Source organism: Nothobranchius furzeri, chromosome 3, assembly GCF_043380555.1.
Source record: "Nothobranchius furzeri strain GRZ-AD chromosome 3, NfurGRZ-RIMD1, whole genome shotgun sequence".
NCBI lineage: Eukaryota > Metazoa > Chordata > Actinopteri > Cyprinodontiformes > Nothobranchiidae > Nothobranchius > Nothobranchius furzeri.
The window spans coordinates 64199060-64269975 of record NC_091743.1 but is presented as its reverse complement, the minus strand read 5'-3'; the positions used below and the strand labels follow the sequence as shown (position 1 = coordinate 64269975).

The 70916-nt window shown below is 41.4% G+C and overlaps 5 protein-coding genes and 1 long non-coding RNA gene across 8 annotated transcripts in view; 1 reads left to right on the top strand and 5 right to left on the bottom strand.

The window, feature by feature from the left end:
• foxj3 (forkhead box J3) overlaps nt 1–22558 on the bottom strand; it is a 95586-nt gene extending 73028 nt beyond the window's left edge. Inside the window, exon 1 of the mRNA XM_015959013.3 lies at nt 22352–22558. The gene's annotated coding sequence lies outside the window, so the exon portion shown is untranslated. The remainder of the gene's footprint in view (nt 1–22351) is intronic.
• Nucleotides 22559–24871: 2313 nt separating this feature from the next.
• On the top strand, nt 24872–32925 carry ppcs (phosphopantothenoylcysteine synthetase). 2 transcript variants are annotated; one of them, XM_015959015.3, is made up of 4 exons: nt 24872–24971; nt 26902–27439; nt 27521–27624; nt 32302–32925. In XM_015959015.3, the coding sequence occupies exons 2-4, from the start codon at nt 26905–26907 to the stop codon at nt 32641–32643; spliced, it is 981 nt and encodes a 326-aa protein (XP_015814501.3). In that variant the 5' UTR covers nt 24872–24971; nt 26902–26904; the 3' UTR covers nt 32644–32925. The 2 variants fall into 2 exon arrangements, with proteins under 2 accessions (XP_015814501.3, XP_054586081.2); XM_054730106.2 differs by lacking the exon at nt 24872–24971 and adding an exon at nt 25143–25224.
• utp3 (UTP3 small subunit processome component) lies at nt 32798–37695 on the bottom strand. Its single transcript, XM_015959014.3, has 16 exons — nt 37535–37695; nt 37154–37241; nt 36460–36516; nt 36326–36382; nt 36142–36247; nt 36003–36071; nt 35789–35910; nt 35547–35702; nt 35393–35464; nt 34185–34225; nt 34019–34115; nt 33796–33933; nt 33563–33696; nt 33434–33491; nt 33110–33217; nt 32798–33032 (listed from the first exon to the last, which is right to left on the bottom strand). The coding sequence occupies exons 1-16, from the start codon at nt 37549–37551 to the stop codon at nt 32943–32945; spliced, it is 1410 nt and encodes a 469-aa protein (XP_015814500.3). The 5' UTR covers nt 37552–37695; the 3' UTR covers nt 32798–32942.
• A 5237-nt stretch (nt 37696–42932) lies between these two features.
• fam83e (family with sequence similarity 83 member E) lies at nt 42933–62508 on the bottom strand. The gene is made up of 9 exons (XM_015959016.3): nt 61545–62508; nt 49596–49742; nt 46346–46470; nt 45862–46257; nt 45408–45467; nt 45263–45310; nt 44996–45179; nt 44693–44908; nt 42933–44158 (listed from the first exon to the last, which is right to left on the bottom strand). Exons 1-9 carry the CDS (start codon nt 62004–62006, stop codon nt 43985–43987), a joined length of 1812 nt encoding a protein of 603 aa, XP_015814502.1. The 5' UTR covers nt 62007–62508; the 3' UTR covers nt 42933–43984.
• On the bottom strand, nt 57954–59806 carry LOC107385255 (uncharacterized). Its single transcript, XR_001572952.3, has 3 exons — nt 59555–59806; nt 58742–58846; nt 57954–57980 (listed from the first exon to the last, which is right to left on the bottom strand). It is a non-coding gene; the product is annotated as an uncharacterized lncRNA (long non-coding RNA).
• Nucleotides 62509–63370: 862 nt separating the features above from the next.
• On the bottom strand, nt 63371–67483 carry emp3a (epithelial membrane protein 3a (MAM blood group)). Of its 2 annotated transcripts, none has more exons than XM_070549922.1 (5): nt 67188–67483; nt 65842–65962; nt 65653–65755; nt 65416–65556; nt 63371–64771 (listed from the first exon to the last, which is right to left on the bottom strand). In XM_070549922.1, exons 2-5 carry the CDS (start codon nt 65917–65919, stop codon nt 64596–64598), a joined length of 498 nt encoding a protein of 165 aa, XP_070406023.1. In that variant the 5' UTR covers nt 65920–65962; nt 67188–67483; the 3' UTR covers nt 63371–64595. The 2 variants fall into 2 exon arrangements, with proteins under 2 accessions (XP_070406023.1, XP_015814505.1); XM_015959019.3 differs by having other exon boundaries at nt 65842–65921.
• Nucleotides 67484–70916: the final 3433 nt, after the last annotated feature.

Sequence of the window (70916 nt, the reverse complement as noted above, 5' to 3'; positions counted from 1 at the left end):
AGCTGAAGACTTTGTGGTCGATTGTGATGCTTCACCATACAGAAAAGGAATTTTATGGAGCAAAACTTTCAGCAGAATCAACACAAGTCAAATTACAATCCCCCAACAGTGACGATGATTTTATTGTGGTGTTTCCACCGTATCTCAGTGGTGTTAAAAATAAGGCTAATTAATGTGGCGCCATTTGCATCCTTGCCTCTGAATTTCAACAGTGAGGGGAAGAAAGCTACCACAGCAGGCTACAAATGTTTCATTCGGGTAGGAAGACTTTCTGTCACTTCCAACGCTCGTGACATAACTCTCTCCTAAACCTCTTAAATTCTTGTGCTTTTTCAATCGAGCAAGCATGCCTGCCTTTCCCCCTTTTCCTTCCACCTTTCCTTCTCTTGAGTTTAAATTTGTAAGTTCACCCCCCTTTCCTCGCTCCCCAACGCCACCACCACACAGGCTGCGCTCATTACAGCGGATTTGCATGTCTGCTTCAGAGCCGTATGAGAGGAGATGAAACAGAACTCCCAGTGGCTGCCTCTGCAGAGCTTCGCTCATCTGACAGAAAGAGCAACACTTTGGGCCGCAGACACAGTCTGCAAACAAATGCAGGCATCTTAAACGGGCCATAAACACGCAAATATAGAGTAACAAACACGGCGATGCTTCCCGGGAAGAATTTACACCTCACAGAATTCATTTTAAATATATCTACGAGCAGGTAATAAGCTGAGAAATGGAAGTCTACCTTCCAGCATACAGCTCCTATACTCCACGTTACCAATCAAGGCTGCTCGGCTGAGACGGATGAGGCCGTGAGTCCTATACAGTGCCTTCAGTCATTATTCCTGTTTACTAATCACACACATTTGACTGATGGGCATCTTTCTTATGCAAGTTTATGAGTCTCCAAGTCTGCCGAGAGTAAAACAGCATGGATTTATTCAGACTGTATCCCAACCTTCCTCCTGAATTGAATCACAACCTTACTCAAATGCTGCTTTTCCAATTAAAAATTAATGGGAAAAGTATATCGTTTTAAAGATTGCCTGTCACGAGACAATATGAGCAAGATAGTTTAGTTTGCACAAAATTGGTTTTGATGTGTAATTTATTTACACTTAGAATTTAAACCACTTTTGAAATATTTTGATTCATAGGTGATTTATAAATAAACTGAATTCTATTCAATTTATCTCAAATTTTAAAGATTTGATTAGTTTCTCTATTCATTTTAACCTTAGCATCTGTACATTGCATTAGTTGATTAACCAGGAAAAATAAGCCAATAAAAATAAGCCAATAAAAATACTTCTAAAAACCATCTGCAGCATTATTTTTATAATTTTTAACAGATAAAGAACAGAATTGTTTCTAAATTAAATGATCAAACATGCAAAGTGGGTTTTCTATTAGCAGAAAATATTACAAAAAATGTTTAACACTTTATTTCAGAGCTCTCAATTGGCTAAAAAGTTATTTGAGTAACAGAGCTCAGTATGTGCAGTTGGGCTATCACAAGTCTAGCTGTCTCGAAGTTCACTGTGGAGTTCCGCAAGGGTCGGTACTTGGCCCAAAGTTATTTCTGTTATATATAAATGATATTTACACAACTTCAAAATTATTTAAATTTATTATGTTTGCTGATGATACAAATATTTTGTGTTCAGCAGAAGATATACAGCAACTTATACTAAAGGTCCAGAATGAATTGAGTGAGCTTAAGAATTGGTTTGATAAAAACAAACTGTCGTTAAATGTCAGCAAAACAAAGTTTATGTTATTTGGAAATAAAAGAAGTAGTAAAGAAATCAATTTGACTGTTAATGAAATAGCCATTGAAAGAGTGTATGAAATTAAGTTTTTGGGGATATTGATTGATCATAAGCTCTGTTGGAAGCCATACATACAATATGTGTGTTCTAAATTAGCCAGAAGCATTGGAATAATAAATAAAACAAGATATTCTCTACCACAGAAAGCACTACACACACTTTATTGTACTATGATTCTACCATACTTATCATATTGTGTCGAAGTATGGGGCAATACTTATAAATCTAATTTATTAAAGATTTGTGTTCTCCAAAAAAGAGTGGTAAGGATAATTATAAATTCTGGATATAGAGATCATACAACTCCATTATTCTACAATTTAAGATTACTCAAATTTTTTGACTTAATTCAATTTAAAACTGTCCTTGTACCGTATAGGGCCATGATGGGTGTACTGCCGTGTAATTTGCAAAGGTTGTTTAAAACTCATGAAGAGGGTTATGAATTGAGAGGCGTTAAAAACTTCATTTTTCCATTATACCGAACAGCTATGAAAAGTATGTGTGTATCTGTATGTGGTATCAAACTGTGGAACAAACTTGATGTGACTTTAAAATTATGTAAAAACATTAGATCATTTAAAATGTTGTATAAACAACTTATAATTGACTCATACATAAATAGCAAGTGATAAAAATGGTAATTGGCTTCAAATGGAATATTTTGTTTTTGTTGTTTATTGGTTTTGTTTTCTTTTTCTGTAGATTCATGTGAACAATTGTTTTGTAACTGTCTTTTTATGTAGCAACTAGCAAGGTGAAGATAGAACGACCTGCATAAAGAAAATTTTTTTCTTTCAAATTTGTTAATGTGAGCAAATGTGATTTATTAACTGAATTGGGGCTGGACTAGATAAGCTTTTGCTTCTTCCAGTTCCCTCTCAAATGGTTTTATGTTATTGTATGTTTTGTATTGTTTCATTCAACAGCATATGTTTATCGTATTCCTCATTTAAAAAAAAAAAATGTTTTTGTATGCACCAGGAATATGGGGGAGTGCATATGCAATTTCATGTTTTCGATGGTTTGAGATAAATAAATAAATAAATAAATAAAATAAAATAAAAGCTGCACTATAGCAGAAGAATATACAATATTATTCTTGATTATTATGATGACAAGAGTTTTAGCCTCAATCATCTAAACCAGGTGTGGGAATCAAGGTTAGTGGAGGTTCATCAGACTGGGTAGAAAATGCACTCAGATATTTTACGATCACAACATGCCCTATAGGTTGTAAATTGTAAGTCGCTTTGGATGAATCCCCATCTGATATTTATAGTAAAGAATATTTTTTAATTTTTGACCTACATTTCAGTAACATTTTAGGTTTGTATTAATAACACTCAACTTCGTCAAAATAACACATAAATATATCCAGTAAAATATAATGCATTTCATTAACATGCATTTGTATTGGAAATGGTAATAACATTTAATTTCTGCTGCTAACAATGTAATGGTGGCTTGCCTATTATGTACGGGTTGGCAATAATCCAGTTCAAGTTATGTTCAAAGATAGAAGAGTTTGTGAATTATATACTACATTGGCTTGTCATATATCCTGCACCAGCAGTAATGTGACTCGTATCTGCAGCGGTTCTGATCCATAGCGCTGCAGGATGCAGAATAAACAGGATGGTGGGGACGTTTCATCCGCTTGTAGAGTTTAGTCTTTCTTAGTTTTATGATCATCATATATTTTTCTGTGCGCCATTTGATCGTGAGACTGCTACCCGTTAGCTTTAGCATTAGCCAACCTGTGTGTAGCTGCACTTTTGATCCCAAACTTTGGACCGGTTCTGCCTTTGTGCCTTTGCTGGTTCCTTTATTTCCCTCCACTGCATCCAGATGACCACACTGTGTGCCAGTAAAAAGCATTTTCTTACACGTAACTTACTTTTGTTCTATAAAGTTCTGGGCAAAATAGTAATTCAAAGATGTTGCACCAGTGCTACGTTTAAAAATGGACAGACACGCACAGTTTTTTACATCGCACTGTACAGCCCTGCTCTGATATGGAATAGCCTGGGGGAAAATCAGTACGTCAATAGCACCAACCATAGATCTGTACCAACTAGCAAGAAAAGCAGTTTTTGATCTTTTTCTGCAGCGGTTTTAGTGCTGATACAGCGCCCGTGTAGTGGCGCAACGCTGCAACTGCAGTTAAAATAACATCCATATAGCTGGAGGGAGAGTGAAATCAGGCTGGGGCGGCAAAAAGTTGGCTGGAGGCGGCCGCCACGCTAATTTGAATGCAGGAAAAACCCTGACAATGACTTTGCAACATGACTGAATACGTTGTGTTAACCAATCAGAAGCTAGGTGTGTGCATAACATTTATAATAATGTGTGCTGTTTTCAGCCCACCTCTGCATCAGCAAACTTCTGCACCTCAGAACAGGAACATTATAGCTTTTTAAATGACTCTTAAGGCATTGATTTATGCCTATGTTTGTTTAGGTTTATTCGCTTAGCAGATGCTTTTATCCAAAGCGACTTACAATTTATAACCTATAGGGCATGTTGTGAACTGTGGGGGAAACCGGAGTACCCGGAGGAAACCCACGCATGCATGGGGAGATCACGCAACTCCACGCAGAAAGGCCACAGCAGAGTTTCGAACCTGCAACCTTCGTGCTGCGAGGCAACAGTGCTAACCACTGCGCCACCATGCAGCCCAAATAGTTTATATACTAGAGGACACTGCAAATGTATATAATAATTGAGTAAACTACACCTTTAAAAGAGCTGTTAAATATTTCTGTAGTACGTTTTGCCATTTTGCATGAAATGCTCTTCACATTAACCTATTGCTCTGATAACTAGTTAATGCTCCTTCCTCACCATGTCAACTTTAGCTGGTGAAGAGCTAGCATGTATCATTATCAACCCAATGTAGAAGCTTGGTAACTTACTTTTTTAGTTATTAATGTAGGTTGTTGGCATTTTAGATTTGGCCTGGATATCCTGTGTATATTGTTGACCGTTATTCTCAACTGGCCTTGCAGCGATCATGTAAAATAAATAAATTAAACTGCATGTTAAAATTACTGTAATTTGGAGATAATTTACAGGCCTAAAAATTCAGGGAAGCGTAAAATCGTGGGTTCTTAGCATAAACCTTTGCACAGCTTTGGTGCCATTGAAGCTCAAGTTTGGTTCTTTTGTTCAGGATGACACACTTGGTGAAAGTGGTGCACCATGCAACATGAGTCACTGTGGAAGAGAAGGGCAGAGAGTTTTATACAAACAAGTCTCTCTCTCTCTCTCTCTCAACAATGAGTGCTGATAGAGAAGGAGGTCATATAGAGGAAAATAAGAGTATCGAAGCTTAACTTATTGACAACGCTTTGTGGGTTTTAGGAACTCCGAGGCAACAGAACTAACCGTACATGAACCAGTTCTGCAATTTGAAACACTTAAGAGTATCAGAGGAGAAGAAAACCCTTTCCATTTATACGTACATGAGTCACAGCCGGTTGACTCATAAGTAAATGATTTATTACTAAGGAGATAAATGAAATAAGCTGAAATAATAAACGAGAAGTTGGAAAATGTTTTGCCCTTTTTTTGTAAAGACGACTTTCAGATCCATATTCTTTTTCAGACCTCAGAGTGAACACACACGTGGTAGAACTCAACTACCGGTGCGTTACATAAACAAGTAACAGCAAAAAAGTCATTCATTTAAAAATAAATTAAAAAAAATAAAATAAAGAGTAAAAATGTCAACAAATCTGACTTGATTTGACAACATTAATATTTTAGTGGTATTAAAATGCATAACTTGAACTGTTCAATCTATTATGAGGCCTAAATAAGGATGAAGAAGTTGATGTGCAATGAAGCTCAGATTTAAAGCTTTTGTTTTGACAATTTCAAAGTCATGTTACTAATAGATGAACAGAAAAGTAAGCAACACAACTGATCATAATTTAAAACATCTACATTAAATGGTGATCAAAGTAAACGGACACTGAGTTCATTTGAAATAAACCCATTTTAAATGATGTTGCCAGTGTGCTCATAAAACAAACTGTGCCATCCCACAGAAATAAGGAGAAAGAAAATAGAAAAAGAAACCACACTGGCTTTCTCTTTGCATTATTTGAAATGTGAAAATATGCCATTTTTGTTGTTCTTATGAGCCGCAGAGGGAAAATTACATTCCTATTCCTGTTTACATTTCAGAGGCTAATCAATGATGATCGTAACAGCATCCCCACCCAACCTTCCTAAAGTAACACTGAAACCATTCAAAGCCTTTATAATATTTCTGAAAACCAAGACCATTATTTAAGTTTCTCTCTTAGCCCAAAAGCATGTTTTCTTTTTACCCACAGTCATCCGGTTTCTGCACAGACCCTGCTGGAGGCACGCACAGTAAAGCTGAAGCGATAAATGACACCATTAAAGCTGCAGCAGGACATTATAGTCTGATTAGGAATTCAAAGGTTTACATAAAATAACTCTAGAAAGCTTAATCTGATTGTTCCTTAATCTATTAGACTTTATTTAGGTTAAACTAATGTAAAAATATGTATTTATGGCAGTGACTGGTTCAAGATCTTAATAGTGGTTTCTTTAAAAACAGCATCTCAATTAATATCTGATCCCGTATGCTGTCTTTCAGTTGCATGTTCCTTTTGTTCTCAATGCATGGCTGCAGGTAAAAGCCACTTTATTTAATAATACAGTTACACTGTAAGGGTACTGTTTCTACTTATATCTCAGATGAGAAATTATATTCTGTTACAAAAGAGGAAGAGATCAGATTTTTAATGTTCCATTTACCTACTTTTCTTCATCGAATTAAACAAATAATCAACCAATTAATTAGCTTTTAACTGCCAAATCATTCTAATCAAGAGGTGGCTATAAAAACAATTGCGTTAAATTTATGAGCTCATTGTGACTAAATTAGATTTGTTTCTGAAATACAGTGTGAACTTGTTTTCATTGTGTGTGCCTAAATTCATTACAGAAGCTAAATTCCTCACTAAAAACATGGTTTCTCAAAAAATGTGTGGCACTTGGATACTAACAACTACCAACACTAAAGTTCAACCAATACCAGCATCACTAGTAACAACTACCCACTTTGCCCTGCCACTCAGTGCGTTTACAAGTGCATCTAAGTCGATCTAGGTCAATCTACGATAATAAACTGAAAGCCTTTATCTTAGTTTACTTGTACGTCAGAAAACCAAACTCTCAAATAAAGTTTTTTTCCATTTTGGCACAGTCAGTAGCAGCATGCACCACTTTGTGTCAGCATTCTTCCAATTAGCTTATAGCAAATAGTAAACAGACACTCGTAAAAGTGAAGCAGACTGTTAAGTGGTACGGTCCATCGTGGTGAAGAGAGAGCTGAGCTGGAGGGCAAAGCTTTCGATTTACCAGTCAATCTATGTTTAAACCCCCACCTACTGTATGGTCACGAGCTTTGGGTAGTGACCGAAAGAGAGAGATTGCAGATACAAACAGCCAAAATGAGTTTTCTTCGCAGGGTGGCTGGACTTTTCCTTAGGGATAGGGTGAGAAGTTAGGTCATTCGGCAGGGGCTCCGATTATATCTGCTGCTCCTACACATTGAAAGGAGCCAGTTGAGGTGGCATCTAATTAGGAAATCTTCTGAATGCCTCCCTGGTGAGGTTTTCCGGGCTTGTCCAAATGGGAGGAGACCCAAAGGAAGACCCAGGACACACTGGAGGGACTATGTCTTTCGGCTGGCCTGGGAACGCCTTGGGATTCCCCCAGAGGAGTTGGGCCTCCCTGCTTAGGCTGCTGCCCCTGCGACCCAACCCCATGATAAGCAGCCAAAAATGGCCGGATGGATGTAAGTTTTGGACAAGTACATAACCAGGTTACATGGGGCATAAGACAAAAGTGCAAACAAACTGACTACGTGCACATTTTCTTGTCAAAAAGTATCTCAAGTATGTCTCAATTTATTCTGTGATTTTATTGACAGTATGATTATTAGGATCTACCAAAGTCCTCACATTTCCAACGGTTGAGTAGGGTTTAGGATGGGTTGCAACCACTGTTATTCAACTGTTTGGGGAGAAATTTTTATATTTGTTTATATGTTCAAAATTCCAGTTACATAAAAGTGTGGCCCTGCAACTCATGCGAGGACACTGAATTTTCACAAATGTTCAGAGACCTTTTGGAAAGTCCCATGCAAATGATGCTTACCATTTGTCACAAACAGCCTAGTGAACATGGACTTAAGAGCTGCACTAGTGAATTAAGTTCAATATGTTTATCTCTCAAAAGCTTTTATTATTCCGAAAACTTTTAAGATGAACATTTGATGTTCGGTTTTTCTGTCAGCCTTTGTTAATGAGAACCAAATAATATCAACTAGGTTTTGTAAGGCAAACAGATAGTAGAAACAGGCTACTGTGGTGTGCTGTCAGACCGAGAGATTTTTTGCATTGGACTTTATAAAAAGGAACCAGGAGGTCACTATTGAAAACAATAACGTTGATGAAATCTAAATCCCTGGGTAACTGGCATAAAGGTTCACCACTGGTACATTACAAAAGAAAATCATGGAAAAAATTATTGGTGAGCAGACAAGATTAAAAAAAAGTCTCAAAAAGGCTGTCATTTTGGCTTACTTAATGGGGATTATCAGACATAAACTCAAGCTGCAATCAGCATTAACCAAAGACTTCATAATTTATTCGTCTCCAATTATTGTCACTTTTGTCAGGGCATCATTTTGACTTTCTATGGGAAAATTCTCACTAATGAGCAGAAACATGAGTAAAATGAGCCGCCAGCAAAATGTAGCCAAAGTGTGGCAGGGTATATAGTGCACATTAAGTCATTAAAGTCCCCATGCCTTCCTAACCCCCCACCGAACCTGCCAGCAACTCCCTTTTAGACTCTACTCTGCCTTCTGCATCTTAATAAGAGGAGGGAAACTAGAAGGGAAGTCGAGGCATGGCAGTCTTTTAAAGGAAGCAGTATAAATGACTGTACACACACCCCAGGGCAGGCATGCCGGGGGGTTTCCAGAGGGTTGGTGTGAACGGGGCCAATTGTGTCAAGATGAAGAAGGCAGACTTAAACAAAACTGACTAATCAAAGTAGGCGAGCCTTGTACAAAAGGGAAACGTGCAGCCATGACAGCACATTTAGCTGCGCAGCTTGTTTCTGCATCGATGAGACAACACAACCCAAAAAATAAAAACAGCTATTAGAATTAAAATGGAAATTCCTTCAGCTGCAAAGAAGAAGAAAATATCATTTCTATAGCGCCTCTCAAGATAAAAATCACGAGGCGCTTCACAAAAACAAAAAATGTAAAAATATAAAAAAGCCTTTAGAAAATGTTTTAAAATATATTTAAAATGATCAAAAAGACACAATTGTGATAAAAAAAAATGCATCTCCTGCCAATCAGAAACTAGCTGAAACCATATCCACTATGGCATAGCCTTTGATCAGATCCTTGTTCTCTTTGGAAAGCAGACAAGTGCTAACCAGGCATTTGTGAAAATGCTTTTCCACAGAAATGTTATCACCTGTCCTAATCCATATAATAAACAAAGGCAACTGTTCAAACTTTATCATTACAGCACAGCCAACACTAAATTCTTACTAAAATAAACTGACTAGGCCTTTAGGCTACTTGTACTGGATGCAAATGTTTTGTCTACATGTGGAAACCGTAATCTCTGTCAACCTCAATAAACCAGGAATGAGCAAATACGAAATACAACAGATAGAGCTGGATTATGACGGCGTCTAAATGAGGTTTCCTTTCTAGTTTTAATTGGCTTGACTAAAACCACTGTGGCTTTAAACTCAGTTTGCTTCTAATGAAATATCAAAGCTAAACTGTTTACTGTGAGTCTTCTTTGTGATAATAAAGGGAGTCCTCCGAGGTGGCTGCCATGCTGACACAGCTTTTAGGTGCTTGAATCCAAAAACGGGTGTATTAAGTGCATTTTAATTGACTTATATTTACTCTACATACTGTCTTGCAAATGAAAAAAGATCTGCTGTGCTCGTAGAAGATATAAAAAGTAGGTCATTCAGTCTCCAGTGAGTCATAAGTTTTGGCAAGAGACCAAGGCAAGCAGGTATAGAAAAGACAGAACTAGAGCCGAGAGCAGCCTAGAGGTTTACTGGTATCATTTTTTAAGTGTGGAAAAGATTTACACAATCACTTTTAAACCGGGCATCTTTGTAGTGGGACATGAGTGGAAATAAATGTGAAAACTTGGGAAACAAAAAAAAAGAAAACTTGAGTTTTGAACATTGAACATGCTTCAGATTTTGCATGCACAAAGCAAATAAAACTTATCTTAGACTGAAGTAGGGCCTTCAGTGGAATATTTACAACTAGAAACTAAACAAATATGTTGTTTGTTTCATTACATTTTCCCAGTAAGTCGGATTTCTCAAATTCCAGGTCTACATTGTCTTCCTCCGAAGCAGAGGCCCCGATCTTTCCACCCAAGGCCACAGCTCCTTGTCTGAATGGCTGATTTGTGGAGTCAAACCATGCCATGAGATTTCCAAACACTCTGTGAAGGTAGTGACTCAGCCTGATTAAAGCCATCAGTCAAAGGGCCACCTAGGGACAGCCATTCCCCAAGGCAGCTCTGATGCATACGACTGAGGCCCTATGACCAACACTGTGATACTTTCTTAATTGGATTAAGCAACTGGCACAAACCATGTCGCCTTTGCCAGTGAGCCCCTCCTCCTGCTAACCTCTCTGCCCTCGCATTCATCCACCCTGAAGGAGAGGCATGCAGGCCAGAGGAAATATGACTCATCTGAGTAACAAGATGCATTCTTCTGAATTCTCTACCGAAATGCTGCTTGCTAAGTGGAGTGTGTGGTGTGAACGGGGAAGGAAGAGGAGAAGTAGAAGCCAAATTAAATAAACCAAGAAACAGACCAAATGGGTGTGAGGAAAACAAGGGCGAGTTAAAAACAAGTGATCACATGAGAGGGATTCCTGGTCTTCGTAGATCAACATTTCCTCTAGATTCACAGAGGGGAATCCTTGGCATCTGTTAGGGGTTTTCTGAATCACACAAGAAATCTACATGTAACCCATCCGAGGTTAATCCGAAAACAAACAAATGACAACAATAAAGAGTAGGGATGAGTGAGTACACCACTATCTGTATCTGTATCAGTTCAACCAACTAAATTATCTGTATCTGTACTCGGAATGGGCGTGGCATAACCCGGAAGTGGGCTTGGTTTAACCGGAAGTGGGTGTGGTTTACATCAATATATTATTTTAAGTCTGAAATTGATATGGATCAATCAGAAGTTGCTATGTGTATTGTTTATTTGAAAACTATTTACAGAGCAGCCTCAGAATTGAGATTAAATAGTTTTGATCACAATAGTAAAGGAAATATTACAGAACAAATTTTTCAATAAAATCAGAACATTAATATTTAAGTGCATGGATTAATGCATCTGAACTCATGCAGTAGGAACTAGGAAATATGAAATACTAGAACCAGATACAACTTTATGTAAATATTTTTATTTTTATTTGATTAAACTGATTTTTTTCTTAACGTTCTTGGCATTTTGCCCCACACAAAGTTAAACAAAACAATGTTGATTAAGGTGTGTGTGTGTGTGTGTGTGTGTGTGTGTGTGTGTGTGTGTGTGTGTGTGTGTGTGTGTGTGTGTGTGTGTGTGTGTGTGTGTGTGTGTGTGTGTGTGTGTGTGTGTGTGTGTGTGTGTGTTTTCACTCTCACATACATTCACACACAAGTTTCCAAAGTTTCCTTACATTTGAATGCATAAGGACAATAAAAGAACTGTGATTCACAAGTGCAAACAAAACATCAGTTACTTTGACTTCTATGGAAAGGTATTTCTAGAAGAGCCACATTGGTATCGGATATCACAAAACAATAAAAGTTTCAAGAGTGAAGAAACTCTACAGATTGATGAAGATGAATCAAATGTAACTGTTGAAATTATGGCATCTTGTGACCGTTTAGTAAATGTGTGGCAGCAGACAAAAGTTTTCAAGAATCCACTTAAGTACCTAACGTGGCCTGTGGGAGAACACCAGAATACCTGGGAAAAACCTCTTATGCCTGGAACTTTTGAAAAGTCAAGTGGTCACACAGGACGTGCTTCTGAGCGCTTCTTGGAAAGTTGCACGATAGTCACGACATCACACGGGACTTGAGAACAGGAAGCGGAAAGTGACTTTTGTTTTTACGTGATCAGACTTGCAGTCGTGTTTTGAGACACTCTAATTCATTAAAAATTGATATGTATTGTATTTATTAGAATGTTTTAAGATCAATAGTACTTTAAAGTTATCAAAACTGTAGCTGGGTTTGTGCCATAAAGCCGTTCTGCGTCGTAATGTCTGTTATTAAGTACTCCACGATGTTGTAAACAGCCGTGGCGCGCCTGTCTCTGGTGTGCCCTAGGCTTTACATGCATTACAGATGTGAATCTTAGAACAAATCATGATTTTAATTAGATTCCGATTCACAAAAAAAAATTAGTCATAGTGTCAACTAGTGTACACTAGAATATGTGTGTGTGTGTGTGTGTGTGTGTGTGTGTGTGTGTGTGTGTGTGTGTGTGTGTGTGTGTGTTACGGTTTACTGTTCTGCAATTGGTTGCACGTGTGCAAATAGGAGGCGGGACTTCTTACCTACCAACCAATAGCTGAAGGATTTGACTCGGCAGAAGAGGTGACCCTTCACCTTTAGATCAGGTAAGATTTCAATCAAAAGTTTAAAGCAAATATAGGGATGCTAATGGAAGTTACAAAGAAACATTTTTTTTAAGTAAAGCAAAAAATATAAAAATTTCAAAGGTTCATGGGTATACAGTTTTAGATTGTGGGTGTAATATTTGTAGTAGAATAACTATTTTACTGGAGTACATTAGTTTGACCCTTACGGGTGTAAAAAGACCATTTTGTTAGTGACTGTTCTGTCAGTGATGAGGCGTGGAATGGTGAGTTGGTCATTATTTAGCATTTTTGTGTGGTGTGACAAAAGTGTTCACTGTGTCTGCAGTTATGACCTAGCCTGGCAAGCCAGACTAAATAATACATTTATTTAGTCTGGCTTGCCACGCTCCATTGACGGCTCTCGGTTGTGGGGCGGGTTCTACCGTTGTCTTTCAAATGATCTCCGCATTCCACTGGACAATGAATGTGACATACTCTTGTTTCACTCTGTTGCATCATCCCACCCACCAGGCACATAGGGTGCCCTGATTGGCCCACAAAGCGGATTAAGCTCTGTGATTTGTTCACTAAGCAGATAGAGCACTATTTATTTACAATCACAGCTCTTTATGTGTTTGAAACCCCCTCTAGAGCTGTGATTGGCTAGCCAGAGTCCTGGTAGGAGCTGCTGAGGTTCCAATGGAGCATGCCTAGACCATTCTTTGCAAAGCAAGAATTTGGTCTAGTTCACTAGGCTAGTTATGACCATCATACTGCAAAAACACGCCGATTTGACCCAGAAGAATGTGATTTACCCTGCGTGATATGTAAAACCAATGAGTTATCAACAAGAAAACAGAAGTATAGCATAACTTAAAGTGCTATTCAAGCTATCTGGTGAAAACACCAGTATTTTTAATTATTGCAATGTAAATGTTTCCAATATTGTGAAGCCTTAGGCTAGATTTTGTTTGGTAGAAAATGCTTAGCAGTACATTTGATTTGTTTTCCATTTTGGAAATTCAAGAAATCATATAACAATTCTTTTCTGACATTTTTGTTGATAGAAATCAAGACCAAGTGATGTTTACTCACTTGAATCACCAACAATCTTCCAGCAAACACATTTGGTCAACACCTTCTCACTAAACTCATCAACATTTTTTGAGGTCCTTAAAAACGCTATACATACATGTACAGCTTCCTATTTATCTGCCAGCAACTGAATTATCGTGCGTATTACCCTCCAGTGTTTCTCTGTTGCACTAATCAATGATCCGTATAGTTTTAAACAGAGAATAATGGGGAACTTTTTCAGTCACATTCTGAGACACAAAAATTGCCTCTTGGTTGATGACATATGATCAGCTGTTTAGAGCAATCTGCTCTATTAAAAACACCTTTCAAAGCCTTGTTCTCCATGGTTTCACCTACAAAAAAAGAGCTGCAGCAACTAGCTATTTTTCTCTAGTGCCTGAAAAAAGCGATTGAAATAAAAAAACTGATTTAGAGAAAAAAAATAAGTGTTTGAGCTGAAAATGAAGATCTTTCCGACTATGTACCAACATTTTTTACTTGTGAGAAACATGTTTATAAGGCTGAGTTTTTATAGTTTCAAACTTTTTATAAAACAGGGATGTAATGGTATAAGAAAACTAACAGCAGAGTTCTGTGTGATGGGTAGCTTCTCCTAGAAACTACAAAAATATTGTGACAAATCTGTGACCATCTTTCACTAACATATATTCTCACCCTATCTCTGAGAGCCCAACCACCCTGTGGAGAAAACTCATTTCGGCCACTAGTATCAGTGATCTTGGTCTTTCGGTCACTACCCGAAGCTTGTGACCATAGGTGACGGTTGGAATGTAAATCGACTGGTAAATCAAGAGCTTCGTCTTTCGGCTCAGCTCTCTCTTCATCACGACAGATTGGTACGACGCCTGCAACACTGCTGACGCAACACCAATTTCTCTGTCGATCTCGTGCTCCATCTTTCCCTCACTCGTGAACAAGACCCCGAGGTACTTGGGGCAGGACCTTTTTTATTTTTTTCGGCTCTCGGAGGGTGCAGATGCTTTTTTCCTCCTCTCTTCCAAGCTGCCCTCCAGGTGGAGGGTAACTCTGAAGTGCCTTTTTTTCCCTCCACCTGAACCAATCCTCGTGTAACCCTCTGATCTCTATTAAGGTAGCGCGACTCAGGGTTGTGAATGACCACAGTCACCAATTCTTGTCATGTGTCTTGCCCATGTATATCTGATCTCTGAATTGTGTGTACAGAAACTCTAATTTCCCTCTGGGATTAATAAAGTATCTTTGAATTGAACTGAACTGAATCCCTGACCAGGAGAAGGCATTCTACACTTTTCTGACTCAAGAGTGTGGACTCAGCTCCTTCAGACTCAACTGCAAACCACTCTAATGAGAGCTGGAGATGACGTTCTGCAGAAGCCAACAGGTCCACATCATCTGCAAAAAGCAGAGATTCAGTCTGTACGCCACCAAAAAGGATCCCCTCAGCATCTTGGCTCTGCCTAGGAATCCTGTCCATAAAAGTTATGCACAGAATCGGTGAGAAAGGGCAGCCTTAGTGGAAGGCCTCCCGGGGAACGCGGACAAACACCTTCTCCAAATCCACAAAACACATGTAGATTGGTAGGACGAAATCACACGCACCCTCCAGGAACCCCCCCCCCCCCCTCCCCCCCCCCACCCTGGTCTGTTAACCCAGTGGAACTGCCCCTGATGTCCACGCAATATTGCAGAGCCACGTCAGCCAACACAGCCCTATAACATCCAGAACCTTAAGGAACTCTTGAGTGGATCTCATCCACCTCCGGAGCTTTGCCACCAAGAAGCTTTTTGATCACCTCAGTGACCTCAGCACCAGAGATTAGAGAGCCCAACCCAACATGTGAGTAGACTACTGATGTCCTTTCAGACATTAGGAAAGGGAATGGTGCGCGCCTGATTACGTTACATCAACCAACCAATTAGGGGTGGGTAATATAAACGATATAAGGTAGAAACGATATAAAATTGGGTAATGATAAGAGTTTTTGGCTATATCGCAATACTGCGATATCACGATAACACATGGCGTCACTAAGATGTGAACCCTGCTGACATTGGGACAACAGAATGGCAGTGACTGCAAGCATGGAGTGGGTGGAGGAGGAGGCCTATATGCCTCAGGTGGGATATACTTGCCACAGGAGGATATTTAAAAGCATGTCATTTTGACATATATAAAAAAAGGAAAACATACATCACAATATATATCGTTACCGCACATGCTTCAGATTATATCGCAATGTAGATTTGAGGCCATATCGCCCAGCCCTACGACCAATCATAAACCTTTCTTGGTGGACCTTACTTGCTCATAAAACCTGTTGTTATTTACATGCAAAATAAAATCTGAAGTGGATGGTTTTAACAGGGCTGCAAAGTCTCATGCAGTAAGCGTGAGACAAGCATTTGACAATCGATATGAGCTCTTACATCACATCTCATAATCTCCAGCTGAGGAATAAAAATAGTTAATTTAACAGAATGACTCATTGCATCGCACTACACTAGGGGGTGTCATAAACCACTTCTACATCTGGGTACATCTGCGGCCGGTCTGACCTGAAGTCAGAAGATATTTACCCCATTGCCTCCATTTTAATACCAATTACGCATATGGAAAGCCGCGGCTCGCCGATTATACCAACCAATAGAGGCTCCCACTAGTAGGTAGATGTGAACTTCAGTCGGCCAGTCAGTTCAAAGTGGATGTGTTGGATCGGCTCAGCAACAAGCTGACTGCGGAAGAGACAGTTTGGAAAAAAGAAAAAAGAAAGGGATGGCTGAGCACAGAAAACACACAATTAGCCAGATGTGAACACTTTTAAACTACCAGTGCTAGACCGGGCCGACCCAGATGTGAATATGCCAATAGAGCCATTGGGGTATTGCAGCCTATCAGCATGCAGCACAATTAATGTTCGTATCCTGGCCAAGTGGGTGAGGCAAACAAGTCAAGGTCTTTATGGGCTTGTGTTTGGCCATGCATCATGGCTCCTGGGCTATTTTGAGCCCCAACAAAGTTCCATATGCTATATAGAGGCAAAAAAAATAAATAAAAAACTGTTCCAACAGTGAAAAAACCTTGATAGTAGGGATGTGAATCTTAGAGCAACTCACGATTTGACGATTTGATTCGATTCCGATTCTTGGGGTGCCAATTCGATTCAATTTAAATCGATTCACAATCAGTATTAACAAAGAGTGTCAGCTCCAGGATTAACTACTTTGTTGTACAAGTTAGTTGAAGCTATGGGACATTTTTATTTGACTTTTAACTGGTCATGCTCCAAAAATGCAAATTTACAAGGTTAAATAAAGTGATTCTAAAACTGTAAACAGAAGCAATCTTTTGACCAAAAGACAACATTTATTTTTGCTTACCTTGTAAAATATAACAAATCTGTAGTTACCTAACAGTAGCTTTGAATGTAATACGGTCAAATACTTTAAGTATGTGTAGAAACAAGTTACATGAGTAATCCTGAGTACTCATTTATCAACTTAGAAAATAAATATGAGAATTTCTCAAATTTCTGAGCATGGAAAAAATTACAATCAAGTGTCCTCTTATCAGCAGATTCAAACATAAATCATCTCAATTTATGGGACCACAAAAGTAAACGGAGTACTGACTCTCCTAACAAAGGTCAAAAAAAAGCATCTCAAACCTGTAACATGCCAAATATTTGAGTTCTTGGAATCGATTCTGAACCTTTGTGAATTGCTTCTGACTCTTTATAAATAAGAATCCCGATTCAGACTTGAATCGATTTTTTTCAGCACCTCTTCTTGATAGGACACCTTTATTAAATTATTTGTGGTTTGGTCAGACTCATCACAGAGAAGTCCTAACACAGTAAAAGCCCTTTTGCTAGTATATGTAGGTAAGCATCTTCCTTCCCAAATTAACATTTTCTACATAACTTTTCTATAATTGTGTTTTTTAACCACAAGGAATCTTACAGATGCCAGAGAAGCCACTGTGAGAAAGAAAACTAGTAGGAAAGCTCCATATTTATTACCTAAACCCTTTCAGCTTAGAAAACTCGCCTTCCTGCTCACAGATCAAAGGTCTCCTAAGAGAGGAAAATCATAAGCATATAAGTTTGACCAATTCTGCAAGTTTATCAAAACTCAAGAACAAAGTGCAAAAATTTATTGTTAAAGACTTTATTTAAGTATTTGGAAGCAACTTAAAGGATTTGGCTATTCTTTAGGATTCGTGTAAAAGCTTGAAGACCACAGAGACTACCGAGAGTAAAATATTCTTCTGAAACATGTTTGACATGGGGTTATGCTTCATGCTGACTTTGCTAAAAAAGTAACTCGTCTGTACACAGTTTTGTTCTCGCATGATCGCATCAAGTGCAATTTTAATAAATAAAATTCAATACAAAGTAAAAATGTCATTGCAGTAATTACATTTAAACAGCCGCAAAATTCATCAATCCTTCTGCTCCCACTCGTCTAAAATGAGTCATGGGGCCACATGTTATGATGAAGAACCTGCCAACCCCCTCCTCATCTTTTTCTCCTAAACTTACTGAACGTACCCAGCAAGCTGCAGTGTGGGTTGTTACAGTAGCTCTCCTGCACAAAGCACGGACCCAGATTAGTCAAACCGGGGAAATAAACAGATACGCTTTTCAGATAAATCACAAATCTGTGCAAAGTGTTCCAATAATGTTAGGCAACGAGCCAGTTGAATTAAATATCCCGAGTTTATCTTATTCATGTCTACATCACACTCCGAGCAAAGAGGCACGAATTGAAGCGTATCGGACTAGTTCGCTGACGAATCCATCTCAAAAGACAGAGAGGAGGTCAGACGAGGAGAACTAGACGGCGTACTGCCGGATGAATAAAAAACAAATGAAAGCAGGAGCTTCATGAAATTCGCTCTCTCCATCCTGTGAGGAGGGTGGGCGGTGAAGGGGTGGGGATAACGATGGAGTAGAGGCTCGTTTGAAAACTCAACCAGTGCTGCATTCCCACATCCAGCCGTATCCAGCGAGGGGCTCTTTAAAAATTCATTAATTTACAGCAAAAATAGATTAAAGCACCCAGCTGAGCAAAACTCAAAATTTGGCTCCTGAATAACATTAATGATAAAACATCCCCCTCAAGCCCAGGGGGGGTTTGCCTGAAGAAACATTTCTGGCTTTTTCCACCTTACAGCACCTTGAGAGTAATTTATTTTCAATCATCACTAAAATTATGCATTTCTAATTGTCATTTTTAATTACACTTTCCTTCAGATGGAAAAAGGAGCCGAGCAAAAACCTGCAAAAAAACTAATTAAAATCCATCCAAGGATATGCCATTCCCATGATGCATGCCAATGCCATTCTATTCAACATTTGATTCTGCAGCTACAGAAACTCAATGACAGCTGCTCCAGGCCCTCGTGGAGGAATAGGAAGAAAAAAAGCCTAAAACTGCAGTTACAGTAATTGCTCTGGCCAGCACTAAATGAGGTTCACTTAAGTGCAATTATCCCCCTCTGATCTCTCAGATAAAGAGACTTCTTTAACATGGAGAAGTGGGTTCACACAATGTGACTGCAAACAAGATTCAAATTGGAATCAGGGAGGCATTTCCAGCAGATGAATTGGCTTCATAGCTCATCTGCATTCTAGTGATACGGAGTGTTGCTAATAAAGACTGCACCGCTCCCATCTCACCGAGCCATGAGAGCCAAACCTCATCCTGGATATGAGCAGAGAGCAAAGACAACGTTCTGATAAAACCATCCGGTTATTTAGTCTGAAATGTATCGTATAACGCGCTGATTAAATAATAATAAACCACTGAATAAGATCCTGTTTTATGGTCATCAAACGACATAAAAAATGATAAAAGTTAAAAGGGAAAGTCCAGCTATGAGAACGTTATTTCGGGGACTCAACTCAAACGGTGAGTCTTTGAGCAGAAGCCTCGGACCAACAGCATCAGAAATCCTTATGAATAAATTGCCATCTGCCAATTGCACAGCACAATAGGTTTCCTGCCTCGGGGGTAAAGATGTGAGAGTCTAATAGAGGTTGCAACAAAGGTTGCCAGTTGGGTGCCGTCCAACTACACAGCGTGGAGATGAGGGGGCTTTGATGGCCGTTTTTTGTTGCCACAGGCTGAAGGACCACCAGGAGTCTGATAACTACACCTTGCGGATGGACATTTGAATAATCACTCCAACAAGGGGAGAAATTAAAAACCCTCTCTGTGAGACCGGCTATGCACAGGGCCACGTACAGAACTCCTAATGAGGTGTCTGTGATAAAACTGGAGAAAAAGATTATTCTAAGTTTGTTTTATTATGCTTGCTTCCTGACCCTTGACACAAATTCAAATTAGTAATATATTATTCCCCCCCCAAAAGCCAAATATAATCTGGGACACAATGGTGACAAGCCAATATTTTTACTGGTTTTATAGACATTGTCTGGAAAGATAATAAAAAGATAATTTCATCTCCATTTACTGGGCATCACATGGTCCAGACCATGACATCAATCACCACCAGTGTAGGCCTGAGCCCAATCTGTTTGTTAAATGTAGCCATAAGCCGAACCAGAACCCAAATTCTTGGTCCCTATTATGGTCATACAGGTCCGAATAACATCACAGAATTTTACTAAAGTAGGCCTAAACAAATCCTAGCATGTGGGTGCGCACGCACGCACGCACGCACACACACACACACACACACACACACACACACACACACCAATTGCAGCGCTTTATTGGTAAGATGGGCCAATCATAGTGCTCTTTTGGTTTGGTGGGTGGGCTGTTACTGCATCTGAGCAAAAAAAAAAAACTAACATGGCGGTGGCTTGCTTGAAACTGGCATCATCTTTGGACTATTTAGATTTGGGCTTTGCTTCGAGTCGAGAGCAGATAGAGATACTAAAGTCCTTTATTTTTAAAAGAGGATGTATTATCTTGTATTTTAACTTCGACGGTGTACGGTGGACTGCCCCGTTGACTGACATCCGTAGCGGTGAGTGCAATGCAGTTTGAAAGATAGCCGTAGCTCCCGCCCCATGACCGAGCTCTGTCTATGGGTCGTGCAAATGTGCTTCAGTCACATGTTCCTGTATGCATTATTAAGACATTCTTTACATTTGGTTTAATCTTTATTTTTGCACTGTGCTTATTACTCAAGAACCGTTTGTTTTTAAACATTCTTTTTCAATTGACATGAGATTTTGGTTGTGCAACACCCTTCATAAGTACCTAAATGTTACAAATCATCAATGACTGAAGCAGACTGCTAAAGTCGATGCATGTACCGGTTTCACAATCAGTTCATTTGCTGCAACAAAAGGCAAAACATGGAAACTTTCAGTGGAGCAGACTTCTTCAGACTTAAGTTAACAAAGTATTTTAGCAGCATGGTTGATGAGCAGCAATGCTCCAGCTTTCAGAAGAAATGTTAAATGTGGCTACTTTGACTGTCCTTACCTGGATGGGGAGGACCATCCTAACTAAACACCATGTGTCCTCTACAGTTGCATGCACAAATAGCCTCGATCCAGACAGCTCTGCGGGCCTGCTATTTAAAGGACGGGTGATTAAGAAGCAAACCAGGTCTGACCTTTGATTGTGGGTGCTGACTAACGCTATGGGCATTTTGTTAGCTGGAGCATAAGGTCTAGAAGGGCTGTGATGATGTTGAGGGGGGAGCTGCAAGTGTTTGATTTTAGTCATAAATTAAAGCTTAACAAGATGGGCTGGGGATCTCCTTATTGCTAATCAAAACGTAAAGTGATGCTGAAATCATTAATTTAAAACCAGCACAAGGTGACAGCAGGGAAAATTGGGAGTGCAGTCATCCATCTTCTAATAAAGGCCGCTGAAGCAAACCAAGGACACCGTTTTGTGAGCAGCAAAAACACCCACCAAAGAGGCAACACGAACAAAGCAGTAGCTGCCCTGGTCAACTACAAAAATCCAACTATCTTGCACTTACGACTAAACCTTTAATGCAACACTGCCTGAGCTTCTCGATCAGGACTATCTGTGGTGGACACGGTGTGTGGATCAGTAGCATGAAATTCATCTGAAACACGTTGCACTTGTTGATCGTCCAGCCACACCGCAGACGCAGACCGGTTTATCAGAGGAGCCTCGGTGTTTTCTGCAAGAATTTCACTAGCCGCCTGTAAAACGGGCGAGTGACAGACCAGAAAACACACTGCAACAGCTGTGGAGCAAAGCATGCAGGAAAAGCCAGATGACGCTGGGCTCGCACTCATGCTAGACACAAACGTCTCACATACCAAATTGCTAGCTAACGGTAGCTGCTGGAGGTTCGGGGGTAGGTCACGAAACCGTTGTTAATGTTAGGAAAACACAAGCACGTCTATTAACGGGAACAAGCCCCGACCAAGCAGAGCACGAGTTAGCCGCCTACCGTGGCTGGCTAGCTGGCTGTCAAAGTTGTCCTGTCAGTTGTCACCGGTTGCATGGCGCTGCTAGCAGGCTAACCCCAGAGCTGTCAACTCTGGAGAGTTACAGCACCACGTCCGGAGTGTACAAACACTGGCCACGGCCGAACACCGACTTTAAAGAAAAAAAGGATACGTTGTATCACGGCACGCTGCGCCACGGCGAACGAAAAGCGGAGTGTTAGGGCCTGTTCATCGGGCTCAATCCCCAGAACTTCACTGCAGCTCACTTCCCCGTCAAAATCGACCATTGCACGGGCCTTAGTTCAACTTCCATTCCCATGTAGCTCACTTACTCTGGATGAAAGCAGTTGAGACAGTCGCTCCCTGTAATCCTCACGGTAGTTTCAGAGTGACCGTGTCCCGCTCCTTCCACCTTCTATCTTCTCCAGACAGCGTGTCCTCCCTCCAGGAGTGTCCCGGGCTCTTGACGTTGTTGTCCTGTACAGAGACCTTCGCCGGTGTGCCTGCGGTGCCGTGGCGTCCCTCCTCGATTTCTCCGCCTTCTCCAGTTCGAGCCAACATCCGGGACTCTCCCCCCATTTAGGTTAAGTGCCCGGAACTACTTTCACATATGACGACGCACATGAAGATTCCCCCTCTCCCACCACGCCTGCCGCCACAGAAACTAGCGCGGTTGAATGCTCACACCCGCAATGGAAACAGCGCCCATAAAAGGCTGCGCCTCAATCAATGAACGGGTCGATAGAACTGGTGTATTTAGAGATAACTGTGAGCAAATGTAATTTTAAATGGCCGATGAGGTAGTTTAACAAATAAGGAACTACGCATCATAGTAGGTCATAATAGACTATTTAAAAAGTCAAAATAATGACTAATAACTTTATAAACCTTTATTAAAGAATAATAAATCATTTTCTTATGTTTTGTACATTAATAAACCACATTATAAAACCTAGTAGACTTCTAACTCCAAAATGCATGCAATGTCATTTTATGATATTTAAAAAAAAGCATTTGTCAACATTAATTTTATTATATCATGATCAAAATGTTATGTGATCATCAGAATTTGTGTGGTTGAATTATAATTGTTTAATATCTAGATTTACAGTTAATGTCATAAAATAAGTTAAAAAGAATCATCAAGGCCATCACTTAAGTGTCTAAAGTACCATAATATCTTGAAGCCAATTGCCCTCAGACATAGTGAATTCCTTGTAACCTATTCCATTCTGTTTCTCTTGTAAAAGAAGTTATAAAGTGGTTTATACACACATTTTTCCTTTCCCCCATCACAATAGTATGTTTAGTTTTGTCACCAGTGTTAGTTAATAAAAAAGGTTTAGATCCAGTTGTCAGGAAACATTATTTATGATTTTTGAGGCCATGAAATTTGTATATAATTTAAAAATCTACATATTTGTGTTTGTACATTTAACAGTGAAGGTCAACATTCTATCATAATGTCATAAAGTGTTCTGAAATAAGACAAATGCAACACCTAAAGTTGGACCTCACATTTCATGATACTTATTTCAGCTCCTAGTTTCTTTGTGTTGCTTTCCTAATAGATGCAGAATTTAATATAACCGATGAGAAGATCTGCAGGTAAATAATAATAATAATAATAATAATAATAATAATAATAATAATAGTAATAATGTTTCTAAACCTTTCTTCTTCAAGGACAGGTCGTCAAGTGGTAAGTTTGTCAGCATAATGCTTGCATGCCTGTGCCTGTGCGTGTGTGTGTGTGCTTACGTTTATTTTGCATCTTTCTCAACACATGCATACACCCACTAATGTGCTCATGTACATTCACATCTATATGAATGTTTTCTAAACTAAGTGGATTAGCAACACCTATGGTTATGTTCTTAATCACAAAGCACATCATTTCATGTAACTGGAACAACTTGTTTTTTACAAATGAAAAAAGTATCCAAATAAATCAAATTTGTATTTGAATATGTTTAATATTTTGTTAGTTACTTATAGCCTTTTATTTGAGCCCCGTATGATGACTGAGTAAATTAGTTTGCTTCCTTAAGTGGGTTTTAATTGGGTAAATAAAGGTTGAATAAATACTAAAATTAAAACATCACATACTGTAACATTAAAACTATTGTCTCTCCACATATTATCATCTATAAATGTTAATTTAGGCCATACAATAGAAATAAACTAACAAAATGCCACAAAACCAGTAAGTGATTAAAATAATTAAAAGTAAAATAATAAATAAATAAATAAATATAGCAGCCACTTAGACCTTTGGTTTCCTCATTGTACCGATTATATTGTGCAATAACACCTCCCCTGGGTTGTTTGTGAAACTACACGTACATAAATCAAATTTACAGCTCAGCAAACAAAAATCGTTATATTTGAAAAGATTTTCTAGTCATAATTTAAAAACTGTTTAAAATAAAGTACTGTCAGTTCAGTTTCGAAGACATTAAGCTCTGGATTTTAAAACCATATCATGTCTAGCCAATGATTAATAAAGACAACAACTACATGTACTTCAAACTATTTACAAAAGTCTCACAAAGCACACAAGCAAACAAACAAAAAGTTTCTAAACATTTTCTGTAGGTTATCTTTAGAAATACACCTTTTTTGGGGTGAATCAACAATATTATTAGTGTTTCTTTATTTCTGTGTCCTTCATTTGCTTTCAGATAACTCACATTTAAATCGAGTTTGGATTCGCTGTTTTATTCTTTTCATTTTAATCTGAATTTTACTGAATTAGTTGACCACAAAGGAACCAGGGTTGCCGCTCTAGTAAACAAGTGAATCATCTGTCAGTACCGTTCTCTGTCGCTAGAGGCGATGGCGATGTGTGTGTGTTCACTGAAACCATAGAGGTAGTCAGGAAGTGGACAAGTTGTTGTGGAAGACTGTCAACAACCCTTAAACCAGGAAAGGATATTTTACCTTTTTATTGTGAGTACATTCTTGTATTTTGTGTGTGTTTTTTACTCTGCGTTTTGCAACTATCGCGTATGTTGTTTTAAAAAAGGTAAAAAGTGTTTGAGAAATCGTTTGTTCTGCAGCTGAAGGAGGAGTTCATTTGTTAATCTTACCTCCCAAGTGCGTCAGTCATGTGTTGAAGAGATTTTTCATGTCATTTTGAAGTCGTGTGTGTTCGTTTAGAACCCAGCTGCACGGCTCGGCCATGCACAATTAAAGCCTGGAGGTAAACTCTTATTTTGTGAAGATTCGTGAGAGGAAACTTTATTAGGGTCCAAGTTTTGGATCAGACAGCTTCAGTTATTTGTGATTTATTGTTAAGTTGTGTTGCATTGGATTTTACTGTGTATGATAAAGTTTTAGGAGGCTTTAAATCTGTCAGTGTGTCAAACCTCCCATTAAAAAGGTTTCAATAGTAAATGAACGTCATCAACATTAATAAAAAGTTTGTTGTATTTGTTTCATTAGTTTTAGTTAGTCAGTATTTTGCTTTGATGTTCTTCTAGATTTTCTACACACATTATTTTAGCCGTTTATTTTAAGCCATTACAAATGCATAGATAATGTTTCTACTTGAATAAAAAAAATACTTGTAATAGTCAAAGTCTTAGCTAAATTCTGGAAGTTGAAATGCACCGATTCTGGTTTTGAGGGTCTGTTCTGGTTTCAGATCTATTCCAAATCTCTAACCTCCAAAATCTGATTTTGGCCTATTCTAATAAATCTCAAATAACTACACTTAGCCCAGTGAGAGTCTAATAGCATACAATTACCAAATTATTCTGGTCAACTAGACTAGTGTAGCCAAAGGTGTTCCTCAAGGATCGTTCCTAGTGCCACTGCTGTTTAATTTATTAACAATCTTGTTTGTCTAGGATCAAATTCACATTTTCACTTTTACTCTGATACTGTGATATACCTCTACCTCTACATATTTTTATGTACTTTACTAGCTACAATAAATATTTTAATGTTGCGTAGCACACCCAATGTCTGTTGTTTGGATGTGATCCCTATAGTAATTTCAGTAGCATAAAGGAGTTATAACTGTTGCTTTTATGGGCTGTGGTGTGTTTTGGAAGGGACACTTTTATCAAAGTGATTTCAAAATCTCAAAATCTTATTTCAAAGTTAAAGTTCAGAATTACAATTTTTTTTATCTCATTTTCTCCAAGAGAAATTAGTTCATTATCCCAGTTAGGAATTAAAAGCAGGAGCTCATTTTTGCTGATTGGGTAAAACTTATCAAATCATTTTTGAATTATACAAAGGTTTTATCTGTTAAAGCTACAATGACAAATCTGTGACACAAGCTAGCTCAAATCTTTTTTTTTCATCCCTCTTAACATTCTAACAAAGTAAAATCTAACATAGATAAAAACAAAGTTTAAAGTAGTTTTCTCACATTTGTTTAAAAACCTCTGCCAATGGCACGGCTTGGTCCAAAATCAACCATTGGACTATCAGGTTGTCCGTCTCAGCAGAACACTGCACTTTCACATTTACCTGGGTCCTCCATTAATTATGTGTTCACACATTTCACAATAGAACACCAATGGTGTGGGAGGTTCTCCGCTCAATAATATCAAAGAAGGAGAAACAGCCGGCTGCTACCACTTCAACTTTAGGACAAACTACCAGAGTCTCAAAAAGAAAATCATAATTTGAAAAGATGTTTTGACATAGAAAATGGTTACTGTTATATAATGCTCTCTCGTTTGTTGTGGCAATTCGTGTTCCCATATCAGGCCTAGGGATAATAGCCAATGTGATGGGTGGAGTTCTGTGGCTTTGCATTTAAAAACTAGCTTGTTTTTCAGATTTACCATTGCAGTTATAATCTGTTGTTGTAAATCTGGTACTCCTATCAAATTGTCTTTCTATATTCTCCCTCTTTCATCAGGCCATGGCTGAGCGCAGAATATCCTCCATCGATGGAAAGCTAGCTGAAGAATTTGCCATTCCTTCTCATGTTGAGGATGTCAAAGAAAAGATGGCGGATTTTGCCATGCGTCACACAGAAGCAGGTCGCAGGGTGGTCCTCATCACATCTGGAGGCACCAAAGTTCCCCTCGAGTCCCGCACAGTTCGCTTCCTTGACAACTTCAGCAGCGGCAGACGAGGAGCCGCCTCAGCAGAGTACTTCATAGAGTCTGGCTATGCTGTCATTTTCCTCCACAGGCATCGCTCTCTCTACCCATACACACGGATGTTCTTAACCATTAACATGCTGGATGCCCTGCAGTTCAAGGTCACGGACGGAACAGCTGGTAACCCCAGTGACGTGGTGGTAGACCAGCAGATGCTTCCAAACATTGTCAAAGTTCTGAAGCAGTACCAAGAGGTGAAAGAAGGAGGACTTCTTCTGCCCATCGAGTTCAACACTTTGTCAGAGTACCTTCATCTACTCAAAGCGGCGGCGCAGGCGCTCCACCCAATAGGTACACATTCAGGGTCATTAACAGGTTGAAGCTGTGGGTGAGTCGAGTTTGAGGCTGTTTTAAATGTTTGTTTACCACTAGGATCAAAGGCCATGTTTTACTTGGCTGCAGCTGTGTCAGATTTCTACATACCAGCGTCTGAGATGCCTGAACACAAGATCCAATCATCCAACGGGCCTCTGCAAGTGAGTAAAGAACCAGAAATACCAGGAACAGTGGTTTACATCATAAGAAAACACAAGAATGTCTACTACTTTGTCTCAGGCGGACACGTCTTTTACAGATTAAAGTAGGAAACCTTTGTTCAGATATACAGCAGCTAATTATTACATTTAGTTAAAACATTTAATTACATTTAATTAAACCATCACTAGTTCCCGAGCGCGGCCGTATCTGCAGCTCATTTTCCTATTAATTTAATCACACATTCCCATCACTGATAAACACATACCTCTGTTTGTTTGGCCTGCTGCATTAAAATACAGAAATATGAGACATGTAGAAATGTATTCATTAGTTATACTTGGATATGTTGTTGGAATGACTCAAAGTGAACAAGTTATCTGGAGCTCACTTAAAGGCACACTTGGCAGTTTTGTCTTCCTTTTAGCACCCCCTAGTGTCTGTTTAGTAGAACCAAAGGTGAAACTTAACTCCTTGCTGTGCGTTTGTCTTTTTAACACCTTTATCTAACAGCTGAAACGTCTCTAGTCTTCATTAGTGTCTGCGGAAGCGATTCATCACTAAATTAACCAAATCAGTTGTGTTTACAATCTAAAACATGCAGGAAACGTTGCAAAGTGTCCCCATAAAGCTGCTTTCCGGAGTTTTTTCCTTCCAGAATTGTTATATGATCTGTCAGAAATCCGTAAAAGTGATTATCTTATCATGTACTGTGATATAAGCAATACGTCTTTTTTTTTTTTTGCTAAGCACGCCCCCTGCCCCGCAGAGCTCCGTGCAATGGGAGACTGAGCACCGACCAGAACTAACCAATAGCGTTAGACGACCGCTTACTTGCTTCATATTTAAGGAATACCTCGGCTGATACAGAGTTGTTTAACTTTTCATGGACAAGTAAATCTCTAAAATATATGAGAACACAACATGACATGAGAATAATACTCGTAAAACGTGTTTTAGCTCCTTTTTTCGGCTACAGAAGCACATTTATAGACATAAACGTGAAGTCGCCATCTTAAAAAACAGAGCGACAGATTTTTTTTGTGTGATATGCTTGTCAGCCACTAGATGGTGCCATCGGATAAGAGAAATACTCCAGAAAGAAGCTTTAAGTCAGGATCGTGGTTAATCCAGAGAGGCTTCCTGTCTGGATGCTGGATTTGAAAATAATGAGGAACACGAAATACAAATGCGGTCCTAAAATCACAAAACATCTGTAAGGAAACTCTAGCTGTCTCGTTTTGGTTTATTTCTGACCTTTGTTACCAGCTACAGACAATTATTTCAGCTTGGCTGTCATTTTTTTAAGGCTTTGGTTAAACATTTACATTTTGATTGTATTAGGAGTGTTGTTAATGAGGGACTGTTTGAGCTTCCGCTCACCTCCCAACAAGCTGAGCAAACAGACCTGTCTGGTTGTGTAATACCGGGTTAGGAGGGCAAAGGTCACATATACCTCTCCAGGTAGTCAAAAGCTTTAAATCTGAAGTTTTACACGCGTGTTGGAGCAGTAAATACTATCTTACAGTGTTTTTGGTGTTTTATAAGCATCAACTACACTGAGATTCTGTAATAAATGACAGATATTTTGCTCTTTTTCAATAAGTTTACATGATTTTTGGAGCTTTTTGTGAAATTTGGCTTTGTTTCTTGTCATAAATCAGATTTGGATGTAAAAATATTAGAGGTGCCGGAAAAAATCTATTCATTTCTCAATCAAGATTCTTTGTTAGTAAGACTGAGAATCAGAATTGAATCGTGAGTTTTTGTAAGACTCACACCCCTAAAAACACAGTTAAGCCCCTGCACTTACTCAAGAAGCAGGAAAAACCTCACTCATACTGTTGAATCACTCACATTTTTCATATATATACATAAACAAATGCTGGTTATTTGTCCAGTTAGCTTTAAATGAGAAGAAGAAGAAAATATCATTTCTATAGCGCCTCTCAAGATATAAATCACGAGGCGCTTCACAAAAACAAAAAATGTAAAAATATAAAAAGAACTTATAAAATGGTTAAAATATATTGTGATTAAAAAAAATGTTAAGAGAGAGTGAATAGGAAAGAGGGAAATCAGTGGATCCTGAGGAAGGTGGAATAGGTGGGGAGAGCAGAATAAAGAGAGAGTGGTGAAGAAGGTCATACAAAAGCCAGCTTGAACAAGTGAGTCTTCAACTGTTTCTTAAAGGAGGCCACTGAGTCCACTGATCTCAGGCTCAGGGGGAGAGAGTTCCAGAGTCTGGGGGCCACAGCAGCAAATGATCTGTCACCTTTGGTCTTTAGCCTGGTGCTGCACAACCAGTAGGCTTTGATCACTGGACCTCAGGGACCTGCTGGGGGTGTAGGGACTAAGAAGATCACCAATGTAAGATGGTGCTTGTCCATGTAAGGCCCTATAGACCAGAACCAGGATCTTGAAATGAACCCTGAAGTTGACTGGCAGCCAGTGAAGCTAGAGGAGCGGGGTGATGTGGGTGTATTTGGAGGACTTGGTCAGAAGCCGAGCACAGGCATTCTGAACCACCTGTAGACGGTTCAGGAAGGTTCTGCTCAGACACGTGAAAAGAGAGTTACAGTAGTCTAAGTGTGAGGAGATGAAGTTGTGGATAACTGTTTCAAGATCAGAGCGGGACAGAATGGGACTCAGCTCAGCAATGTTCCTGAGATGGAAGAAGGAAGAGCGAACAAGAAAACTGGCATGAGAATCCAGGGTGAGAGCTGGGTCAAAGGTCACGCCAAGATTCCTGACAGAAGGTTTGGTGTGGGAAGCAAGCTGACCAAGAGTCTCTGACTTTGGGAACCAGCTTGACTGGGGCACAGATTAGGACCTCAGTCTTATCTTCATTCAGCTGTAGAAAGCTCCCAGCCATCCAGGTTTTGATAGAGTCTAAGCAGGTGTGTAACAGCTGCAGCTTAGACATCTCATGGGGCTTAAAGCAGATGTACAGTTGGATGTCATCTGCATAAAGATGGTAGGAGATTCCTTTGAAGGAGCTCAGGATGTGCTGAAGAGGAAGCAGATAGAGGAGGAAGAGCAGAGGCCCCAGCACAGAACCTTGTGGAACACCATGGGTAAGGGAGGTGGTTGACCTTAACTTGGAGACGGCCACAGAAAAGTAACGCTCAGAAAGATAAGAGGAGCTGTTTATGGATGCTAAATCTACTTTCGGAAAAGCTACATTTCATTTTTTTGTTAAATCCCAATTTTCTACACGATTAAAATTTAAAACTATGATGTGCTGAAAAATTAGCCTGGCAAGCCAGACTAAATAAATGAATCATTTAGTCTGGCCACGCTCCATTGACGGCTCTCGGTTGAGGGGCGGGTTCTACCGTTGTCTTTCAAATGATCTCCGCATTCCACTGGACAATGAATGTGACATAGGCCGTGTTCGAGTTGAGCAGCGCCTCGCCTGGAAAACAGACGAGAGCAGACGGAAGCAGCGGGGGGAGTAGCTGAAAGCCGGCATTTAAGTCGGACAGATTTCTCTACATGTGTAGCTCGGGGGTGATGATGGCTGAAGATATCGCGTTAGCGTTCACACTTGTTTAATTATTTATTTTAATTCTGGGGCCTGTTAGCAGCTGAAACACATCCTCACGTGCTTGTGGATATCATATATTCTATATGGAGACCTGACTGTAATAATAAGTAAAGGTTATCAGCTGCAGGTTCAGTGTGCTCATAGGAAACGTGACAAAAGAACACAAAACACATTTCTCTTTATGGCCTATATAGTTGTCATCATCAACATAACATGATTTACAGAATACATGTGACCAACTAACGTTTCATGTTCAACCGCCGGATGTTTGGATCAGAATGTGAACCAATCAGATCTTAGATCAGGTGAGAGCCAGGCGTTTCCCGTCATCCCCTAGGTTTTGCAGCCGAGGGAGAGCAACTGCAGCGCCTTGTTCCAAAATCTGCGGCCGCCTTGATCTCACGAGTTTATCGTTGCCTACGTATGCATGACGTCAGAGCAAGTCGGCGTCAAGTCGGACACAAATCTAACCGGCATGCACTGCTCGCCGGTCACCGCTGGTCTAATCTGCGCAGAACTGGCTCATCTTGAACACAGCCATACTCTTGTTTCACTCTGTTGCATCATCCCACCCACCAGGCATAGAGTGCCCTGATTGGCCCACAAAGCGGATAAAGCTCTGTGATTTGTTCACTAAGCAGATAGAGCACTGTGATTGGCCCACCATTATGGACCAATCACAGCTCTTTATGTGTTTGAAACCCCTCTAGAGAGCTGTGATTGGCCAGCCAGAATGCTGTTAGGGGCTGCAGAGGTTCCAGTGGAGCGTTCCTAGACCAAACTTTGCAAATCACTAGGCTACAGAAAAATAACACTGACTGAAAATAATTCAGATGACCTTGAGTTTAACTCTGGGATGAACTAGGAGACCTCTGATCAGTTCTTGTCAAAGCATGAATTGGAAAAGGTAAAAGTAAAGGAACAAAGGTGCTTCTTAAAAAATAAAGTTTCTAAATCTTCTTTTATTCATGCCAGTTTTTATTTGCAACGTTACTTTAAAGATTTAGTTTAATGCTAATAAGTACTTTTGTTTTTCAGCCTTCAGCTGATCACTCCTAATTCCTGATTTAAGCCTCGACTCCTCTGAGTTTACCGCGTCACAGACTTCCTTCCTCTTCTCTCCCTTCAGCTCAGCTTGAACATGGTCCCCAAGATCCTGTCCCCTCTCGTTAAGGACTGGGCTCCTCAAGCGTTCGTCATTTCCTTCAAGCTGGAGACGGACGAGTCCATCCTGCTGGACCGGGCCTGCCGAGCTCTGGACACGTACCGGCACCAGGCGGTGGTGGCCAACGTGCTGGACTCCAGACGGGGTCAGGTGGTGGTCGTGACCCCGGAGACTCAGGTTGAGCTGCGCCTCACAGAGGAGGAGGTGCAGAAGGGGGTGGAGATAGAGGAGAGGATAGTGAGCAACCTGACTTCAGCTCACACAAAGTTTATTAATCCAGTCAGCCTACATCTGCCAGAAACTTAAAGTGTCATCTTAACGGATCCCGGCATTCGTGTTCGGAACTGAAGTTTGTGTACCTTCAGTTTTCCATCTGCTTGCACAATTATAGTAAAAATTATGATTTTCTGTTCTTTAAATGTGTCTCTGTACGTTTTCTGAACAATAACTGCCTACATGATAAGAGTTTTACATTTTTTATTCATATTGAAAGAAAAATTGTACATGTCATGCCTGCTTTGCCGAACGTTTCACCAGTACTAATGTTCAGTCTGTACCATGTGACTATATTAAAGCGAGACTACGTGACGTTGACTCTTTCCTGGTTACTTAAGCTTGACGCTCTTTTTGACACCAGCACGAATACCAGACGCCTCCCCGCTGTATCTGGTCTCCTCACGACGAACGTCTCGGACCTGATGAAGAAAATCAGCTTCAATGCTTAAAGCTGAAATAGGGCTGATGCTGTAATGTGTGTGTGTGTGATACACACCTGGCCCTTTCTGCGGATTTTAGCCCGTCTGAACTTTTCTCGGTGCTTGACTCTTGGATTACGGTCTATTTTCTTCCTCTTTGGTGTCAGACCCTTGTTCTTGGCCATCTGTGGAAGTGTCAGAAATGTTAGCATCGTCCACTGAACTCTCCTGAAAACCAGTGAAAAATGACGATTCTAAAGGAAGTCTGAGTTTGTTTTTTTTTGTGGGGTTTTGGTTTCCAGAAGCAGAAAAATCTCCCTCAGCTGGTGTCGTCACTATGTTTAAAATAAAGCTCTCCCTTCACCACGACAGACCGGTACAACATCGCTGCCACTCCACACCTGATACGTGATTCCTCTCTTGCTATCTGGATCCGTCTCCTCAGCCGACACTTCCAGCCTACAGCAGATAGCAACCGTGTTAGATCCGTGTTTCATTTAATCACAGCTAAAAGCTTTAATCAAACGTACTCCTCTGCTTCTGGGTTTTTGCTCTTCCTCTTTAGTTTCACTTGCTCCTCCACTTCTTTGTAGAAACGTAAAGCAGCTTCCTCGTCCAGGTCTGAGTCGGAGTCCTCGGCTTCAGGCAGAGTTTCTCCAGAATCCTGCACCATTGAGAGCACGATGTCATTTACGTTTAAAATAATTACAGCTTCAGCCTGATGTCGTTCAGGATCGTTCGTTAACACTCTGGTAAAACTCACATTTTCCTTTTTACTGGAGCTGTTGGTCTTCTTTCCCTCGGCCGGCTTAACAGCGGTTTGATCTTTCTCATCACCTGCCAACAGTTTACGAAACTCCGGAGCTAACCGAGCATCTACCGCACCGAGTTCATTGATGAGCTGCAGGCACACATCAAGCCATCAATAAAACAGTTTTTAAATTCTGAGTTTTAATTCCGGTTGACATCTAATAAAAACGTCTTACGTTTCTGTACGTGAGCAGTCGTTCGATCACAGGGTGGTTGTGTGCAGGGATTCGTTTCGCTTTCAGCACCAGGTAGAAGCTGATGTTGGTGCAGTAACTGCAGCAGGAGACAATCAACCATCACCATGACAGGGACGCGCGATCTAAATTTAGTTACACGACTTACTTGAGATAGAGCTGCTGCTTTGTTTTGAGATATTCAGCACCCTGGGAAAAGAGAAAAGCTTTTTTGTTTCACACCAGGAAGTGACCTCATAGCACACACCACCGAGCTCACACACGGAACTTTCAGCCATTCTGAAGTGTGTTTCTGTCTGTTTAAAAGTAACAAATTACTATCTGACCTGTTGTTACTTTCCTGGAGGGCCTCTATGTGGAGAAATCGTTTATGTTCAGCAGGACAAACACAGCCATATTGCTGCCACCTTAAAACATTTCTGTCATTAAAGAATATGGATTTTATTTTACACTGAGGTTGTCTGATACGACACAGTGAGTTCCAGCCAGATTTGACCTGGGTGCTCCGGATCTGCTACATTTTGTAGCCGGTGAAGTCTCATGAGGCCCTAAGAAACCGTTTTACCTCATGAGTCCTGTAGAATACAACCTCCATTTCTCCCAACTGACTCTGTTCAGCCATTTACAGCAGGTGAAATCAGATGCACGACATTTCTGCATCAACACTTATCGGCTGTTTATCGTATTTTACACATCTGTATCAGTCTGATGACTAAAGCTGGGCCTTTAAAACAATGTTTCTTTAACTCTAGTAACTATTTATCACTTTTACACAAAAACATCGTCCCAAAAACACCTCCTGTAACCTGAGGAGTAGGGGTGCACTGGTATCAAATACTATTATTGCTGTTGAGATGATTGATGTCACCTGACCAGACAAATACCACTCGACCTACACCTTCCTGAAACAGATACACAAACATCAGTTGTTAATATACGCCCAGCTTACGATATGTTAAAAATGACCAACGTTGGTCGGTGCTGCACATCACTATCAGAACACTATTACCCAAATCTGTTAAATCAAACTTAACAGGCTTCAGTCAGCTTATTCCCCAGATTAAAAATCCACATCATGCCCACCCCGTCTCATCTGTGGACAGATCGCACTCCTGTCCACTCAGACCAGATGAGACAGCTCTCTGAGACGAACCCGTGATTCCAGTAGAGCGTAAACACCTCAGAGGAACGATCCCAGTTGAACAGGAGCTCATAAAAAATGTTAACCACGAGCTGCTCGTTTTTACCAACTTGCTGCTCGCTGTTTGGCGCAGACACACAATAATCTTCTCGTTGGTGATTTTCCACGAATAAAACTTGCTGTAAAATGATCATTTAAGAGCTTCCTCCTCTCACCTTCCCTGGTGGGATCTGTCCATCTCTGACCATCTGCAGGAGGGGTTTCAGCTCATCCTTCAGTTCAGTGAGCTGCACAAGTCACACAAAACAACATGTCACCGTCTAAAAGTTCATGACTTGTACAGCTGCGCTGTCAGTGTTCCTGTCTGACCTTTGCCCTGAAGTCCTGAATGAGTTCAAGCAGCTCTGGGGATTCCTTTTTTAAAAGCTTCATTTTCTCCTTCTGAGACATCTGCTTTAAGTCTTTCACAATCCTCTCCTGCTTTTCCACCGGCTTGCTTTCATCCTTGTCCTTCGCAGCAAACTCCTTCAAAAGGTGACCAGATTGAAAAGAATCAGTTATTATGTTATACTTTACTGTAAGCAAACAAAACAAATTAAATAAAAAAATACCTGAAAAAAGCTCAAATCATAATCTTCCTCGCTCAGAGTCGCTGCCAAACGTTTCTGGATACTTATCGCCTCTTCTTCTTCCTCCTGCTCCTCCACCTCCAACTCTTCCCGTGGTTTCCCTTCTGTGATGGCAGGAATAAAAGGTTGGGTGTGTAAATATCAGTCCTGCGTGGGATTAAAGCAAACCCAACGAACAGAGGTAAAAGATGCGTACTGGTAGCAACGTAATCAGAGTCGTAGAACATTTTCTTTCTGGTGCCCCACGCCATCTCATTGGGAAGATCTGAGGATGACAAGACAAAATTAAATAATATCAGTGATTAAAGCAAGCTTAAAAACAACCGTGGACTCGCCTTCTTCCTTTTTTTCCTCCAGGTCACTCTCCATATCTGTCCCATCATCCTTGTTTTCCTCCTCCTCTTCTTCTGTTTCTGAATCATCAAGAGCCATCACCTCCTCCTGGGAAATTTAGACAAAACTTCTGTTTCTTCTAAAAACATTTTAATTTTAACCCTAAATAAACAGAAACCAAAATACCTCATCATCCAGCTCCTCTTCGTCACTCTCCATTTGAACGCCACGGGCGAGAAGTTTCTGTGACACCACAGAAGAAAATATTCAATACACAAAACAACCACATTGTTCTCAAGGATTAAAATAGGAGAACTTACAGCTATTTTCTCATCGTGAAACTCATCGATTTTGTCTTTTATGAACTCTAAAGACTTCTGTAAAAGAGAGAAGACACTGAAAACTTGATCTGGAGAATAATCATACCTGGAAAAAGCATTTTAAGTGCAGAACTGGGAGGAAAACTTCACATTTGCACTGTTATTCCTTTCATAAAAAGCGTAATTGAATAAACAAAACGTTTTGGTCCATTATTCTTTTTTAGATCAATGGTTTGTCTTTTCATTCAAAATTAAGAACCATTTTAAAGAGCAAGTCAACCCCTACCAGAGTCTAACTCCACTCCTGCTTCATGTTTGAAAAATGCAACACATGCTGTTGCCTGGCAGACCGAGAGGGCGGAGCCGCTAACAAATACACACACACTCAGGCTCACGACAGCATTGTGACATCATAATGTACCAGTTTACATCATAGCATACTTCTTAGCCAATAGCGGTGGCAGATTTAAATTAAAATACAGTGCAGAGTTTTTACCTGACAACGGCACAACACTGCCAGTTTTAGGCAGAATATTTAAATTTTAACTAAGATGCACTGAAGTGCCAAATTATTGACGACACGTGTCTGCAGCACGATTAGACACTCGTTTATTTAGTTTATCAGCAAAAAAAAGTTTATTTGGGGGTGACTTGCTCTTTAAGTAGATGAAATAATTCTATATTTATTAGTTACCTTATCAGGAACAGGCATTTTTCTGTAGGCTTCAGGGTCATCGTCGTCATATTGTTGCTTCGTCTGAGGCCTTCGGGTTTGTTTCCTCCTGTAAAGAAAAAAAGTCACCATCGGGTGCATTTGCAGCCTTTTATTTGACGTTGTTTTTGTTTTGTATTTACTTTCATCCAAATTCCATTTTTGGTTCTTTTTAAAACACATATAAAGTTTTTCCAAAGAAAACCTGGGTTCAAATCTAAAGGAAACCTTTATTTGTGTTTAAAAAAGAACCAAAAATGGAATTTGAAGACAAACATAGCAAGAACGTACAAAATATTACTTTCATCCAGTTATTAAAGGCTAGGAGGTAAATTAACCAGTAATCGCTTTAACTAAACCCACCTTGTAGCTCGAACCATGACTGCAGCAACCCGAGTTCTTCAACTACTTTAAAAACAAACGCAAAAAGGCTCAAATCAATCAATTCAAACAAAAGTTAAGAAATATGTTCAGTCACAGTAATGTTGACGCCATGTGCTTCCGTGATTCTTCTTCTCTGGTTGAAAAACACGCACACCGCCACCTACCGAGCAGGAGCGTAATTGTTTATTTTTTAGTTTGTAAATAAAATAAATAAAATCCTGCCACCTGAAAACATTAATTTAAAAATATTAAACATGCATTTTTTTTAAATGTTTTTCCTAGACAAAATAGTTTTGTTCTAAAGAATTTCACGAATGAGCAAATATTTAATAAAAAATTTTCATGAAAAAAGTTTATTATTCATTACTGGAAAAGAAAATTACCTTTATTTCTTTTCTAATTTTTTAATCTTTAAAATGTATTAAAAATTTTGTTAGAATATGAAAACAGTAAAAATTGTTTTTGATGATTTGACTATTAAATTCAATTCAATTCAAATTTATTTATATAGCGCCAAATCACGACAAGAGTCGTCTCAAGGCACTTCACATAATAAACATTCCAATTCACAGTTCATTACCAAAAAATAAAAACGTTTTACAGAAAGTAGCAGTGCTTCACAATACAACAGAATAAAAGGGAAAACATAAACAATTTTAATAAAATAGAAAAAGTTTATATCAAAGGCAATCAAAATTTTAAAATTAACAAAATATTCACTAACATCTAAAGGTCCATCTTTTCTTAATCTGATGTAAAACTTGCAATAAAACATTTTTAAAATGTAGTTTATTTCACATTTGAGCCATGACTACTTGTAAAAAATAATCCATCTGAGTTTAAATCAGTCCTGAGGAATTACTTTGAGTCCTGGAGAACCTGAGAATAGTTTTACAATGAAATAACATACTGAGGAGTGTGTAGTTGGCAAATGTATCAATGATTTTTTTTAAATGACGGTTTAATCATGAGTTATGAGTCATTTCATTTCCTTGACGTAGGAGCTGCAAAGCAGCATTTGGTACCACACGTGAAAGATTTGTCTCAGCCGATATGGCTTCTATAACACATTTGATTATTCTTTCATTTAAAGGTGTGGATCACTTTAAAACCAGTTTAATTATTATTTCTGATTAAAATTAGTCATGAGTTTTTCATACTGGCTGAACATGAAAATAGTCTCCTACACTTTTGTCTTGCATTTGCTTGTGATAGAAAACAGATGGTGAAACTGTAGGATTTGAAAAGCCTGATAGCTCTACGTCAGCTGGTAACTTGGACTCACCCATTTTGGCTCACGACGGGGAAGGCTGTTGTTGTTTTAGCGTCCAGGAAACAGCATTGAACATCTCGGCAAGCATAAGCTACCTGTTAGCATTAGAAACTCAACCACATGCAGAACTCCTCCAGTTTGTATTTGAGGATATAAAACATTAACGTTTCAAAGCAAACTGAATCAGTGGTAGAGTTGCTTTGCTGTTAGTCAATCAGAGGTGAGATATTCAAATATTAGGAAATAAAACCCCAAATCCTGCTGTCTGCTGCCACTCATGGGCCCAATCCCAATACTTGCACTACCACATTGCACCCGATTCTTAAGTTCAGAAGTTGATCACGCACCCTTTTGCACCCTTGATCTGCAGTCTGCATCGATGCAGACTTAGAAGAAGGGCCGTCGTCGTCTTCCTCCGCTTATCCGGGTCCGGGTCGCGGGGGCAGCATCCCAATAGGGAGCTCCAGACCGTCCTCTCCCCGGCCTTCTCCACCAGCTCCTCCGGCAGGACCCCAAGGCATTCCCAGACCAGATTGGAGATGTAACCTCTCCAACGTGTCCTGGGTCGACCTGGGGGCCTCCTGCCGGCAGGACATGCCCGAAACACCTCCCCGGGGAGGCGTTCAGGAGGCATCCTGACCAGATGCCCAAACCACTTCAACTGGCTCCTTTCGATCCAGAGGAGCAGCGGTTCTACTCCGAGTCCCTCCCGAATGCTCAAGCTCCTCACCCTATCTCTAAGGCTGAGCCCGGCCACCCTACGGAGGAAACTCATTTCGGCCTCTTGAATCCGCAATCTCGTTCTTTCGGTCATTACCCAAAGCTCATGACCATATGTGAGGATTAGGACGTAGATCGATCGGTAAATTGAGAGCCTGGCTTTCTGGCTCAGCTCCCTCTTCACCACGACAGATCGGCTCAGCGTCCACATCACTGCAGATGCTGAACCAATCCGCCTGTCGATCTCCCGATTCCTCCTACCCTCACTCGTGAACAAGACCCCGAGATACTTAAACTCCTCCACTTGAGGTAGGACCTCTCCCCCGACCCGGAGTTGGCAAGCCACCCTTTTCCGGACGAGAACCATGGTCTCAGATTTGGAGGTGCTGATCCTCATCCCAGCTGCTTCACACTCGGCCGCGAGCCTACCCAGCAAGAACTGAAGGTCAGAGCTGGATGAAGATAGGGGGACCACATCATCCGCAAAAAGCAGAGATGAGATTCTCCTGCCACCAAACTCTACACACTCCACACCACGGCTGCGCCTAGAAATTCTGTCCATAAAGGTAATGAAAAGAACTCGTGACAAAGGGCAGCCCTGGCGGAGTCCAACCCTCACTGGGAACTGGTCCGACTTACTACCGGCTATGCGGACCAAACTCACGCTCCTCTGGTAAAGGGACTGAATGGCCCTTAACAGAAATCCACCCACCTCATACTCCTGGAGCGTCCCCCACAGGGTGCCCCTGGGGACACGGTCATAAGCCTTCTCCAAATCCACAAAACACAGTGGATTGGTTAGGCAAACTCCCATGACCCCTCCATCACCCTTGCAAGGGTATAGAGCTGGTCCACAGTTCCACGGCCAGGACGAAAACCACATTGCTCCTCCTCAATCTGAGATTCAACTATCGATCGGACCTTCCTCTCCAGTACCTTGGAGTAGACCTTTCCAGGGAGGCTGAGGAGTGTGATCCCCCTATAGTTGGAACACACCCTCAGGTCACCCTTCTTAAAGATGGGGACCACCACCCCGGTCTGCCACTCCACAGGAACTGTCCCCGATGACCACGCAATGTTGCAGAGACGTGTCAACCACGACAGCCCTACAACATCCATAGCCTTGAGATACCCAGGACGAACCTCTTCCGCCCCCGGGACTCCGCCGCTGTGTAGTTGTTTGACTACCTCAGCAACTTCTGCCCCCGAGATTGGACAGTCCATCCCCAGGTCTCCCGGCTCTGGTTCCTCCTCGGAATGTGCATAGGTGGGATTGAGGAGCTCCTCAAAGTATTCCTTCCACCGTCCGACTATAGCCCCAGTTGACGTCAGCAGCTCCCCATCCCCACTGTAAACAGTGTGAGCGAGTTGCTGCCTTCCTCTCCTGAGGCGGCGGACAGTTTGCCAGAACCTCTTTGGAGCCAATCGATAGTCTTTCTCCATGGCCTCACCAAACTCCTCCCATGCCCGAGATTTTGCCTCGGCAACTGCCACTGCTGCACCCCGCTTGGCTATCCAGTACTTGTCTGCTGCCTCCGGATACCCACAGACCAGCCACGACCTGTAGGCCTCCTCCTTCAGCCTGACGGCTCCCTGAAGCTCTGGTGTCCACCAGCGGGTACGGGGGTTGCCACCACGACTGGCACCGGCCACCTTGCGACCACAGCTAGCAACAGCTGCCTCAACAATTGCAGAGTGGAACAAGGCCCACTTGGAGTAAATGTCCCCCACTGCTCTCGGGACGCGGTCAAAGCTCTGCCGGAGGTGGGAGTTGAAGACTGTGTTAACAGGTTATTCTGCCAGGTGTTCCCAGCAGACCCTCACTATGCGTTTGGGTCTGCCAAATCTACGCGGCATCTTCCCCTGCCATCTGATCCAACTCACCACCAGGTGGTGATCAGTTGACAGCTCCGCTCCTCTCTTCACTCGGGTGTCCAAAACATACAGCCGCAGATCAGATGATACGACTACAAAGTCTATCATCGACCGCGACCTAGGTTGCCCTGGTACCAAGTGTACCGATGGGCATCCTTATGTTCGAACATGGTGTTCGTTATGGCCAAACTGCGGCTTGCACAGAAGTCCAATAACGAAACACCACTTGAGTTCAGATCAGGCGGGCCGTTCCTCCCAATCACACCCTTCCTGGTCAAGCTTTCATTGCCCACGTGAGCATTGAAGTCCCCCAGCAGGACAATGGAGTCCCTTGATGGAGCACTATCAAGCACTCGTCCCAGGGGCTCCAAAAAGGGTGGGTACTCTGAACTGATATTTGGCCCATAAGCACAAACAACAGTCAGGACCCGTTCCCGGACCCGAAGGCGCAGGGAAGCTACCCTCTCGTCCCCCGGGGTAAACCCCAACACACAGGCAGAGAGTCTTGGGCTAACAAAAAGCCAACCCCAGTCCTCCGCCTCTCACCTGGAGCAACTCCAGCAAAGGAGAGTGTCCAAACCCTCTCAAGGACTTGGGTTCCAGAGCCAATGCTATGTGTCGAGGTGAGTCCGACTATATCTAGCCGGTACTGCTCAACCTCTGCCACAAGCTCCTGCTCCTTCCCCACCAGTGAGGTGACATTCCATGTCCCAAAAACCTGTTTTCTTGTCCGGAGATCGGACCGCCAAGGCTCCCGCCTTGGTCTGCCACCCAGTCCACATTGCACCGGACCCTTCATGTTCCTCCTGCGGGTGGTGGGTCCACAGTTGGATGAGCCCACGTATCCGGTTCGGGCTGGGCCCGGCCAGCCCCCATGAATAAAAGCCTGGCCACCAGGCACTCGCTCACGGGCCCCAACCCCAGGCCTGGCTCCAGGGTGGGACCCCGGTAACCCTACGGGCCGGGTACTCCGACTCTTTGAATTTACATCCATGAAAGATCCTGTGAACCGTTCTTTGTCTCACCCTTCACCTAAGACCAATTTGTCATGGGAGACCCTACCAGGGGCACAAAGTGCCCCAGACAACATCGCCCCTAGGATCATTAGGGCACTCAAACTCCTCCACCACGATAAGGTGACGGTTTAAGGAGGAGTGACGGGTAGTACTCACAATTCATTGCCGGGGGAAAAAAAGGCTCAAGTGCCTTTTCTGAAAATATGTATTTTTTTTGTAAATCATTTTAGAACGATTAGTTGATGCTTTTGGGCAGAGCTGCAGTGAATGTAAATTTACTTCAAACAATTGTTTTGTAAATGGCAAAGGGCTGCACAGTGGTGCAGTGGTTAACGCTGTTGCCTTGCAGCAAGAAGATCCTGGGTTCAAATCCCAAACTGGGGACTTTCTGCATGGAGTTTGCATGTTCTCCTTGTGCATGCGTGGGATCTCTCCGGGTACTCCGGTTTCCTCCCACAGTCCAAAAACATGACCGTACGGGAAATTGGTCTCTCTAAATTGTCCTTAGGTGTGTGTGTGTGTGTGTGTGTGTGTGTGTGTGTGTGTGTGTGTGTGCGCTTGATTGTTTGTCCTGTGTTGCACTGCGATGGACTGGCAACCTGTCCAGGTTGTACCTCGCCTGCATGCCCGAAGACTGCTGGAGATATGCACCAGACCCCCGCAACCCTGTGAGGATGAGCGGGTGAAGAAAACGGATGTATGGATGTAAGGTAAATGGCCTGTATTTGTATAGCACCTTCACAACACAATCAGTCATCCACTTATACACACACTCACACACGGGTGGGGATGAGCTACATTTAAAAGTTGTCAAAGTTTAAAAAAAAAGTTGCACCGCGACCAGCATCGCGGCATGTGTTGTGGTCGATGACGCAATGCTCCCTGTCCCAATTTGGCAATTATTTGCACACCTGTGTACCACGCTCTTGCCTTACACAAAAGCTTTATACACACTTCATAGAAGGGTAGGGTGCAGTGCAAGTATTGGGATTGGGCCTTGTCCGTGCTGATCCAGGGGGTTCTGGGTTATTTTTCCTCCGAGGACGACTTGCAAGACATTCATTCCTACTAGAGAGCACTGCAAATGTTCATTAAACGAGTGATCAGCACCTTTAAAAACATGCTTGTTTAACTTTGGGGATTTGTTCATATAAAAATATTTTGTAGCATGTATTTGACTTGGTCGCCTTTATGGTTTGACTTTAAGCTCATTTATCCTCTTGACTAACAACAAGATTCGTGTTTTCTTGGATTTTCAGTGATTTTGACATTACATCTGATTATTTAATGTTGGCTTCCAACTGAAAGTGTTTATTCCACTCAATTTGTTGTTGACTAACTTTTAAAAATCTTTAATTGACCTCCATTCTCCAACTTTATTTCACACAAAAAAGAAAAAAACATTCACAGTTTTCCATCATTTAAACAGCTAACAAGTTCAATAGTGATCACTGTCAGAATTGTAAGTTATTTACAGCAATTTTTTTCTACATAAATATGAGTCAGCTGAGTGCAGCTGCAGAAAGTCCCCAATGTCCTCGCTCATCATTTATACTCCTTCACTTCTGCTAGGGACCACCGCCGGTTAATGTGGTCATTAGTGGAGTTTTGGGGTCTTAAATGAGGGAAAAGTTTAGGGGGTCGGTTTAGGTAAGAAAGGGATTCATTGTTCCTCTTCGTCATCAAAGCCAAAGCAGGAGTCATGTGATCTGGGTCCAGCTGGAAAACAACAGAATATTCAGATGGTAACATCTCTCTCTCTCTCTCTCTCTCTCTCTCTCTCTCTCTCTCTCTCTCTCTCTCTCTCTCTCTCTCTCTCTCTGTCTGTCTGTCTGTCTGTCTGTCTGTCTCTATGTCTCTTTCTCTCTCTCTCTCCCTCTCTCTCTCAGTCTATCTCTCTATCTCCCTTCCTTCCTCCCTCTCACTCTCTCTTTCCCTCTCTCATAAGTTTATATTAGTGAATTTGTAACTTATTTTAATAAAACTTGTCTATGATTTGAGATTTCCAACACAAAATGTACGTATTTAAACTCCTCAAGTTGAATAAAAATCTTAATGAAGTAAATAAAACAGAGACAGTTGATCTTTACAACAAAGTTCCAATGAAAAACGGTTTGTTTTCTTCTAAAAGTCTTTCTCATGATTTCACCCTAAATTAAACGTCTTCACGCTGCTAAAGAACCATCATGTCGTTTAAATTGATATTGAAACTCTGGCACAAAAGAGAAGAAGTGACAAGCAGTTGACACTCACGTTGCCCTGGAACCTCGGCACCGAGCGCTCCTGTTGTCCTTTGTAACCTAAACCAGAGCTGGGATCCATCAGGTCCATCATGGACTGGGTCCGCTCTGACATTGTAGAACCTTTTCCTCTCCTGAGCAGGTCTGTTGTTCCCAGTTTCATCCTCCTCATGATGTCGCTCACAGAGCTGAAGTCCTCAGAGCCTGGAACTTTCAGAATTAAGGGTTTCTGAAAAAGAGGAGACAAAATCTGAGTTTCTTCTGCAGCTCTGAGTTAATCTTTCAGATCTCTGAAAGCCAAAAGCTCATCACTCACTCTTGAAGCTGGTTTGTTCTCCTCAGTGGTGACTTCATTCACGGAGCTTAAGAGCTGCTTCCTGCCAGCTGGAGGGTAAACCGGCTCGGCTTTATCCGCTTTTGTTCTGATGCTCTCGTGTAAATTAGTGCCATGTTCTGCAGCGAGCTCACAGAAAATTTGCTTTTCTACTTTTCTCTCCAACCTGCACAACAAACCGGTTTCATTATCGATGTAACATCTGGATGTTTATGAATAACAGATTTTATTAGATTTTTTCCACATTACCTTAATATTCTTTCAGTAGCTGATATGTTTGATGAGGATGACGCAGCGCTATTGTAGAAAATAAGAGAATGTATTCAATATGCTCATAAAAGGAGTGATTATGTCCTTAATTATCAATGATGGCAGTCACAGTGACACGACTCACCTGAAAGTTACTGAATTATCTGACAGCCTGGGCTTCTCTGCAGATGCGTTTTCATTAATCCTGTTGAAAAATAAATCAATAAATACTTCCTGAACTCTTGTAATCTGTTGTGGAGTCTGTGGATTTTAATGCTAAACTTTGCAAACATTTATATTTTGAATTCCTGTAAAATAGGAGGTAGAGCGGGTTGTCCAGTAATTGGAAGGTTGCAGGTTTGATACCGGCTTAACCCGCCTTGCCTGCTGGTGGTGGTCAGAGGAACCAGTGGAGCCAGTGAATGGCAGCCTCGCCTCTTTCAGTGCGCTGCAGGGCAGCTGTGGCTACATCTTAACACAAGATTCCATTCACACACTAGTGTGTGAATGTGTGTGTGAAAAAAATGATTGAATGATTGCATTGTGAAGCACCTTGGGGGTCTGTGGAACCCTAAGAACGTGCTAAGTCATGTTTTTACCTCATCTTCTCTCCAGTTAGGTGGCTGGTGTAGACATCTCTGTCCATGGTGCCTTCACTTTTATTATGTTCCTTGCTCAGGTCCAGAGGACTGTCATGGATCCTGCTGTCTTTATGGATGACCCCCATTGCCTCCCAGTCCAAGAAGGCATCTGCAGGTGGTGATGGAGGGTTTGTAATCTCAGGCTGCTCAGACCTTTGATACCTGAAATCGGAGAAGTCTGTGGTCTGATGAGGGGACTTTGCTGTCATGTCAGCCCCTGACACCCTCCATAAGTCAGGGGCTGGGACAGAAGCAGCAAACAGGACCCTGAACTCCTGGTCGAACTGATCTACAACTGGTCCTCTCAGAACGGTGATGAGCTGCCGGTGGAGGTGGGCGTCCATCCATGTGAGGCTGCAAAGTTCAACCAAACCTTGTCAGGTCAAGTCTGGGTCAGACTGAGGACTGAGGTCAGTTTTAGTACATGCATGTATCTGTTTACTTGTAGCTGCCGTGAATCACTGTCTCTAAATCCAGCAGGAGGAAGTTGCTCCTCATTTCCCCAACCACCATTCTTCCTGTTCTGGAGCAAAACGTTTTCCCCCTGAGAAGTCTGACCCGCATGTTCTGTCAGAAAAACAAAACGAAACAGAATTTCAGACGTTTGGTGTTTGTTCTGGCATCGTGTGAGCGCTGTGTTATTTGAGATGCCCAGGTCAAGAATCTGTGACATCACACTTACAGAAAACACTGTTTCCTCTGACAGAGAAATATCTGCTTTCAAAATAAACTTTGATGGTAATTAGTTTTGCAATGCTAGCAAAGTCAGACAAATAATAACTAACGTTATTAAAAAATAAATAGTGATAAATAAATAATAGTAATAATAACAACAAAACAGAGGGAAGTGGACTCCAACAAGCCGATCAAACTGAGGTCATAGCGCACCACAAAAATATTAATGAGGTTGCAAAAATATGATGAAACACATAATAACAAGGGTGTGAAACCAAACACAAGGAAGAAGCAAAAATACGAAACCATGCATGGAAAAAACACCAAAATACTAAAAGATCAAGTGAAAATGTGCACAGTATCCAAACTATTATGTCCATCTACTGAGACCTGAGAGTGACTGTTGCTCTAAAAATATTGCAGCAGATTTTTTTCACTCACTCAACCTTTCAAACAACTAACAAGCATTAATAATCTGACAATTCCTAATTCCTACACCAGCAAGATCAAGCCGAGACGGAAACAAATTGATGTTTTAACAAACTACGTTTAAGGAAGTTAAAAAAATGACTAGAGAAGAATTTGTTTCCATGGAAACTTGGCAGACTGTAAATATTAAAGTATGATAATAATCTAGGACACAATCCTGATAAGATTCTATGGAAGACAAAAAGAAAACTACCAGCTGACATCAGTTTCCTGCTTGAATTTACTCAAGCTGAACAACATTTAAATAAAAATGAAGAAATAATTTACAAAAACCAGATAAAAGCCATTTTTATCAACATTTCTAGATGTTATGTTGACTGGAAAAGATGCCTTTTTTATGGAGTTATCTGTTTGTGCAAAAAAAAAAGTTTCTAATGAAAAAACTGATACTGCTCATTCAGCAAAGATAAGCAAAACACATGCAGATTATTTAAAAATAAGGTTTAACTGACTTGAGATGCATCTTTAGAAGGTTTAAAATTATTTATCTAGTAAATCTGGTCAGATTTCACAATCTGGTGACAAACTTAGATTGGTCATTAAGTCTCACATATAACAGAGATTAAATGTTGTGCATGAACTGTGAATATCTTGTGTCGGTTTGTGTAAAAGTGTCCATATTAGGTTAAAGTCTTGTTTTGTGCATGGAAAACGAGAAAAGCAGGACCCAGAATAGCCTGTTGCTTGTGAGACACGAGTAAAACACAACTGCATACAAAACCATCAGGCAAATAAACCAGACTTGTTAGGAAAAGGAAATAAAACATGGACCAAAATTATCAAAACACAGTCAGAAACAGGACTGGGAACCAGGAACATGTCTACGACACCGACGGTTCAAATAAAAGGTCAAAAATATAAAGATAAGACTTTAAACAAGATGAATATAAAACATGAATCAAATAGACATAAATAAAACTTATTAGCTTTAAAAATCTGTCAACAAAGGTATTTTTGATTATTTGAAAAATAATGAATTTAAGCAGTTAACCTCCCAGATTATTTATGTACTTTGTGATTGGAAAATATCGTCGTCCTCGTCGTCCTCGTCGTCTTCCTCCGCTTATCCGGGTCCGGGTTGCGGGGGCAGCATCCCAATAGGGAGCTCCAGACCGTCCTCTCCCCGGCCACCTCCACCAGTTCCTCCGGCATGACCCCAAGGCATTCCCAGACCAGATTGGAGATGTAACCTCTCCAACGTGTCCTGGGTCGACCCGGGGGCCTCCTGCTGGCAGGACATGCCCGAAACACCTCCCCAGGGAGGCGTTCAGGAGGCATCCTGACCAGATGCCCAAACCACCTCGACTGGCTCCTTTACCGACCCGAAGGCGCAGGGAAGCTACCCTCTCGTCCCGCGGGGTAAATCCCAACACACAGGCAGAGAGTCTTGGGGCTAACAAAAAGCCAACCCCAGCCCTCCGCCTCTCACCTGGAGCAACTCCAGCAAAGGAGAGTGTCCAACCCCTCTCAAGGACTTGGGTTCCAGAGCCAATGCTATGTGTCGAGGTGAGTTCGACTATATCTAGCCGGTACTGCTCAACCTCTGCCACAAGCTCCTGCTCCTTCCCCGCCAGCGAGGTGACGTTCCATGTCCCAAAAACCAGTTTCCTTGTCCGGGGATCGGACCACCAAGGCTCCCGCCTCGGTCTGCCACCCAATCCACACTGCACCGGACCCTTCATGTTCCTCTTGCGGGTGGTGGGCCCACAGTTGGATGAGCCTATGTATCCGGTTCGGGCTGGGCCCGGCCGGGCCCTATGGGCGAAAGCCCAGCCACCAGGCGCTCGCTCACGGGCCCCAACCCCAGGCCTGGCTCCAGGGTGGGACCCCGGTAACCCTCCGGGCCGGGTACTCCGACTCTTTGTTTTTACGTCCATGAAAGATCTTGTGAACCGTTCTTTGTCTCACCCTTCACCTAAGACCCATTTGTCATGGGAGACCCTACCCAGACAACATAGCTCCTAGGATCATTAGGGCACTCAAACTCAAACTCCTCGACCACGATAAGGACACAAGGAGGATTGGAAAATGTGTGCAAGTAAATCAAGAATGAGAAGTCAGGTTGAATAAGAGGATTTTTGTTTTTAAATAGAAAAACGTTGATCAGTGATGACTTTTTTTTATAATTAAAGAAATTGCATCCTCTTACTGCTATTAATCCTGATTAATCCTGCATAAACTGTAAACCACTACACATCAGATCACTATGTTTACCAAAAACCCATAAAAGGGTGTCAGTGCATCTGGTGTTTAACCATAGCAACACATTTATGAGAATCTCTGAGATTCACCTGTTTTGCGAGTCTCTTGTCAAAATCAGACAGTTTTATCATCACTTGCAGGGAAGCATAGACAAAGCGGAATGTTGTGCAACCAGTTTGTTCTGCAGAGGCCAAATCAACATTTTGCATTCCTTAGACGAGCTGCAAGTTGACGCAGTTATTCTTTCCACAGCTTCAGTGAACTTTGTTAAAGGATCATTAGAGACTGTGAGGTGTGTGTCTGCTGATCTGTGGGTGGAGACTCACCGGATGCCTGAGCTTGTTCAGAGTGAAATTCTCCTGAAGAGACCTTTGGTTCAGGATGATATAGACAGGGACACCTCGGGAGGCACGGGCGTGTAGATCGCTGATTATCACATTGTCTGTCAGCTTGTCTGCCACTATGGCAATTACCTGCACACATACAAAGAGTCTCAGAGAAAATGACAAAACTTTCTACTGTCTGTTTGTTAGCAAAAGCTGTTCAGATAGGAACCAAACATTTGTGATCAGTAAGTATCTTACCTGTTATAAGATCTTTGAACAACCTCCATTTGGAGAAACAGAGGTTATTTAGATAAGCTAACAGCTAGTGTAGATGGAACCGGTTAAAAAGTGGTTATGCCATCTTAAAACACTCTAAATTCATAAATGCAATAGCAGTTCAGGCAAAATGCAAATTTATAAACTGATTTAGTTGCTTGGGAGGTTTTAATTTGAAATTCTGTGGCAAATTTGCTTCAGAAATGGGTAGATGAAGTTACAAAGATATTTGTTTTGGCTGGAATTTTTAAATTTGAACAGAAATCCGTGAAAGGGGATATTTAAACTGGGCCATGGATATACTTTTACGGTGGGGGTGGGGGCATTCCCCTTTTATCTTTTCATTAGGCAGTTTGGCTCCATCCATAGTTTCTACTCATTTTTATTGACATGAGGTAGAATGTTGTGTTATTTTTATTTTAATGAGGTGTAAATGGTAAATGGTCTGTAACTGAGAGTCCTGGAACCCCCAAGGTGCTTTTGGTCTCGTCTAGTGACCAGAAATGTTAAAAACTAATGTGAAATGTGGATACTTGAAACCCCCTGGACATCCACTGTGCAACTTTTTCAGTCATAGTGTTCAGCTCCTTCTCAAACTTCACAACTTGGTTTTGGTGGAGATGGTGGCAGAGTAGCTGACTGCCTGCCCCATTGCTGGAGGGTTGCAGGATCATGTCCCAATCAATCTGTTGCATACTTTGTTTCCTTGGGCAAGACACTTCATCCACCTTGCCTGCTGGTGAAGGTCGGAAGGACTGGTAGCGCCAACGTTTGGCAGTCTTGCTTCGGTCAGTCTGTCCCAGGGTAGCAGTGGCTACACTGTAGCTCATCACCACCAGTGTGTGAATTTGTGTGTGTGGTTGGGTGAATGACTGATTGTGTTGTGAAGCACCTTGGGGGTTGTAGAACACAATGGGGCTTTCACATCTGGGTGGGCACAGCCCATCCCTGGTAGGTTAATTAAGTTCACATCTGGGTAATATGTTCATTTTCCATGCTCTCCAGCGGTCCGCTTTGTGCAAAGCCAACCCGACACACCCATTACTCATTGATTGGCTGACTGAAGTTCATGCCTACCTATAGAGTGTGCCTCTGATTGGTGGGTAGAATCAGCCAGCGACGGCTTCCTGCATGTACTGTACAATCCATTGTCTGGATGCGGTGGGGTAAACATCTCCTCTGACTGCTGCTCAGAACCACGCTCCAGCTGCGGCAGTACGAGGACAGACTACTGTCACGCTCAAGTGGGGGGCCGTGTGCTTGATATCCGAGTCTCCAATAGTAACACTGCTCAAGGCTGCCTTTGTTTACTAATGGAAAGAAAACAACACAGACTTCTCCGCGCATCTTTTAGCCCTGCCCACATGCTCGGGGACATCCGCTCTCCTGAGAAGGCTGTGTGACAAAACCTGGTCGCGCGGGGCAGGCCGATGCTACTAAAACCGGGTCAGACCAGATTTGAAGACGCCATTAGAAGGTGCTATAAGAATATATGCAGTCCATTTAGCGTTTACTGTATTTATTTATTTATTTAGTGTGTGCCCTGTCTGGCTGTAAAGCAAAAAGACTTGATGTCTGAATGCTGGTGACAAGCCTTACATATTTACTCTGAGGTGGAGCATCAAAGCGTCTGCTTCTAATGTCACGCCTGATACTTGAAACTTTATTGTTATTGTTTTTGAAAGCTTTTTAATTCTGACCAGACATGGAGACAGAGGTGAAAGAGAAAGGAAGAGACAAAAGGTGGTAGTGGTGGTGGTGGTGGTGGGGGGGGGGGGGGGGGGTGTTGACAAAAATCAACAATTATGAACAAGAGTCTGCTTCTAGACCTGCAGAAAGAGAGAAGAAAAAAAAGAAAGAATAAAAAGGGACAAAAGGACACAACAAAAATACAACAAGATCAAGATATCACTGCGTCAACTTGATGAAGAAATATAAAATCAACATTGTGTAACTGAACAATCACACAATAATAAATCACAGTACATTAAGTGCCCACCATAGCCTTAAGACATGTGTTGAACGTGCCCAAGTCCATACTTATGAGAGCACCATGTGAGCACCTGTGTGTGTACATGCACTTGTTTATGTAAGGTTTCCCTATAGGAGCGTCCAATAGAGAGTGTGAGGGGCCACAGATCTGCCCCCCAAAGATGTGCAGGAGACGGAGGGAGCTCCAAGTCCCAGAGATCCAGGAGCTGCCCCAGAACACAGGAACCCCAGGGAGACTATGACCAGAAAAGCCCCCGCCCCCCTCGAGAGGCGCAGAGGATCGCCCCGGGGGGCCACAACCAGCAGCCGGCAGATTCCTGGGAGATATCGGCGGCAAGTCCACAGGCCCGCCCGCAGCCTCCCACCCCCTAGCCGGCCGAGCCCGAGACCCAATGACCCGGGACCCAGGGGCGACCACCCCCGCCGGGGACTCAGCAGAGCCCAGGGACCCAGACCCCACCAGGCAGCCACCGGGATTGATCAGGCAGACGCCAAAAATCTTAAACCCCCAGATCCGGGAGCCACGAACATTCAGGCATACCAAGGCACCGCACTCCACATCAGGTGTGGCGGGAGAGGGGAGACGAAAATCTATATCATCAAAAGAAGTCCCAGGAGAAGGGAGGAGTTAAAGGCCCAACCTGATATATACAGTCATACACAAACACAGTCATACACTCCCTCCCTCATGCTCACACATACTGTACAACCAAAAACTTACAAAAATGCACGCCGGACACCCACTCATGCTCTCCATACACACCCTATTCATTCTGGTCCCGGTACTGCTGCACATGGAGTACAACCATTACTGGTTCCCAGAGTTCGACCCTTTCTGCTGGGGTACTGATGAGCAGGCTCCCCTGCCCAACGCTGAGCACAGCAACCCACCACCCCAGACCCCAACCGGACAGCCGGATCTCCCTCCTAGCCTCCAGCCCCAGGAAGCCAAGTGACAAAAGAGGTGTGCTAAGACCCCTAGTCTCCCTCCGCCTGCTCCAATATGGTGTTAGTGAGTGTTGATGAGGTATATTCCATGGCTGTGGTGAGCGGGCATTGCGGGCATTGTGTTTATTATAGACACAGCAAATATGTTTTTTTTTTTTTTTTTTACAATCGTTGCCGTTGTACGTGGAGTAAACTAAAGACCTAAAGACCATCGACATATACCGGTATGTGTGTATATATATATATATATATATATATATATATATATATATATATATATATGGACAATGGGTTTCCATAGACTCCAATAACACGTTTTTGAGGAAAAATGGGAGGTGGCCACCACCGCCATTTTGACCGTGTCACAGGTTCCGTCAAGCCCAGACAATTCCACAAAAGGGACGAGAGGTGGAGCTGAGGGTGGGGCTGTAAGGCTGGATCCAAATTACGACACCCGGTGGAATTAGCTACAAGCTAACCTGAAGCTAACCCAAAGCTAACGCAGAGGTGGGAGCTAAGCTAATGGAGGTAGCTACCTAGCTACAACCTTAGCTAACTCTGTGGAACACCAGTGACCTGAAGCTCACACAGAGTTTGTGTGGAGGTTTGTGGCGCTTTTTCATGAAAACTATCTTTCTGTGAATCAAAAAGTCTTAAATCGGTAAGTTTACGGTATTTCCTTAATGAAAATATATTTTGCTTTGAGCAAGTTTTCAATATTTTTAACGTACCATAGTTTTCGGACTATAAGTCGCTCTGGAGTATGAATTACACCAGCCATAAAATGAATAATGAAGAAGAAAAAAACATATATAAGTCACACTTGACTATAAGTCGCATTTTGGGGGGGATTTTATTATTTTTCCTACAAAATCTGATACCAAGTGTTTCACATTGCAAGACAAGTACCGGTAACAATAGCAGCATAAACAACGCAGGCGCAGCAGCGCGCCACGGTCTCCAGCAGAGGATGGCAGTGTTTGAAACCCTCCCAGTGGGACAGGGGAGCTCATTCCTGGGTCGGAGCCAGCCCGCAGCAGCGCACCACAGGCTGCAGCAGGTGATGGTGGGGCAGAAGAGCTGATACCTAGGCCGGATCCAGTGCGCAACGGCGCGCAACAGGCTCCGGCAGGTGATGGCTGTGTGTTTTTAATTCCCTGTGGGTCAGGTGAACTGAAACCTGGGTCAGATCCAGCCCGCAGCTGTGCGCCACAGTGTCCAGCAGGTGATGGCTGTCTGTTTTTAGTTCCCCGCGGGTCAGGGGAGCTCATTCCTGGTCTGGAGCCGGCCCCCAGCAGCACGGTATAGCCTGCATAATTTGGTATATAAGTCACTCCGGAATATAAGTCATAGGACCGACCAGACTATGAACAAAAGTGCGACTTATAGTCCGGAAAATACGGTATGTGAGATAAATTAGCAGGCTAAATACATTTCATATATTTCTTAAACGTAATACTTGTTTGTATCTTGTAAAGCCAAGTAGCCTTTATTCTGGACTCAGTACGAATTCACCAAAAGTAAAGAGACATTATACAGATGAAATAAGAACAAGATAACTTACTGGAAGAAACAGAATTATCATGAGAACCAGAACAAGAGAGCCTGATAACAGTCATGTGAAAATAATAATTAAAAAGTGTGTACGTATAATAGAAATAAAATATATTAGAATTAGTGTAACTCACTGTGATCCAAACAACAAATCAGCCATAGCTGATTAGCAATCATGAAATGAGGTCTGGGAGTTTTTAAGTTTCATTCTTTTATTACATTTTTTTCTTAGATCTATTAAAACGTCACCATGGCAGCCTGTGTGTCTTCAACGTCGGCTACACAAAGCAGCAAGTTTAAGTACCAAGTACCTGTCTTGACCACTTCATGTATGGTTTTGTACTTTAAACAGCTTGGCCAAACCTGTTATTTTTTTTCTCCAAGGCCATTTGGATCATTGGAGACAGCTATGTGAGGCGTGGTGCCCAGAGAGCTGCAGAGACCCTCGAGACAACCTTGGCCTCTCTGACGTCCGTGCCTCCTGGTTCGGTTGGGGCGGACTGAGGTGGAAAGACCTTCTCCCCTTCTTTTTCCACTTCCTGTGAGGAAGAGGAGCTCCTGATGTACTTCTCATCCACTGTGGCGGCAGTGACATGGGGGTGGTCAGCAGTGTGAAGCTGGTCAACATGATGAAGGAGGACCTGCACCGGCTTCACCTTCTACGCCCTCATATGATGATCATCATGGTAGATGGAGGGCAGGTGTAAAACCTGCTAAAATTGAGAAAGCCAGGAGGTTTGTTAACAGTGTTATGGCTACACTTATTTCTAGCTTAAATAGTGCAGTTGTTGTGCATCCTCACATCAGACATGACAGTCCAGGGACATTTTTGTCAGACAAAGTTCATTTCAAAAATAGGGGAAATGATATTTTTTTAACTAATATTGCTGACTGTCTTAATGGCCAGCTCCAAAAGCAGTGAAGACTTCCAGGTGGGAGTCTCACTGCTTTTGAATTTTGCCTTTAGGACAGATTTATTTTCAGGCAAACAGGATAAACATATCCCTGACTGTTATAGCTAATGTGTTGTTGATATAATTTATCTATAGCCATAACACTGTTGACAATTCTGTTCTTCCTTCACAACCCAATGTTCCACTCACTCTGCAGCTCTCTGGGCCCCTTTTATTATTTAAATTTTTTTTAAATGTACCAACACTTTGTGTCTGGGCTGCGTGGTGGTGCAGTTGTTAGCACTGTTGCCTCACATCACAAAGGTTGCAGGTTCAAAACTCGGCTGAGGCCTTTCTGCGTGGATTTGCGTGTTCTCCCCATGCATGCGTGGGTTTCCTCCGGGTACTCCGGTTTCCCCCACAGATCACAACATGCCCTATAGGTTATAAATTGTAAGTCGCTTTGGATAAAAGCGTCTGCCAAATAAATAAACATAAACATTGTGTCCTGTTGTTTTATAAAATGTGATGTAAAAAAATAAATGTTTTTTCTCAATAACTGGAATTTCTTTGGTTAAGACAATGTAACGAATTAAGGGTGAGCAAAAGGAGGGAAGAATCATTTATGTCAAGATGTTTCTACAACAGGCCCATTTTAAGTCCAACAGTTTCTTAGCAGCCTATAGAGCTCCGGACGTCACGTGACTCTCAGAGAATAGACGCCATGTTGGCAGGCAACAAATGTAAACGAATTGAACAGGATCGGCTTGGATTTTACTTCGTCGGAGTTTACTTCACACTTTAAAACCGAAGAAATCGTTTTATACAGTCAGAATTTAAATAGACTAAACATCTCCGACCCTTACCGTGCCCCCGGGATACTTTTTAAAAACGCCAGAAGCTGTCGGAGCGGACTTCTTACCGGACCTGGCCAGGGAACCCCTTGGGATTCCCTCAGAGGAGCTGGCCCAAGTGGCTGGGGAGAGGGATGTCTGGGCCTCTCGATGCTACTGCCCCCGTAACCCGACTCCGGATAAGCGGATGAAAATGGATGGATGGACAAATAACAGATTTACACGTAAGTAGTTTAAATAGAGTGCTGTGCTGTTTGAATGTATAAAATGAACGCCAAGAGAAATCTCTAGTTTGATTTTTTTCCATGAATAAAATAAATATGTCAGGCAGGAGCATCTCAGGATCTGTCTGAGATCTGTCTCGGTGAGACAGAAAATAGCAGTCCAAAGTGCTTTTTATGTGTGATCTGACAATTGATCAACCATTGCTTAAAAATTAAATACACCTTATCCGGTTAATTGCTGTGATCATAAAACACGTAAATGGCAGCACGCAGAACTCACGAGGCAATGTTTTACGTGATGTTTACTTGTTGCTATGAGTAATAAGACAGAAAAAGCCACGCCAAAATAAGTTTAGGAAGCCCACTAAGAATCATAATAAAAGCATTTAAAGTAAATACCATACACAGAGGAAACATTGGTTTAAGTACCTGATATGAAGTGGTCGCTGCATTAGCGAAAACCTTTACTCTCTGGATCTTATAGTTTAATTTCAGCCCGGTCACTAGTGCGTTTTATTATAATGATCCAACGTTTGCGGCGCTCCGGATCTTGGGGAATCCTGTTGATGGCTCATCCCTTATGTCGTCTGCGTCTGTTCTGGCATCCTGGGGCAAAACAGGAATCTACCATATTTCCCGTTTGATTCAGTTTTCTGACAATAACAAATAGTCCAGCTGTGGGCTTCTGCCTGCCAATATGGTGCTGTTTCGATTTGAACTGTTGCATGCCGGGAGAAGTGACATCAACTCCCGGAGCACTATAGAAATGTGTTATTTACTAACTTTACTTGGTTTAAAAATCTTACTAAAATAAACCTTAGAGGCTGCCGTATTGCAAACCCCAATTATACTTGTTTTGTCAATTTTAGCTTTGTAGATATTTGTAGATATTTTTTACAAAAAACTCATAAACTTAAATAATTTTCATTCTTTATTGAAATACAACAAAATACAGGTATACAGAAAGTGTGGGAAAATGATAATGTGAAAGTATTGCTCTTTAAATGTAACACTGTTTATCTTTAAAAAGAAAAACTCTAAAAATGTCCTGTAAAGCAATATGACAGACGAATGGTGGTCTGTCTGTCAGAATGTGCTGAACAGATTTGCTCTATCAATAGGAGCCTTTTGTGTACGAGGTTCCCCTTGAATAAAAATTTATGTTATTGTAATATTGGTTTAGGTTATGTATTGCCACATTAGCATGTAAATGCTGAACCAATCTGGAATAAATAGGGTTGATAGAGGACAAACAAGTAAATAAGAGAGAAATATAAAAACAACTAGGAAACCAACATAAAAAACAGCAACCAGCTGCTGTACCTGTAAAGAAACATGCCTAAGAATCATCAAGAAAATGTGGGATGAACAACTATAAACATGTAAACCATGAACAACAAACATCAACAAGCATGTGTTCGTGTGTGTGCTGGGATGTGAAGTGTGAGACTCCAAGGATCAGGTGCACTCTGGAACCGCCCCAAGCACCAGGAAACCAGCAGCCACCACAGAGCACATAACCAACTAAGACCACCCCCCAGACAGCCGAGCATCTCACTACAGATAAGTCAACAAGGCCACATCCAGAACCAGGCTGACACAGGTCATGGGCCACAGGACACAGGAATCACACAGCAATTCCACCTGAAACAGAATCATTAAAATTAATCAAAGACAACTGCTGTTCAATATGACGTAACTGTCATGATTATGAGACAGACTAAACAGACTTTTAGCCAGACTGAAAAAATGTTGCCATTTAGCCAAAGGTGGACAGTTGAGTTCTCTAGCATAGTCATAAGCCTTAGGAGAGTAAAAATGCAGTGTAGTTGAAAATTGCTTCAAGTTTTCAGAAAAAGATGATCTTTTCTTCTGATTTATTTTCTGAAACAACTATTTTGGAACACCATCCAAACCATCAAGAAGAGAGGCACATTCAGCTGATATTAGAAGTGTCTTCTGAAGAATTTTGGTGACACTTTTCAAAGAAGAAATTCTTGCCTTCAATCTTCTTGTCTTCTGGAATTGCAATCTAAGCTTTTTCTGAACTACACGCACCTTTTCATTTGGTGACAGAACTCTCCTTTTAAGCGATTTGGGAGACTCTGATTTGATAGCAATGGTCACTCAGGATGCTATTTGGTTGTAATGGCACAGTGTTAAACTGACCAGAGTCTGAGTCATTCTGGTGTTGAACACTGTGACCAAAATGAGCATTATCACACTCAATTGCTTGCAGACGAATGTCATCATGTGTTACATTTTGAGTAACAAAGACCTCTTGAGGTGAGTCTTCACACATCATCATATTGCTCAACAGCAACTTTTATGACACTGTCTTCCCCTGCATCTACATCTGCAACCTTCTCAAAACTATCTACAAAACCAATGGGGTTGTCACTTACCTTGTCATTCCTAAGTACCTGTACTTTCCTTCTTGGAAGATGTTTTTTGACCTTAAAGGAAGAGAAGTTTGTAGGTACAGCTGCGTCCTTCAGGCAAAGACTCCCCTAAAAAATAAATAAAATAAAATAAAATAAAAGAGATTCACACACACACACACACACACACACACACACACACACACACATCAGACAAGGTCAATATCTGTATCTCAAAGACCCACTGGTACACCAGAGCACTGTGTGTGTGTGTGTGTGTGTGTGTGTGTGTGTGTGTGTGTGTGTGTGTGTGTGTGTGTGTGAGTGTGTGTGTGTGTGTGTGTGTGTGTGTGTGTGTGTGTGTGTGTGTGTGTGTGTGTGTGTGTGTGTGTGTGTGTGTGTGTAAAAGCCATGTGGAGAGTGTTTGTTATTTATAAAGCATATGTTGTTAGATTTTATCCAGAATCCAGACTTTGAAAATAGAAATTTTAATTACAGTTTGATTTATTTGACACCAGTAGTATGTTTACTATTGTTAATTTATCCTTAAATGCCTAATGTTTTACTTTAAAATTAATATTTTTCATTCATCCCAATACAGAAAGTTACACATTAAAGACTGACAAAATTTTTTATTTGTTTATCAGAATAAATATCCATAGAATTATATGGAAATTAATAATGTGACTGTTTCCCCATTTAAACAGCCTAGTCACAGACAGTTCAAGAGAGGGGGAATTTTTTTTTTGTTACACAGCAATGTAACATCTGTATATTATACAGCTGATGCTTCACTTTTTTTAATCTTAACCAAAATATGAAGTAATGTGTTTGTACCCTGGGGTCCATGGTGAAGTGATGACTCTCAAAGTGTTCACTGCATAAGCGGGACTGTAAATCAGGACTCCAGCACTCTCTTCTTTGGTTGCTTACCCAAAGGTCAAGCCTCTCTGGCTCACCTAGAGGAAAACATCATACAAAGAACTACTTAAGCATATGGGTTTAAAATACTTAATAGCTAATCATGGCCTGTAGTAAAAGGTCTAAAATTAGGAAAAAGAGTAATACAAAATGCATACTTTATAAAAAATAAAAATTAAAAAGGAAACACTTGAGTCTATCGCCTTATTGGATAGGATATGAACCTTTTAATAATCAATTTTGTTAAATTATTTCCATTTTATTGAACTGCACTAGTTCCCATGAGAACAGGGCACCTGGCCGCGGCTCTTTGTGGACAAATTAGTTATTTAGTCGCTCCCCACCACCACTATTTTACAAATATGCAAAAAATTAAAAAACGAGCGAGTTTATCTGATGGCATACAGACTTCTGGAGACTAACATCAAGCACTATCAACCAACTCACCGAGCTGCAGCATTTCTGTGGTCAGGTCTCTCTCCGAGCCCGAGAGCTCCACAAGCGGTCAGCCCGTGCAGCAGACAGGCGCCGAAGCGGTCAGAGATGCGCCGGGCTGACCGCTGGGGAGAACCGGGTGGAAGAATGGAACACAGAAGTCTCCCCCCGAGAACTCCACCAACATGTCATATTTCAACCCATTTTATGTTAAATGCACTGGGTTTTACACCCATCGACATATAGCCTATTAATTATTTTTCTGTATTACATCTAAATTTCATGGTTAAACAGTACATGTTAAAATGGTAGTTAGCTAGCTACTTTGATAAGCTCAGCTAGTGCAAAAGCGGCAGTGACCTAAAATACATAAATATAATTTTACTCACCGAAAAAAATCAAGTGGAGACTCCTTGGACGCTCTATTAGTGAAATTAATACCACAGCAAGTCATTTTGTCAATCAGTCAATCAATCAATCAAAGCTTTATTTATAAAGCGCCTTCCGCAACCCTGTCAGGAAGCCCAAAGCGCTGATTGGCAGACTTTGGGAAGCCCAAATTGGTGCAATTGTCCAACAATTGCACCAATAATATCCAAAAAGAATACACAAACGCTACAACTACTGGTCTAAGTTCAGAGACTAAAAACCGTATTTCAGACCCGCATTGTGGGGGCTTGCTAGAAACCAAGCGCTGCTGGCACAGAGCGATGCCCTTATGAGGGACAAGCACAATTTCTAACGTGTTTGATTTTTGGAAAACGGCACGATTGCCAGTTGGTGTTAATTGGTTCTCGACACACGACACAAAACTTGGCTCGAACTCGGATTGTCGCACAAGTGGAAAATCATCTCAAAGTGGCCTGAAAATTGCTTGTTGTAAGCCTGACTACATGGAAACGTTAAGGTTTTAATGCAGTGTTTGCATTAGGAAATGTTTTAACTTTTAACTAGCTTTTAACTATTGTGGCTAACTGCTTGTTCGTCTTTATATTGAGGCTTTTCAGAGATCTATCTTCAACAGGTAAGATATTTACTAATAACATTTTCACAGAATTGTTCCCAAAAACATTTGAACTACTCCTTTAAAGTAACATTTTCTGCTGAAATGCACTGATTAGAAGGGTAGGTAGTGGCTACTTTATCTTGAACTCTTTGGTCCTCCGTGACACAAAACAGGCTAAACGACATTGTTTGAATCTTTCAATTTTAGGGAAACTATTTCTGAAACAAGCGGTCAAAGTGCGTCACCCTTAGATCCCAAATAAACATATAAATCAGGTACAATAATGTTTAAATTGCAAGTTGATCACTGATGAGATTTTATCTCTTTAAATCCACTTCTGTACAATTTTAGTTACACAAATGAGATTTGTACAATAAATGTGTTTTGGATGGGAATTTTTTGATTCCAAGTAGAAGATTAAATGTGATTAGATGAAGAAAAAACAGCTATCTAATATGTGCACACCTTTTGGGCATTTTGAAGGTGCCATCTGATGACCTCTCTGACAGGCGGCGTTCCCTCCATAGAGGGACTTGTGTGGATCGCCACACTCCCATTTCCCAGCATCCAGGGGGACCTGTTTGGCCAGCCGAGGTCCAGGTCCGGGATCGGCTTGTCCGAGTTGCACGGAGAGTAGGTGGAATAGAAATCCTCTGACTCGCAGCTATTTTCCTCGCCGTTCTGCTCTTCCACCTGATTGAACTGGTATTTCTGAGCCCAGCTGTTAATCTGGTTCACCTCCTCAGGAGATAAGAAGCAGCGGGATAGCTCAGAGCCGATGGAGCCGTAGAAAGCCTCGGGGCCTTCACTCAGGAGTCTCTCCACTGCCTCACGCTCCCTCTCACTGTGGAGGAACTCTGGATTGGATTCATCCACTGGTAGGAAAACCACATTCTCATCCAGACTCTGCTCTCTGGAGTTTGACATGATCCCAGCTTGTGCTCGTCTCCGGGAATAAGTGCTGCCGCTAACAAAATAATTCCTGTATTTAAGCTAACAAATCAACAAGGTAAAAGTGTTTCTTTCTAGCATCCATTTCTGAAAAAGTCCCTTTAATTCCAGGTTGCAGAGGGTAGTCCAGTGTTACCTTGATGTTGCAAAATGTTCAGACAGTTTCACTTCAGTCCTTGCTGATAAAAAGCTGGAGGACATCTTACAAGCTGTACAGAGTACATCACATATCTTGATGTTGTCAACAGTCTTGATTGTTTCTCTTCAGTCCCATCTGATAAAAAAATAGTTCACTTCAAAGTCTCTAGCACTTTGTTCCAAACACAATTTTAAAAATCCACAAAAAGAGGTAAATAACACCTCTTTCTGAGTCTGCAGTGATACTCACCTCCTGAGCAGCTTTAGTTAAAGGAGCTTGTCATCTGTCCCTCCCCTCTGTGTTCACACTCCTCGAACTCTTCCACTCCTTCTTGCAGACATTGTTCTCAGATTCCAGACATTCAGAGCAGCTGACACACTGCACCGCGGTGCTGACACCCTAATTCATCTCCCTGGTTTTCACACAGCATTTAGACCGGAGCTGCCCCATGAGTCCCCTGTGCAGGCCCAGCATCACCAATGTACGTGCACATGTGTGTGTGTGAGGTTAAAGACAGTCTTCCTGATTATTTTTTCTGACAGGCTTACTTCAACGTTTCTCTTTCAGACTGGTCCAGCCTGACTGGTTGATTACTTTCGATCAGAATCTGACTTTCCTTTTAAAACCCGCAGAATAAAATCACAGAAGTTTCTTTTTCATTTCCAAGGAAATCCTTTTGGAAGTGATCTGCGACACCTGACCGCTCTAGCGTGCACTTCTTGTATTTATTTGATCGTCTCTGCTTTTAAAATTCGCATCAAGATAGACAGTGGATAGCACAAATGAGTGAATGACCAATCATAAGCCATCTTTAGTAAACACGAAAAGTGGTTAATAATGAATGACGGCTAAGATCATTTTAAAATACAATAACAAAACTATTTGGACTCCACACAATATTACAAGAAAGTTCTAACAACATCTGATCATTTTTCATCGTGCTTTCATCTTTGGTATGTGTGTGTGTGTGTGTGTGTGTGTGTGTGTGTGTGTGTGTGTGTGTGTGTGTGTGTGTGTATGTAATGTTAATAAGTAGTATATTGGGTTAAGTAAATTGATTTAAGCTATTTATTATTATTAACACCACTTGCGACAGAATATCACCTTGCCTGGTTTGTATTTGTTTAGTCAGAAGATTCTAGGATTCTTTTATTCATTAAGGAATTGTACCCACTTCACTTTTATTCAAGAAACAGTCAGGTTTAAGAAAAATAAGAATTTATTTTACAAACAATTAAGACTTGACAAAATGTTTAAACTGTTATTTACTGTGAGTGGATGCGAACTAAAGGCTGGTGTCTGAAACATGTGTGAATATGATGTAATGGAGTCATAATCTCCGTTTCTCAGAAAGAGTTCTGGATGGAAAGAATTTGGTTTGCAAATAAGCTATAAAGTTGTTATTATCAAAACCACATTCAGGTGCTATCTGTGTGTCTACATTACCCGAATTCAGAGACCCTCTTGTGGATCTGAAAGTGAGAGGGGTCGGATGACCGCTGGCACCGGAGGGCTGTAGAGTACCAACATACCAATACTTTCAGTCCAGAGATGTCTCCCGGGTCACGACAGATGGATGAAACCGAGCGTCTTAAAATGAACTCTGAAGGAGTGTCAGTTTTGTACTGCAGGTACTATGTTGTTGTTCTCAGCTCCGCAGGTGCGAAAAAGGTTTAAAAGTTTTGACTATGTGTTTAAATCTCTGCTGGTTAAAAGAGGCTTTGCTCAGATGGCAGGTCTGAAGCATTTCTTCTAAACCTCTCAAACTGTTGAACTGTTCGAACTGTACTAAGGGAAAACCAGAGTAAACTAGTTATAATAGATTGAAGTTATCTTGGTTAGCCAACCAAAAGTTGACAAGTCTGAAAATATTACCAAGCATCTCAGAGACACCCTCTTTTGATCCGGAGACTATGAATCTGGGCAAAAGGTTAACTATGTGTCATGCGTTAACTTAACTTACTTTGTCTTTGTGTGAGTGCACATGTGATGACCTCTTCCAGTAAACCTGCTGAGCATATCATTAAGCACAGATCAATGAACATTTCATTTTTTTACAATTACTATAAGTAGCAATAACAAAAATTCATTTAATGATTATTTTTAATTATAAAATCTTCTTTTCTTCTGGGAATAAAGGAGTTCATTTAAAAGAGTTTCTCTGTGATGGACCTTGGAGGAAAGAATGTTATTGTTTATCTTTTATTTTCTCTGTCAGCTCTGATTCCAGCTGGAGTGAGGAAGCAGACTCTGATTTAAAGGGACTACGTGCAGACTTCCAGTCTCCTGTGAGTGTCATAGCCAGGTTAAGTTGACCTGGCTGTAGATCTTGACCTGTGGGTGTCATTTCAGGCCATTTTGTGACGTTATATAAATATTAGAAGATCACTCTTAAAATTTTTTTTTTCGCTGATCATGTCCCTTTCTCATTGTTTTTTGCGCAGATGGACGTACAAAACTCCACTGATATGAAGAAGAGGGACGCACAGCCACGCCATGATGAAACAGCTGCCAAAATGTCCTTGGCTCACATCCTTGGAGACTCCCAAGATCTCTTTTTTGTGGTAGCTGAAGATGAGGCAAGCAGAAAAATCTGTGAAACCTGCGGAAACACAAAAAGACTGATGAGCACGGACAGATTTAGAAGTTTAAGGTATTTTTCATTAGGCAGAAATATGCTGCCTCAAATCATTTTACATACAGAGAGGGGAATAAGTGTTAAACACATCAGCAGTTATTCATCCACTGAATCAGATGTGTTGGAGCTAAACGCCAGCTTGCTTTGCAGATTTGCTGTTGCAGCTATAAGACATAAACTTAAAAATATGAGGCAAAAATCCAGCACAATAAAAATAAAAAGACATAACCTAAATACCATACATTTAATGCAATTTTGGCTTTGCATCCCATGTTTCAGATTCAAGCGCCATTGTAATCCACCCTTGATCATCATTCTGTTTTCTGTAGGACTGCAGAGAGCTAGGGCCTTGCAGGGCCCACCAGTAAACTGGAAGGGTTTACCTGGACAGGAGCCAGTTTAGAGTTGCCAGTTAATCCCATGAGCATGTTCTTCTTGTGGGAGAAAACTGGACCAATAAAAAACCATGCATGCACATAAACTCCACACAGAGAGGTCCAGTTTTAAACCCAGGACCTCATCGATCATTTCTCAGACATTTTAAATTGAGATCACTGATAATATCTTCATTTCTTTAATTTGCAATAAAAACAATGCATTCTAGTAACCTGCAAAGGCCTGACAGAGGCCTGTGAAGTAGAAGAGGCTTCCTCTGGGCAGGATGACCAACTGACCCAGGAAAACCAGAAGGGAGACAGAGGAGAAGACCACGGAGAGGACCATGAGAGCCTGGACAGACTGCAGCCAGTCTGAGAGGACAGAAGAAACGTGAGACAAAAAAAACTGAAACCTAGATTCAATCAACATCTAATGAGGGGAATGTGATGAATATTTGAACTATTTACCATTTTCTGTTATAGTGGCGCACACCCAGACTTGTGTGGAGTTATTGTAGAAACAGTCACGCCAGAGGTCACTGGTTTCTGAGTATGTCCAAATCCACCAGGACTGGAAAGAGAGTTTCTCAAATGTGTATTCAATTTTTCATGATTAGTTAGTGACCTCTAGTGGGAAGTCAGGGGAAGACCTCTCACCTTCTCCAGAGTGGCGGTGAAGAGCATGGCCAAACTGACCAGATGCAGCACGATTATGGAGATGAGCAGACAAACCATGGCTGTTAGGAGGACCAAAGTCAGATTATGTGCAAAAGACACCCTGTGAGGATGTAAGATATATTTATTTTCAACTACTTAATATGTTTCTAAAACAATAAATGAATCAAAAAGAAAATTGCTTCAACAGTTGATGAATGATGAGCTTCTAAACGTCTTATGTTCCTTTTGCAACATCAGTAGATCTGCATCTGACGTGTTAACGAAACGTATGATTTCATCATGCATCTCATCTCTGCACCTGCACAGACTATTTCTACTGGTTTGATCAAATCAGGCAAGTGTTTTAGGCAAATATCTAAACAAAAAGCTGCATGAATTCTCTCTACAAAATAAAATAACCAAAAAAAACATGTTTTTGTTATTTCTACACATTCCATTTATTTAAGCTAAGTAGAAAAAAGTTGCCAGAACTCTAAAAATGCCCTGATTCAGCTTTATTTCAGGTGGAGATCATGTGGTTTGGAGTGAGCTCATTTAATCCACTATTGTGAAATTTTACGAGACAGAAGTTCCTCCAAAAACTTAAAAGTTTTGCCATTTTTAAACAGGAACACTTTGTTCCAACTTTCATCAGTTGAATCATTTCTGAAAACTCAAACGCTCATAAAATTGATCAATTTTGAGTCTCAGTTGATGTTTGAGGCTCATAAAGAAAGCTTTATGTCATTAATAATGAACTTTTTCTAGCTCTTGCTGTTCTGACGTAACTAAAACTTTTCCTTTAACCCAACATGTTATTTTTTGAAGGAATCACACAACGTGTACCAGAACAGCCCTTTTTAACTTTTACAATCCCTTTCTCCTTTGAGAGCACCAGTAAAAGTTTAATACAATGGCTTCAAAGCATCTTTTTCTCTAATATTTCCACATTACTTATTTAACAAAATGTTCCAGAACAAAAATTAAAAAGAAAATAGGAATCTATATCAAGATAGACCAAAACGACCCATGATTAATCCTTTTCAATGACCAAACATCTCTTTAAAAATGCAAATTTTACTTCTTATGTGCATCATAATTGACAGCACTGTCACATTTCTTTACGTTTTTCCTCCCAAAGAGACATGTGTGTTTAATTAAACCCTGTCTGGTTAATGAAACGCTGCTTGTTTACATTTCCTGGCATGTCCAATATAAACATCACAGATAAAACATTTCACTAGAAGCTTCCTAGAAACATTTATGATCCTTTTTTTGAGCTTTTGATTATTGTTGCATCTATTTAGAGAAACCTGTTCTGTTAAGTATTAGAAAACAACAGAAACCTGGTTTTGGTGTTTGCAGATCTTCCCCGTTGGCTTCAGCACCACAAATTTTCAGCCCCTCGGTGTTCCTCTGATGTTTTCAGTTTCTCTCCTCCTGTTCTTTTCCTCGCCGTTTCCTGACAAACATTTTAGCTTTGTAACTTGGAAACCAAGGAGGGAAAGTGAAGTTTGATAGGAGGAGTTCTCAACACCCATTTCCTCAAAACCTTCCCGTGCCCTCCCCTGATATTTGCCAGAAACAGATCAACATAAACACCTTACACTCGTTCTGCAAAGCAGCCTCACATGCCCCATCGTGCACTGACATCAGAGAGAGAAACACTATGATGGTACGGGTTATTTCATCCAATAAAGACAACAGAACGATCTCCAAGCTGAAACATATTTCTGTTCCAGTTCTGCACATGCCTTCCTGTAGTTCATCCAGCAGTGGGTCTGACTTCCTCCATTAGTGAGCTGACAGATAGGAAAGAGCAAATTACTGTGTGTGTTTGATTGTAAATGTGCAGGAAGTCTCAGACCACCCAGGAAAACAAACAACGGCTTCAGTCTGGAGTTTTCCTCAAGAGGCTTTTCATTTCTACCTAAATTCTGCCTTATTGCACAATATTTAACATCTGGACACTGGAGAGCAGTGATGTCTCTGCATTAGGGGCCTGTGGAGCAGGGCCCCACCAGATGGCGCTGTAGGGCTCTATGCTCCTTAAAATAATCAGTGGAAAAGAATGGTTTGTTTTAGAGTAATATTCTTCTCTCACCAAGGAGATTCTGCTATAAACATTTATGCTTATAGCCGAGTTTTTGCCTAGATCAAGGACGTAATTTTCACTTTAGATGTGGAGGGGACACGGGGGTGGGGGGTAATCTTTACAGTATGCTCTAATGGGAAACAGGCTTCAACACAAATGGTTGTTTTCTGTTTGGTCCTAGAGCTCAACCAGTGTCAATTTAATATAGCGTAAAATTGTTTTTGGATGGTAAAAAGTGCAGGGGTCGAAGCTTGACTTTGGAGAAAGTGTGGGGGGGGGGGGGGGGGAAGCCATGTCCCCCCCCCCCAAATGACGTCCATGGCCTAGATACTGACAAGCTCAGTATTTTAAATCCTCTTGAAATACCGGATGAGGCTGGTGTTGTGCCAGCGGTGGTTTAAACATGGAAGATCTTAAATCTCATTCTCAATAGTAAGCCATGGGGCCCATTTTGAGCAGAATCAAAGACAGTTAAATGCTCATCCATTCCAGCCTCTACCTCTCCCCTCACCTGTCTCTGAGGATCTGGCTGTTCCTGCTCCTCCTCCGAAGCAACGTTTGAGGAAAAGAGGGAAGCGGGGTGGCATGCTGATTAGACTCAGGGTTTACCTGCGCTCCACCCGTGGTGCTGCTCCGAGGCCGGCCCAGGCTTCCTGTGCTGCTCGTCGTTTGGAGCATCTTTGCCCTCCCTGGATTCTCCCTGTTCTTCCTGGGTCCGCACTTGATGGTCGGCGCCTCTCCTCGCAGGTATTGGCCCCCTGCCCTCGCTACACATGAATTGGAAAAGTGGACTGGATTTGTCCAACCTCCGGACCTTGAAGTGTGTGAGACTCTCAGATGGAAATGGGCCTGCTCTTCGGATGGCACTACTTAATGCCGGGTCTCTTACAAATAAAACCTTTGTACTGAAGGATTTCTTTGAAGCACGAGCGTTGGATTTTGTATTCCTTATGGAAACTTGGATTCGGGATGGTGAGTCAGTGGTCTTCTCTGAACTTCTCCCAGCTGACTGTGCGTTTCATGGCTCCCCTCGTCTGTCGGGCAAAGGGGGAGGCTTGGCATCTGTTTGGAAATCTAAATTTCGATGCAGAAACATCCCTTCAAATGCTTATCCGAGCTTTGAGTCTCAACTCTTTGAAATCCAGTCTGATGCTTTTATACTTTGTGCAGTGATCTATCGGCCACCTAAGATTAATAAGAACTTTATTACTGATTTTTCTGATTTTATGGCAGACCTCGTTCTTCATGCTGAAAAGCTTTTAATTGTTGGTGATTTTAACATTCACGTCTGCAGTGCAACTAAACCTCTGGTTAAGGAGTTTTTGCAATTACTTACCTCTTTTAACCTTATTCAGTCTGTATCAGGCCCTACACATGAAAAGGGCCACACATTGGATTTAATATTATCTCTTGGCCTTGATGTTAAAGTGACTGAAATTAGTGACTCCCGGTTTTCAGACCACTTTCCTGTATTATTCAATGAATGTGTGGATATCTCTGCACCGATCCGGGATCCGTTACAGCGTTGCTGACACCTTTTGAACTCACTAACTGCTTCTCATTTTATTGCCGCTTTTAACGAAGCAGATTTTTTTAGCGCTGAGGGACTGTGGCGACATCTCAGCTGATGAGCTCTTGGAACGTTTTAATTCTACATGTACTGACATTTTAGACTGTATTGCCCCTTTTGGAACTCAGCGCTGTGCGCATGCTCCAGAACCATGGATGAATGACTATTTGTTCTCTCAGATGCGCCTGCAGAAGAGCTGAGAGAAAATGGAAAAAGGACGACCTTCATGTCTCGCTGACATGAAGGGATCCTTAGGGATGCTCGTGCTGAATACCAGTGTGCACTAAAGCATGCAAAGACACAGTACTTTTCTATGCTTATTGTAAATAACTCCCATAGGCCTCAGGTCTTATTTAGTGTATTGAGTCATCTGATCACTCTTGGTGTGTCCTCTTGCCTAAAGTTTTCTGATCTGTTCTGTGAAAAGTTAAAGAATTTCTTCACAGATAAGATCACCTCTCTTAGATCATCTTGCCCTTCCTCTCTGGTGGACACAGCTTCTTCACAACCATGCTCAACTGCTTTTGACCAGTTTGAGCTGTTGTCTCTCTCAGACCTCTCAAAGGTGTTTCACCAGTCAAGAAATTCTTGCAGCCCACTGGATAGTATTCACCCATCACTTTTAAAAAATGTATTTTCTACTATTGGGCCCATTATTTTACTTATTGTAAACACTTGCTTATCTGCTGGTCATGTCCCTGCCACCTTAAAACATGCTGTTATTCAGCCGCTCTTAAAGAAACCTAATCTCGATCCCATGGTGCTCTCCAACTACAGGCCTATCTCCAAGCTCCCTTTCCTTTCTAAGGTCATGGAGAAAATTGTCTACAGGCAGCTGCAGGACCTCAACCATTATGGTATTTTAGAGAAGTTTCAGTCAGGTTTTAAGCAATACCACAGTACAGAGACTGCTCTTTTAAGAATATTTAACAATTTTTTTTAACTATCGATTCCGGTCAATCAGCTGTATTGATCCTTTTAGACCTAATGGCGGCCTTTGATACGGTGGACCATCAGATCTTTTTATCCTGCCTAGAGCATGACGTTGGCATCCGGGGCTCAGTGTTGCAGTGGTTTAAGTCCTACCTGTCAGACAGGACTTTTACTGTTAATATGGGGAGAGAGTATAAAGAACCACCCTTCGTCACAATTTTTGACAGTTCTATTGATCTTTGATCTTTATGCCCTTTCCCCCAAACCACCTTACATCAAACTTGACAGGTGTAATGTTTTATGACCTTTTGTGATATGACCTTTAATGACCCTATATGTCAAGAAATGAATTGATGACTGTTGTGTAATGACGCATGAAGTTATTGATTGTAGTCCCCTTCTGTCAAGATGTATACTGATGATCTGCTTTGATGTATTAAATCTACACCACTTCACGTCAAGTTAGGACTGATAACT

Coding starts and splice junctions, on each gene's coding strand:
- utp3 (XM_015959014.3), bottom strand. Junction 34,226..35,392: donor GACAGATCCCACCAGGGAAG/GTGAGAGGAGGA, acceptor CTCTTTTCCCAG/GGTGCTGAATATCTCAAAAC. Junction 33,033..33,109: donor AAATCCGCAGAAAGGGCCAG/GTGTGTATCACA, acceptor TTTCTTCATCAG/GTCCGAGACGTTCGTCGTGA.
- emp3a (XM_070549922.1), bottom strand. CDS start 65,919: ATGGTTTGTCTGCTCATCTCCATAATCGTGCTGCATCTGGTCAGTTTG. Junction 65,557..65,652: donor CGCCACTATAACAGAAAATG/GTAAATAGTTCA, acceptor CTGTCCTCTCAG/ACTGGCTGCAGTCTGTCCAG. Junction 64,772..65,415: donor CCTCTGTCAGGCCTTTGCAG/GTTACTAGAATG, acceptor GTGTTTCCGCAG/GTTTCACAGATTTTTCTGCT.
- ppcs (XM_015959015.3), top strand. CDS start 26,905: ATGGCTGAGCGCAGAATATCCTCCATCGATGGAAAGCTAGCTGAAGAA. Junction 27,440..27,520: donor GCAGGCGCTCCACCCAATAG/GTACACATTCAG, acceptor GTTTACCACTAG/GATCAAAGGCCATGTTTTAC. Junction 27,625..32,301: donor CATCCAACGGGCCTCTGCAA/GTGAGTAAAGAA, acceptor CTCTCCCTTCAG/CTCAGCTTGAACATGGTCCC.
- fam83e (XM_015959016.3), bottom strand. CDS start 62,006: ATGTCAAACTCCAGAGAGCAGAGTCTGGATGAGAATGTGGTTTTCCTA. Junction 45,311..45,407: donor GATAATTCAGTAACTTTCAG/GTGAGTCGTGTC, acceptor TTTCTACAATAG/CGCTGCGTCATCCTCATCAA. Junction 45,180..45,262: donor GCTACTGAAAGAATATTAAG/GTAATGTGGAAA, acceptor TTTGTTGTGCAG/GTTGGAGAGAAAAGTAGAAA.